The sequence below is a fragment of the Mobula birostris genome, chromosome 10 (assembly GCF_030028105.1).
Source record: "Mobula birostris isolate sMobBir1 chromosome 10, sMobBir1.hap1, whole genome shotgun sequence".
Classification (NCBI taxonomy): domain Eukaryota; kingdom Metazoa; phylum Chordata; class Chondrichthyes; order Myliobatiformes; family Myliobatidae; genus Mobula; species Mobula birostris.
Window position 1 is genome coordinate 9,566,776 of NC_092379.1, and position 72,089 is coordinate 9,638,864.

Below are 72,089 nucleotides of genomic sequence, written 5' to 3' on the forward strand. Positions count from 1 at the left end.
ACAAACACAAAAACAAGCAAAGTAATAAAAAATAAATAATATTGAGAAGACTATTTGTAGTGGCCTTGAAAGCAAGCCCACGCGTTGTGAATTTTCGTGTAAGGGTGAGTGAACTTATTTAATCTGCTTCAACGACCTGATGCTTGTGGAATCAATACTATTCATGATCCAGGAGGTGTAAGACCTAAAGCTCCTATAACTCCCTCTTGATGGCTATAGCCAGGTAACAGAATAACCTGGATGATGGGCTTCCTTGGTGATGGATGATACTTCGCTTTCACAGCACACCTTGTAGATATATTCAATGGTGAGGAGCGATTTACCTGTAATGAGTTTGATAGGGCTTGGTCTCTACTCGATGGAGTTTAGAAGAATTAAGGGAATCTCGTTTAACCCTATCGATAATTGAAACAGCTAGTTAGAGTGGTCGTGTAGAGGGTGATTCACACAGTAGAAGAGCCTGGGAGCAGAGGGCAGAGCCTCAGAATATAAGTACGCCCTTTTAGAATAGAACTCAGGAAGATGTTTTTCAGCCAAAGAATGGTGAATCTGTGCAGTTCATTTGCCACAGATGGTAGTGGAAGCCATGTTATTGTGGAGATTAATTGATAGGTTCCTGATTTGTATGAGTGTCGAATGCTTCGGAGAAAGACACGTGAATGGGTTCATATTTCAGTCACGTTAAAAAATATTAGAAAAACCTTGCTATTTAATCCAATTTTGATGTTTAAATGTTTGTGATTTATGTACTTCAGTATTTGACTTAAACGACCTTAAGAGCTGATGATATACTTCAAGTATTTTGTACAAATGACAAATATGATTTTGAGTTTCAATTTTATCAGTCGGCAAAATAAATCACTGTGTCTGTTCATTTGTGTTTATTTCTAAAGATAGCTTGCCTGCCTCACTCGATAGGCTTTCACCTATTACATTCGCCCTTTACGATTATCCTCATTACCATTGCAGAGGAGATGCAGGTTTGCACAACATGAAGAAGCATTCGTTAAATAAATTATTGGCGTCAGCTGCTTTAAGTATTTTTTTCTATTCATGTAATTAGCATGAAAAAACAGCTATATCTTCCTAATATGCTCCCTGGCGAGTGATATTACGTATAAATATAACAAACTGTAAATGAAGTTTATTATGTGCTTAAATCTTTCTTTAGCGATGCATGGAGTTCCACAAATCTTATCGTTGGCTATTTGCTATTCCATTATTGCAATTGTCGGCATTCCTGGTAAAGTATTGGTATTATTAATCAAACTAAAAGAAACTCTTTGTGAAATGTTAGATTATATTCTGTTAATTGTAGAAATTGACTAATTTGCCAGACCCCCAGCATTATTTATAGCCTCTAATTGTTTTCTTTCATGGGCTATGCTATTTGAATTGGACATTGTATTGCCTTCCTCACCTTTGAAATCTACTCCTCATTTTTCTTTTCTCCAGACCTGCCGAAGGGTCTCCGCCCGAAACGTCGACTGTACATTTCTCCATAGACGCAACCTGGACTGCTAAATTCCTCCAGCATTCGTGTGTGTTTCTCGTATATCCAACATCTACGGACTTTCTCTTGTGTGTGACTGTTTTCAAACGTCATTCTTATTGTGCATTTTATCACAACAGTCTCGGCCCGAAACGTCGACTGTACCTCTTCCTAGAGATGCTGCCCGGCCTGCTGCGTTCACCAGCAATTTTCATGTGTGTTGCGTGAAATTCCAGCCTCTGCAGATTTACTCGTGTTTACAGTTTCTTCCTTGTTACTTCTAAAATCCATCGCCTTTGATAGCTGTAATGTAATGCATTTTCATTCTGATGTTAAAGATCCAACTGTAATGGAAGCAATTCCTTCTTTTTTTACAGCTGTATTGTGGGCTTACATTATCTTTATTTAAGGAATTTAAAACGTCACAAAAATTATTAGAAATTGGTGAGAAAATTATGTTCACGGAACGAGGGTACAGTAAGTCGTGGAGTGTTGGATGAGTATTTGAACCAAATGTTTTGAGATTCAATACCTGTGCTACGTAGAGGTGATGAAATTGAAATTATGAAGAATGCAATCTGGAAGACATTAATGAACGTTTATTCTCGGATTGAAGAGCAAATAAGCGGAGGAAAGAGGAGGAGTTGATGGCATAACTGGGCTTGAAATTGGTTTTCATGGTAAAGAAAAACGTTCCTGATTTTCTGAGACTACATGTGGATTACACAAACCAGATTACCATGGGGTCATGTGGGGAGGTAACGGAGTGAAATAGAGAATTCGCCTGATGGAAGGAGACATGCATGAGACATTCACCTCTCTGTTTCCTTATGCTACAGCTAACTTGGCCGTGATTGGGGTAATGTTCCACAGACGATGTGGTCTCTCCAGATGTATTACCGTCTACCTGCTGTCAATGGCGATGACGGATCTACTGGTCATAATCACGGGGGTGATATTAAACCGGGCTGTTCCCATTCTTTTCCCTTCTAATCTCTTGACCATCGCCCCGGCCTGCAATGTGAACGTCGCAGTAGCGTACGCCGTAAGAGACTGCTCCGTCTGGGTGACGGTGATGTTCACCTTTGATCGTTTTGTGGCTATTTGCTGCCAAAATTTGAAAACTAAATATTGCACGGAACGAACTGCGGCAGTGGTGATCGGAACAGTTTGCGTCGCCGGCTGTTTCAAAAATATATTTCTGGGTTTTATATTTGAACCTCCACGTGAAAATGAGTCTAAACTGTGCAACATTATGTCGTCATATTATACCTCGCCTGCCTGGATAGCATTTGACTGGATCGACAGCATTTTAACTCCTTGTCTGCCATTTGTTCTAATTTTGTTCCTGAACTTCCTAACGGTCAGAAACATTTTAAATGCCATTAGAAATCGCAGGAGACTCCAGGGCGGCGGGAACATTGAGAGACAGAACGACCAGGAGACCGACAGCCGCAGAAAGTCTATTGTCCTGCTTCTAAGTATCTCGGGCATATTCATCCTCCTGTGGTTGTTGGTACTGGTAGCTTTCCTTTACATTCGCATTGGCAGCGTCACTTACTTTTCGGGTTCAAATTACAGTGAATCAATTTTCCCTCTGGAAGAAAGCGGGTACATGCTGCAGTTCCTGTGTTCCTGTGTGAACCCGTTTATTTATGCCGGTACACAGAGTAAGATCAGAGACGAGATAAAGCTGGGGCTGAAATATCCACTGACCCTCATTGATAGATTTCTGAAATAAACAATCTATATTTCTTGTGAATGGTTTATTTTGAAAACCATCTGCATTTTCCTTTGTAGTATCTGACTTGTTCAGTATCACATTCGTAATGTTATGTAGCACGAAAACCGGGCCGTCTGCCCATCAAGTGCCTACTGACGAGGTTGCAAACAGTACTAGTCCCATTACCTGAATTTCGCCAATATCCCTGTAAAACTTTTCTATCCATTCCTCCTCATCTCTGTTCTAATGGGACGCCCTCCTGTTCTGAGTCGTGCCCTCCATGTGAAACATCTTCTCCATGTCCACTCTATCTTTACGATCTATTTTTCGGTAAGTTTAAAGTCATAGAGAAGATATAATACAGAACCAGGCCCTTCTACCATTCAAGTCCACGTCGAGATCATTTGAACTCCCTATTCCCAACAACCTGCACCTGAGAAATATTTCTCCGTATCCCTACTATCCATGTACGTATCCAAACTTCCCATGAGGTGTTCCACCGGTGGGGGGGGGGGGGGTGGTCAGAATTGGGACCGCTGCTTTTCACATTGTTTGTCAATGATTACATAATGGATATGATGGATTTGTAGCAAGGCTTGCGGATGATACGAAGATAAGTGGAGGGTAGGTAGTGCTGAGGAAGCAATGGCATTGCAGCACGACTGAGAAATATTGGAAGAATGGACACACTGTGGCAGTTGGAAAACAGTGTTAGGAAATATATGATAATGCATTTTGGTAAGAGAAACAACAGTGCGGACTATCATCTAAATGGGGAGAATTTCGAACATCAGAAGCGCAGTGGGACTGAGGAGACCTCGTGCAAGATTCCCATAATGTTAATTTACTGATTGAATCTGTGGTGAAGAAGGCAAATGCGATATTGGCATTTATTTCAAGTGGAATATAATATAAAAGATAGGAGATAATATTGTGCCTTTATAAGACACTAGTCAGGTCGCATTTAAAATATAGTTAGCAGCTTTGGTCCCCATATCTCAGAAAGAACGTGATGTCCTTGGAGAGTGTCCAGAGGAAGTTTACGACGACACGTCCTATGTCTTATAGCCTTACGGACTTGAACGTTTAAATCCAACTTGCATGGACCACTTGTGCTGGCAACTCATTCCACACTCTTATGGCCCTCTGAGTGAAGATGTTTCCCGTCATGTTCCCCTTAAACTTTTCAGTTTTCACACTTAAGCCATGACCTCAGTTTTTGGTCCCACCCAATCTCAGCGGAAAAAGGTCTGGTTGCATTTACCTTATCTATACCCCTCATAATTTTACTTACCTCTATTAAATCTCCTCTCAATATTCTACGTTCAAAAGAAAACAATTCTAACCTATTCAATCTTTTCCTATAACTTCGGTCCTCCAAAGGCGCCAACATCCTTGTAAATTTTCTGCATTCTTTCAACCTTTTTTCCTGCAGTTAGGTGACTAAAACTGCACACGAGGACATAAAGATCCTTGCCAGAGGCTCAGCAATCTCTTCCCTTGCCTCATGGAGCAGCCTGGGGAATACTCCGTCAGGCCCCGGGGACTTATCCCTCCTAATGTATTTTAACAACTCCAACACCTCCTCTCCCTTAATATCAACATGCTCCAGAACATCAACCTCACTGATATTGTCCTCTCCATCATGAAGTTCCCTCTCATTGGTGAATACCGAAGATAAGTATTCATTGAGGACCTCGCTCACTTCCACAGCCTCCAGTAACATCTTCCCACCTTTATCTCTAATCGGTCCTACCTTCACTCCTGTCATCCTTTTTTTCTTCACATAATTGAAGAATGCCTTGGGGTTTTCCTTTACCCTACTCGCCAAGGCCTTCTCATGCCCTCTTCTTGCTCTTCTTAGCCCCTTCTTAAGCTCATTTCTTGCTTCCCTATATTCCTCAATCGACCCATCTGATCCTTGCTTCCTAAACTTCATGTATGCTGCCTTCTTCCACCTGACTAGATTTTCCACCTCACTTGTCACCCATGGTTCCTTCACCCTACCATTATTTATCTTCCTCACCGGGACAAATTTATCCCTAACTTCCTGCAAGAGATCCCTAAACATTGACCACATGTCCATAGTACATTTCCCTGCAAAAACATCATCCCAATTCACACCCGCAAGTTCTAGCCTTATAGCCTCATAATTTGCCCTTCCTCAATTAAAAAATTTCCTGTCCTCTCTGATTCTATCCTTTTCCATGATAATGCTAAAGGCCAGGGAGCGGTGGTCACTGTCCCCCAGATACTCATCCACTGAGAGATCTGTTACTCGACCCGGTTCATTACCTAGTACTAGATCTAGTATGGCCTTCCCCCTGTTCGGCCTGTCCACATACTGTGACAAAAATCGTCCTGGACACACTTAATAAACTCTGCCCCATATAAATCCTTGGAGCTAATCAGGTGCCAATCAATATTAGGGAAGTTAAAGTCACCCATGATAACTACCCTGTTATTTTTCCATCTTTCCAAAATCTGCCTCCCAATCTGCTCCTCTGTATCTCTGCTGCTACCAGGGGGCCTATAGAATACCCCCAATAGAGTAACTGTTCCCTTCCTGTTCCTGACTTCCACCCATATTGACTCAAAAGAGGATCATGCTACATTACCCACCCTTTTTGTAGCTGTAGTAGTATCCCTGACCAGTAATGCCACCCTTCCTCCCCTTGCCCCCCACTCCCATCCCTTTTAAAGCACTGAAATCCAGGATTATCCATTCCTGCTCTGGTGCCAGCCAAGTACCTGTAATTGCCACTACATCATAATTCCATGTATATATCCAAGCTCTCAGTTCATCACCGTTTTCCTGATGCTTCTTGCATTGAGATACACACACTTCAGCCCTTCTGCCTTACTACCTTTACACCGTTTATTCTCCTTCTCTTTCCTCAAAGCCTCTCTATATGTAAGATCTGGCTTTACTCCATGTACTTTCTTAATGCTCTATCGCTCCGAGTCCCATCCACCTTGTAAATTAGTTTAAACCCTCCCAAACCATGCTAGCAAACCTACCTGCAAGGATATTCCTCCCCCTCGGGTTCAGATGCTACTCATCCGATCTATACAGGTCCCACCTTTCCCAGAAGAGATCCCAATGATCTAAAAATCTAAAACCTTGCTCCCTGCAACTACTACTCAGCCACGCATTCAACTGCCATCTCCTCCAATCCTTACCATCACTGTCACGTAGCACTGGCAGCAATCCTGAGAATGCCACTCTTGAGGTCCTGTTCTTCAACCTTCTGCCTAGTTCCCGAAACTCACACGTCAGTACCTCATCCCTCTTCCTGCCTATGTCGTTGGTACCAACATGCATCACGACTACTGGTTCCTTTCCCTCTCGTACCAAAATGTTGTGCACCCGGTCAGAGACATCCCACACCCTGGCACCCGGGAGGCAACAGACCATGCGGGTGTCCTTCTGACATCCACAAAATCTCCTGTCTGATCCCCTGACTATAGAGTCTCCAATGACGACAGCTCTCCTCTTCTCCCCCCCACCCTTCTGCACCACAGAGTGAGACTCAGTGCCGGAGGCCCTGCCACCGTGTCTCACACCTGGTCAGTCGTCCCCGCCAACAGTATCCAGTGCGGTAAACTTATCATTCAGGGGAAAGGCTACAGGTGTGCTCTGCACTGCCTGTTTGCTCACCTTCGCTTTCCTCCCTCGGACTGTCACCCAACGACCTGCTTCCGACAGCCTAGGTGTGACTACCTCCCTGTAGCTCTCATCTATGACTGCCTCATTCTCCCTTATGAGTCGAAGGTCATCCAGCTGCTGCTCCAGATTCCTTACACGGTCTTCCAGATCGCCCAGCCGTATGCACTTCTGGCAGATGTGACTCTGCGGGAGAGGGGCGTTCCCCCAAGACTGCCACGTCTCACATGAGAGGCACACCACGTGGCCTTTTCCCCTTGAAGCGATGGAGGATGAAAGGCGACCTGATAGGGGTGTATAATATGATGAGAGGCATTGATCGTATGGATAGCCAGAGGCTTTGTCCCAGGGTTGAAATGGCTAACATGACAGGGCACAGTGTTAAGCTGCTTGGAAGAAGGTGCAGAGGAGATGTCAGGGGTAAGCTATTTACGCAGAGAGTGGTGAGTGAGTGGAATAGGCTGCCGCCGAGGGTGGTGGAGTCGGATACAACAGGATCTATAAAAAGACTTTTGGATAGGTACATGAAGCTTATAAAAGTTGAGGGCTATGGGTGAACATGGGTCATTTCTAAAGTAAGTACGGGTTCGGCACAGCATTGTTGGCCAAAGGGCCTGTATTGTGCTATAGGTTTTCTATGTTCTATGTTCTAAACAGTTAGTCCTCTTATTAGAGCTGTGAAGAAAAAAAAAGTAAGGTCTTAAAAGTGGAGGAAAGTAGGTGGGTATTATGTACGTGCATGCTACACTGGCCCTGGGATCATCACCTTCCTCAGCAACAGGGAGGACCAACACCTCCCTGTTGCGATGTTACAGTTTGTTACAGTTTGTAGTTTCCAGTCTAATCAAATCATCTTCGCAATTGTCGTCCGCAGATGATCCTCGATCCAAAGATTTTCTCCTGCAGTTTACAAAATTATCACTCTATAGTGTCTTCCGTATTAACCTCTTGTTGGGCGGGAAATCAAATTGGCACATTTGTCTTTGGGGATGTAATTTCTTTGAATGCTGGTGGGACCAGTTTCTTAAGAATGCAATCGATGCAGGCGACAAAGAGATAAATAAAACTCAAAATAAAAAAAAACAGCAGCTGCTGTAAATCTCAAATAGCAGCAAAAATGCAGAATACTCTGCAGTTAGACACGTCAAAGTGAAGTAAAAGAGTAGACGTGTCACGTCAAAGTCTCTTTGCTAAGGTTCAGGGTTACTGGCAGTTCAGGGCCAAACTTCTGAGTAAGATTCAGCTACAGAAAGTGTGCGAAAGCTCTCTGGTAGTTAACAAGCGAAGAAATCCACCTAAGACATCACTAAATATACCTCCTCTGTGTGTATTGTGTTGAATTGTCGCCGCAAACAGTGAAGGGGATTGCGATCCCAAGACGAGTTCGAGGGATGACCCAAGATGGTGTGCCACAGAGTCGTTACACAGGGAGTTCCGATGCCCTGTGAGCGAGGTTGCTTCGCTATGGGCGCCGAAAGGAGGAGTCGGAGGCCGATTGGAGAAGTTCCGATGCTCGTTGAATTGGCCCGGATGCGAAGTGAATCACTCTGCGCGCCGACCTGATTTGAAGAGATTAATAGCGGATTCGGGCGTGGCGACGGAAGCTGGGCCCGAAGCGCAACGCCTGGCTGCGTGGTCTAGTCACGAAGGCTTTCGCAGCAGCGGTGCCTGTGTCCTAGTGCGGAGTCACTTATGCTCTTCAGACAGTCTTAACGATAGTCGAGATCGGAGGCGAGAGCCTATTTCGCTCGCCCTCCGCAATGGACATCTCCTTGGCGCTGAAGCTGCGAAGAGTGCTCTGGCAGGGGTCCTCGATGCTCGCTAATATGATGAACTGGTAAGCAGGTCTTTAGGTCTAATCTGGTCTGCTCCGGGTTTCGGATCTGAGGATCCATTTTTAATTTCAATCTTGCTGTTGTTCGCTTCAATTGTTTTGCATGATTTTATTTCTCTTTTGCATCAAAAGTTGATCTTTTAATTTTTTTATTCTTATACTTTTTTAACTTAGTTGGTTCGGGTTTAGTGCTTTGAGGCTCATGCATGCAAATCTCAAAGTTGCATAATTTGTGAATTATTTGATAATAAATAAATATTGAATCTCGAATCCTGAATTATGCTCAAGTGGATCTAGTTTGCATAGGGATTTCCGTCGGCAAGGAAAAGTAGGGATGAATGGCCTGTTTCAATGCTCTATGACTCTCTGCCTCTCCTCCTTATATACCAGGAAGTTGAAAAGTCCACAGGATAACTAAAAAATAACAAGACTTAGGAGCTGACGGCATGCTAACTGAGGCTGCAACGGTAGCGCAGTGGTTGGCGCAACACTATTACACCAAGGAACTTCAAGAGATTGGAGTTCAATCTGGCGCCGTCTTTAAAGACTTTTGAGAGTCTCTCCGTGAAACGCGTGGGTTTGCTCTGAGTGTTTCAGTTTCCTCTCTCAAACCAAAGACCTATCGATAATGAGATTAATTGAACATTGTAAGTTGACCTCTGATTCGACTAATGAAAATATGTCGATTGCTCAGCGGTGCGGGACGTTAGGTCGGAATGGTCTGTTTCACGCTGCATTTCCAAATAAAAAATAAACTAGGGAGCCACCACCAGATTTTTCAGAATTCGTGTGTCTTCATATCCTCCTAGAAATCAAGAAACGAAGTGAAAGTTTTACATGGCAATTTACAACGAATAAAACGCAATTAATTAATGCTCAAGTGATTTCCTTTAATAACGGCAGAGTAACTGCGGACAGCATAACGTACAGAGCTGCACTGGTCGTTCCATGTTTCGTTTCACACAGAATTAGCTCCTCAGTTTGCCATCGGTTTCATGGTGACTGACGTTTAACATCAGTAATTCTCCCATCATTAATCTGGGTTTGTGGCCATCGATGCAATTACAAGGAAGGCCCGCCAGCTTCTTTGTTTTCTTGGGCGGTTCGGCTTATAATTGAACATTCTAACAAAATATCACGGAAGAATATTTGAGTGTCCCGGCTGGTTGCATTCTGGTCCTTATGGTAGTTCGAATGCACAGGGACCTGAGATGTTACAAAAGGTAGGCGACTCTGGCCAACATATCAAGGCCACATCCCTCCCCACTATCGGCAATACCAAGGGCTGCCTCCAGAGGGCAACAACCATGATCAAAAATCCTCACCAACCGAATCATGCTGTCTTCTTGCAGCTACCAGCGGATAGATGTCCTACCCCAACAGGTTCGAGAGTAACAATATACTTCCTTTCAATCATTCAGTTCTTGAACTAACGGGCACACAGCTAATCACAGAGTGTAACAACACTAAGCCCGTGCACTTTCTTGTAGAAATTGTGATTAATGTATGTTGTTCTTGTGTATATCGCTTATATTGTGCTACGTCACTGTGATGCTTCTACAGTTGAGATTTACGTTGCATTGTGCATATATCTACTTGTGCAGGCAACAATAAACTGGAAATTAACAAGTGCTTTACGTTTCTTGTGAGAATAACACATTCTGCGCAATTGTTCATCAAAACAATTATTTACATCATCCTCATTCACGTAATTAGCATAATAAACAATTATCACCTTCTTGATATGCTCTCTGGTGAGTGAAGGCTGCAATAAATATAATGAACAGTGAATGCAATGTAGTGTGTGCTTAAAGCTTTCAAAAGCAATGCATGGAGTTCCACAAATCCTGTGGTTGGCCGTTTTCTATTCCATCATTCCAATTATCGGCATTCCTGGTAAAATGCTGCTCTTGTTTATTAATCTGCTAAATGGTGTGCAATTTTGTATCACCGCTTTACTCGAGTCATTATTTGTCGATTATTGATTTTGATGGCTTGTTATTCTCTCTATATTACAGAGGTTTCAGCCCGAAACATCGACTGTTAACTTTTTTTCCATAGATGCTGCCTGGCTTGCTGAGTTCCTCCATCAGTTTTTATGTGCTAATTTGATTTCCAACATCTACTTTTCTCTTCGTTATAATATCTTCCAATCGTTTTCCGCCATTCGTTGTACGGCTTTAATTGATTTATTTTTATTTCAAGTTATGGTTCGTCACAATCAGTATCAGAGTTCATTTATATCTTCTAGTATTCAATAGATTTGATGCCTATTATACCTGCTCCTCTTACTCTGACGGCAAATGCCCAATAACGCAGGCAATTCCTTTTCTTCAGGCATTTCTATGAACAGCTTCAAATAATGTTTGACACTAAATTTCCATTAAAGGGTTTAAAACTGGATGTGAGGTATTTGCATAACAGAAAGATTGAGGATGCAGTTAGCCGGTAAGTGTTGGGTATGGTATTGAACTGAGGTTTAATGATTCAGGGTCCTGGCAGTTGAAAAATAATGAAAGTGGCTTTATGGACAAATAGAGTGTGGCAAATCGGCCAATAATGAACACAAATGGATACGGTTTGAGCTGAAATACCTGGAGGCAGAAGGACTGCGTGATGTAGCAGGGGGTTTCATGTTGGCATTAGTTGTGAAGAGAGAAAAATAATGTGGTCCGTGAAGAATGGAAAACCCTGATAATTCGTTGTGCACGCGGATAGAAGGCACAGTGTATTGCAGAATTTGATTGGTTAGTGAAGACAGGCGACCGAAATGAAAATCCGAGGGAAAGCAGCTTTGCAGTTGTGACCTATGGTTTTTTTCTACTTTTTGAAGGTTAACAATGATGGCCCATTTAATGCACTGTCTCCATTCCACTGGGAAAAAAAGCTTCATTCATCATTTAAATCCCATTTCCAAGATGCTTCTCAACTATTTACTGAGCTGTGGAATACAAATGTGTGTATTGCTTTCCGAATGGCATACCAAACTGGAACTCCCTTCCGAAATCCCGAAATCTATCTAGGAGTCCTCACCATGGGACAATGGTATTATGGTATCAGTGGAAGAAAAACTGAATGGGGACAACTCGAAGACAAGCAAGATTTTTATTCTGGATTTTTAGTATAATTTAACAGATGATGTACAACACGAAAGTATTAGTGGTTTTACTTCCTCTGTTCTTATCTATTGCAGCTAACTTGACAGTGATTGCAGTAATGTTCCGCAGACGTTGTGGTCTCTCCAGATGTATCACTGTCTACCTGCTGTCCATGGCGGTGACTGATCTCCTGGTCCTTATCACGGCCGTGATATTAAACCGGATTGTTCTTATGACTGTGCCATCCAATTTCCTGACCTTTTCTCCAGCCTGCAATGTGAATGTTGTGGTAGCTTACGCCGTGAGGGACTGTTCCGTCTGGGTGACAGTCATGTTCACCTTTGATCGTTTCGTGGCTATTTGCTGCCAAAACTTGAAAACGAAATATTGCACAGAGAGAACGGCAGTTATGGTGATCGGAATAGTAACTATCGTCAGCTGCTTCAAAAATACGTTTCTCGCTTTTATATTTGAAGTTCCACATAAAACCGAACGCAAGCCATGCAAAATGAAGGCATCATATTATACGTCACATGGCTGGATAGCATTTGACTGGATTGATAGCATTTTAACCCCTTGTGTGCCTTTCGTTCTGATTTTGCTGCTTAATTTTTTAACCATTAAGAACATTTTAAGGGCCATTAAAGTCCGTCGGCGACTCCAGGGCGGCGGAAACAGTGACAGACAGAGCGACCAAGAGACAGACAGCCGCAGGAAGTCTATCGTCCTGCTGCTAAGTATCTCAGGGATCTTCATCCTCTTCTGGCTGTTGGTACTGGTAACATTCCTATATGTTCGCATATCCGGCATTTCTTATTTTTCGGGTAACAATTATAGTGAATCAAATCTTCCTTTGGAAGAAAGCGGGTACGCCCTTCAGTTCCTGTGCTCCTGCGTGAACCCATTTATTTATGCTGGGACACAAAGTAAGATTAGAGACGAGATAAAGCTGGGGCTGATATATCCACGGACTCTCATGAATAAACTACTAAAATAATACATATATATATATATGTGTGTGTGTGTGTGTGTGTGTGTGTTGCTTGTAAACAGTTAATGTTGCAACCCGTAAGACATTTTGCAAATCATAAAGTACGGAAACAAGCCCTTCGTCCCACTAACTCCACGCTGACCATGAAATACACATTTACACTAATACCTGTTTTATTCTCCCCACAATTCCCTCACTCGCCCAGGTTCTACCACTCACCTACAGCGTAAGCACAATTTATAATGACCCACTAACCTAACAACTACACGCCTTTGATATGTGAGAAGAGAGCTATGGGAACACAGAGAAACATGCAGACTGCACACAGACAGACCAGAAACTCATTACTGAACCTTTGCCTTCTGTGATGTGAGGTAGCTTCTCTGCCTGCTGTCCCACTCTACCACTCTTTCCCTGGCACCGGCCCACTGCAATATATTTGATGAAACAGCAGTACCAAGAAACGGTGGTCTTCTGGATGTTAAGAGAGGGTTTGACGCAAGAAACAGAATTTCATATCTGGGAGTATTTATTAATATTACAGAATGCCTGGCATATACACCAAAGGAAAGGGACTGTTTTGCAGGTTTGGCCTCAACAGCATGAGTATACTGATAAGGAAAGAACATGAAGTATTAGTAATTGGAAACATTTTGTAAGGTAATCAGAAAAGGACAGAAGAAATTGCCAAACACACCGTTGGACAAATACTAATCAAAACAAAAGCTGAAAACTAGGATAAAGTAATACTCATGGTCCCCTGTCGACTGCTCATTTCCCTTTATAGATGTCGTTCGACAGATAGATTGCCTCCAGCAGCTTGTTTGTTATTCTGCAGACTCCTGTGTCTCCTTGTTAACTTCTTGTTAAATCAAATTGAGGAATGTAACCTTGAGGATGTAACTTAACTGAATACTGGTGAGGCTCGTTCCTTCATCATAATGTTAAGGGCTACTTAAAGATAGAGAAAACAGAAAATAAAGAAACTGCAGACACAAGAAATCAGAAATCAAAGGTAATAATTTTGTGAACACTTGGATCAGAAAACTTTAAATGAAAATTAACAATTAGCATTTTCGACGAAGGTCGTTTTCTCAGAACTCTGGGAGATTAGGAATCGTTGCGTTAGTCCACACACAGAAATTAATCCAGGCCACACTACTGGAGGCACTTTAAGGTTAGTGTTAGGTTTACAGGGGATTATGGGCCAAATGAATGCAACTGGCATACTTAAATTGGACGTCTTCCTTTGCATGGACTGATTGGGGCAAGCGGCCTGTCCCGTTCTTAATGGCTCCGTCTGAAAGAACAATATATTCAAAATATCACAATATTTTTAACAATGTAACAGAAACTCAGGGAAGGACAGCATCCACGTTGAACAAAGAAAATATTCTGCATGAGCTGGAAATCCAGAGGAACACATACAAAATACTGGAGGAATTCAGCAGCTCATGGAACATTTAAGAAGAGGAATAAAGAATCATCATTTCAGGCCCAGAGCCTTCATCAGCACTGGAAAGGAAAGGGCGGGATGCCAGAATAAGAAGGTGTAAGGGGAGAAAGAGTACAGGCTGGAAGGTGATAGGTGAAACTCGTTAAGGAGGAAGGTTGATGGGTTGGGAGGATGGGTGAAGAGAGAACCAGAGTGGTGATACGTATAAAAGGTAAAGGACTGAAAGGGAAGGAATCTGGAGAGGAAAGTGGACTATGGGGAAAGGAAAGGAGAAGAGAAGGGTTGAAAGGCGAGCTAGAATAGAAAATGGAAATGGAGACGAGGGAGAGAAATTATTGGAAGGTAGAAAAATCTGTTTTGATGCTGTCAGATTAGAGAGTACGCAAACAGAATATTAGGCGCTGTTCCTCTAAGCTAAGAATTGCACCTTCGAGGCAGTAGAGGAGGCTGTGTATCAACAGATTGGAATGGGAAAGGGAGTGGAATTAGCCACATTGAACTTTGAATGATGACGGCACCAAATTTGACCAGAGAGTTACCTCAACCACAAATGGTAGAAAGTTTTGCTTGATTCAATGGAACCAACGAAGGTGGTGGTTGTTGCCTGTATGAGTTCGAGGTAGCAGTCAATCTTGTCAGTGTGTGTGTGTGTGTGTGTGTGTGTCCGACCGATTGAATTCTGTTTTAGACCCCGACGGAGATATTTGTGATCTTTTAAGTTTCGTGTTAAATTTGTTCTGCTTTATATCACTTTGTGAACAAGTTAATCACTGTAGTTAATTAATAATCTTACGTGATTATGGCTGTTATCTGGCAGTATTACTTCTTAGTTTGAGTTATACCTTACAGAACTCGGAAGTTTGCGCGAGAATAGGAGACTCCCTCGGGGTTTACTTGGACATTTTGCATTACGGGAACTCAAAAGAGACGAGTTTGTCCACTGTTAATTAATACGGGATTAGCTACCTAACTTAATAACAGTAGGCAGTATAAAAAAGACTAAATCAATTGATGTGGCCATCTTGGAACAGCCTTGCAAGAGGAGGCGACTGTGGGATCGTTGAGCTGAGGCTTTGGTTCAAGGAGACTGAATATGTTTCCCAGGAATTGGAAGTGAGAACTGCTTTTTAATTGCCTTTGATGAGGTGACACAGTTCAATTTTGTTGTTGGTGTTTATATACTTTGACTCGGTATTATGGGGAACAGACTCGAGACATTGCGGCCGTACAAGAGTCAATGGGATGGGATGTGGAGGTGTGGTCTCGGGAGCGCGAAGATCAATGATGTCTCCGACCGGCTGCCGGAAAGTCTTAAGTAGTTGTCAAGCAATCAGAAGAAGCTGTACTTATTAGAACAATTGACGTAGTTCTGCAAAATAAGGATCGGAGATCAGATAAGAATTAACAACCACAACTTCAAGCGGAGAACTCCTGGTGCAATCTGAGTTGAAGTCAACAATAGATTTGGTCGGCTTAATTGGTGGCTGACAATCTTCTGCAGGGGATATTGTTTATGTTCTTCGGCTAACCTCTCCAGGAGCCATAAATTATTTGAACCAGAGATGAACTAATTTATTTGGTGGAAATGTGCTGAAACCGCAGAGGAGGTTTTGAACTAGGTTGGCTGCTGGTGCAGGAACACTGAAGATGTGCAACTGATGGGAGAGCAAATTTAGTATTAAGGATAGTATGGACCACCATAAATCCATAGAAACAAATGTCCAGTTAACCTACATTGATTGCAGTGCACCAAGGTTTAGCAGGTAGCTTGGATGAAATCAGAGCATGGATTATGTTTGGGGACTAGGATGCTGTAGCCAGAATAGAACCATAGCAGAGAGGACGGCAGGATGATAGGAAAATATTCCGCGATACAAATACTGCTGGACGGACTGAGGTAAAAGTAAGCGAGGTTCGATTGTTGCGTTATAATAAGGGAGGAAGTAAAAGCAGTATTTAGAAATTATATTCCTGGGATTTTTGTGGGCATTAGATAGGATCTAGTAGAGGTCGATTGCGTCAGTCTGTTTGAAGGGAAATCAATGAATAACAAATTGGAGGAGAGTGAGAGTGTGATATCATGAGTCCAGCAAGGGCATGGTCTGACCAGCGTGAAGTTAAAATGGGGAAATATAGGGAATCATGGCCAACGAAAAAGATTGACGCTTTGGTCAAGAAGAAAAGAACATATTTGGTTTAAAAAGTAGAGGCCGAGTCAATCTCTTGGTGGCTATAAGATGAAGATTATAATTTATCAAGCAAATCAAGATGGCAAAGAGGGGGTTATGAAATGGAACCGGCAAGGAAATCCCCAGAGCTGCGACGTCTATATTAAGCGTAGAAAGGTGGCGAGGGAGCGAGTAGGTCCCTTTACTGATTTCAGGGCCGCCTTACTCTTGAACTACAGGGAATGGGTAGGATTTTTAACGACCGTTCCTCCGCTGTGTTTACTGAGGTGTAAAGCACCGTTGCTCAACGGATAGGGGTAATAATGAAGATAGTTTGGAGACATCATTTGCCAGGGAGGAGGTTTTTGCACCCTTACCACAATTTTAGTGAATAAATCCCCAGTGCCTGACGTGCCTGACGAGTGCACCTTTTGATTATGAGGACGGCATGCGGAGAAATTTTGGCGGTCCTTGTGGATGTTATTCCTCGTTGTTACTCACTGGTGATGTTTCCGAACACCAGCAGGTGGCTAACGTTACAAGTGAGGGAACTATAGGCCGGATGTCAGCTTACCATGTTACTGAAGGGAATTCTGAGGGATCGGAAAACCAGCATTGCACTGACAGGCTAACTGGGATGATTGCCTTGGCTTTGTGCGTGGAACGTCGTTCTTCAGTTACCATGTAGTTATTTTGAGGAAAAACCAACAAGGTACCTGAGGATACGACAATGAATGTTGTATATTTGCATTTTGCGAAGATCTTCGGCAAGATTCCTGCATGGTAAACTGTTCTGGGAGGAACGATTCTATGAAAAATAATAAAAGTTAGTCTAGTGGATTCAAAGTTGCCTCGGCATTAGTAAGCAGACAGTAGTAGTTGGGGCCATTTTTGTTTGGAATGGAAGTTGGTGAGTAGTGGTGTGCAACAGAGTTAGTATGGTGACGCTTGATAATCGTTACACGTATAAATGATTTGGATGCGAATGAATAGGCTCATGGAGTGTTTGTCCCTCTTTCACCAGGGAAGAGGCTACATAGCCTCCAAGCTATGAACAACAGTTTAAAACGGTTACTTCCGCAAAGCAGTAATGCTAATCAACACCACGACCCTAACTCACCCCACCAACATTTCTTTATCACTTCCTGTAAGTCACTTGATGCACAGAAATTTTTACCCGGAGTCACTTTACGTCAATACAATCAATCTATGTATATAAGACATCTAATGTCTGACAAATAAAAGTTAAGTTTTTCTGGGTAACTTACAACGAAGGAAGCTCAATAATTGCACCTTCCAGTGATGTGCTGCGGAGAAGGCTGCATAAAACATAACTTGTGGAACGGCACAAGTTGCTCACTATTTGGCTTCATATAGAATTAATTCGTAAAGTTTCCGTCAATTCCATGGTGAATGGAATTCAACACCAAAAATTTTTCCATCATAGTATGGTAGTAACTGGACCAGCAACACTCACTGAGTCTCTCTGATCCCGGACAATCGATGAATCCTTCTGCATTATTACATCAGCTCCTAATTCTATTGGTGATCAAAGTTCGTTACCAAAATTGGTGGAGTTTCGGATAGTGTAGACCACTGACAAGAAAGGAAATTACAGTGCAATATAGATCAATTGCAGATATTGACAGAGAAATGACAGATAGAGTTTACCGTCGATAAGTATCAAAAAAGGTCAAGATTCTTAACAGTGTTGCTGAGCAGAAAGAACTGGGGGTCCAAGTTCATCACTCTTTGAATGACTACACGGGTCGATAGGTGGTTAAGAAGGCTTATGGAAGTTTGCAATTATTAGTCGAGGCATTGAGTTCAAAAGTCAAGAGGTAATGTTTCGACTCTGATTAGGCCATAGCTGGAGGATTGTGCATAGTTCTGGTCGTTCCACCGTTGTAAGGATGTTCAGGATTTGGAACGGGGCCAGAAAAGGTTTACAGAAAAGGCTTGACATAGAGCAGTACAGCACAGGAGCATTCTAGTTTTGTGGGCATGTTCTACACATTATAAATTGCTTTCTTTGAAGGGGCGGAAGCTGAGTGGACTCTGATAGAGGTTTATAAAATTATGAGAGGCAGAGATAGAGTTGACATGGGGTATCTGTTTCCCAGGGTGGAATGGTCTTATACCAGAGAACATGGATTGAATATGAGAGAGGGAATGTTTAAGGGAATGTGAAGGGTACTTGTTTTTTAATCAGAGAGTGATGCATGCCTGGAATCCTCTGCCTCGTATGGTGTAGAGCAAATATATTAAAGGCGTTTAAGAAACGCTGCAGCTAGCCTACAATGGGCTAACTGCAATTGGCCGACAAGTGGTGAAGAGCAGATGCAAGTTATTTGGCATATCAGGCTACTCTGGAGAATCTGAACTTAATTCAGTTGATGAGTCACCTGAATGAAGCGAGATGAGTGATGCCACAACAACTATCTCTCATCCAACGTCAGTAAATCCAAAAAAAATTGTTTGGTGTCTTGGATTTTCAATACATGGCCATGATGCATCCGCTTTCAAGAGTACATCTGTAGAAGTTTCTAAGATTGTTTGATGACAAGCCGAAACTTATCAGAAGCTAAAGACGATGATGCACTTTCCTGATTATTGCATCTATGTTCAGGGCTCAGGACAGGTTACACGATATATCAACATCCAGGAGTTTAACACTGCTGACCATGGCGGTCCATAAATGTCCACTGGAACATGGTCACTCACCTTCCCAAGTCAACAGTCGCTTTGTTCTCATTGAGCAAGAGGTTGCTTCCTGGCACTCTGCAGTAGGAAAACAGGTCTTTCGGTCCTACTTGTCCCTGCTGACCAACTAGTTTGATGGAGCCAATCCCATTTGCCTACATTTGGCCCATATACCTCTCAACCTTTCTTGCTCACGTACCTGCCAAAATATATTTTAAACATTGGTATTGTTCCTACCACTACTACTTTCTCTTCAGGTTTCTCCATATCTAGACGCCATTCTATCATCACGATTGGGTACATTTTGCGCTGTGATCGCTTCTTCTTGTTTTATGTTCATCTTGTGTCCTAAAATCTTACCTGCTCACTCATATGGTCACGAAATAGGCCATTCAGTCACCAGCTCCTTGCTGACCATCAACTACCGATTCACACTAATCCATTTTTTATTCTACTCATATCGCCTGCGATCCAAACCCCACTCCCACCCGCATTATAACATTATCTACGCACTAGGGGTAAAATATGGCTGCCAATTCACTTACCATTCTTCGCATATTTCCAATTTAAGAGAAAATTGACGCTGCCACGGGATGAATGGACAAACTCCAGAATTGTTCCTCAGTTTTTCTGTTGCTCTGGCGGGTTGGGGGTGTCTGTCAAACTCTCTTTATAGATTGGTTTCTGCTTTCCTGTTTCTGACCTCCACCGATACTAACTTAGTCGGCGATTCCTCAACGATGCCGACACTTTCTGCAACTGTGATGCTATCCCTAATTAGGAATGTCATATATCTGCCTCTTTTATCTCGCTCTCTGCTCATTTCAAAGCATTTAAACCTCGGAACATGCAGCATCCATTCCTGCCCTTGTAACAGCCAAATCTCCGTAATGGCCAAAATGCCATAGTTCCATGTATGGATTGATTCTCTAAATTAAACAACAATCTTCGTGCAATTTCTTGCAATAAAATAGGCATAGTTCACCCCACCCAGCTGAATAAAATTATGCCCTATCCACTGCTTTTCCTTCCTCACAATCCCTCTACACGTTGCCTTTCACTTTACACCAACAGGCTCATCCTCTGCTTTATCGCTCAGTTCCCTATCCCCGCTAAATAGTTCAATCTCTCCACAGCAGTTGCAGCAAACCAGCCCGAAAGTGATTGGTCCTGCTCGAGTTCAGGTGCAACTCATTCCTTTTGTACAGGTCATACATTCCGGAGAAGATATTCCAATTATCTAATAGTATGAAACCCTATCCCCTGCGCCAAAATTGCAACACACATTCAACTGACACAGCATTCTATCCTTAACCAAACTGGTGCATGAATAGGCAGTAATCCAGAATTACTTATCGAGATCCTACATTTTACCTTCCTACCTCCCTATATATATACTCTGTATCCTTTAAGTGATTCAATCCAAAATGGCGCCTGGACAAAATGGCTGGACTATTTCTGGACTTATTCTACCGCTCAGCTCAGGTGATGCGATGTTTCAGAAATTCTGTCGGCTCTGGATCACCTGGGCAACAGAATCTCATGCCTCTGCCGATTGCAGCTCGGCGATCAACATAATGCGTCCAGTCAAACTCACAAACAAACTTGTAGACATGGCCCTCTGTGCGTCCCTCTGCAACTGATAATCGACTTTCTCATCATCAGGCCTCAGTCAGTGATGATTAGTAACAACAGTTCCTCGGTGTTGGCCATCAGCGTTGGCGCACAGCAAGCATGCGTGCTTAACCCCATTATCTGCTGTCTATTCTATGTGGAAGGTACAATGCAGGGTGTATGGGATGTTCACGGAAGAGTAAGACCTCTGGTGACGGATTTGCTGTGCTCCGCCCAGGGGCAGCTTGTCCTTCATTGGTCCTCACCTGCCACCCAGCTCTCAGTTGTGGCTCCAAGTAACTATTTGCATGCTACAGTGGCCACACCCCAGTCCAGCACTTTGACAGGCGGGCTACACTATGTGAGATTAACCGGGAACCTCCAACCCCGGTGATATAGGAATATGCCATTTCCAGCATGCAAAGCCAGTTCCAGCGTATTGGGCCGATGAGATGAAGTACAAGATCCAACTGCCAGGAGGTAGTGCTGCAAGGCTTCGTGGAGAGCAAAATACATGACAAGGTACAGACGACTTCATGACTCTTCATTGCAACCGAGGAATTCTCCAGTCGTAACGACTTTCGCACCATTGAATCAAGGTGTTTGAGGCCGATAATGTGGAATTCCACCAGTGCAAACAGCTTTTTCATTATAAAACTCCTCCGGCACATGTTTACGTCATCGACGGACGGCCAGCACTGTATGTGCGCATAAATGCGTGACCAACCACAAATTCATCTACAAGTTGGCGACACCATTGGTTGTTGAACGAATCACAAGTGGTAACATACCGGAATGATGTAGAACACCTGGTTGGTTGTGCTGCAAAACTATCTCTCACTCAATGTCAGTGAAACTAAAAAGCTGACAGCTGAGTTCAGAAAGGATAATGTGGGTGAGCAGCAGCAATCTATGTTGGGCGATTGGCAGTGCAGAAATTCGCATGTTTTAAATTCCGGGCCGTTAATAGTGGACTCTGCCCAACGCTTCACGAGCACATTTCTCCCCAGCTGAGGTAGTACTTACAGGAGACGCTGCCTCGTGGAGGCTACATCTCTCATCAAAGATTCTTGTGGGTACATAATGTTTCAGTAACATTGTAAATATATTGTTTAATTAAGCATTGTTTGATCGTTTAGCTAATTCGTTGCAGATTAGAAGTACGTAAAGGGCATATGCTATTATGCCGCCACGTCATACCTATGAGTCCTGCTTGAAGTAAATTGAAAGGTTTCCTTTCAATTAGTTTTCTGCGTTGGAGTTACGAAACCTAACAATGCCGACGAGAAAGTTTTCAACGAACCCCAGACGAGTATTGAAGTGTATCGAGAAATAGTTGAGTAAATAGAAATTCCTCACGTCAAACACCACCCCTCAAGCTCTACCCATTGAACTCCACACCTCATACTTTACTCCTCAAACTCCACTACTGAAACTCGGCCCCGCAAATTCCACGCCTCAAAATGCACCCCTCAAACTCCACCCATCAACTCCACACCACAAACTCAATACCTCAAACCCCACGTCTCATTCTCCGCGCATCAAACTCCGCCCCACAAACTCCATGCTTCAAACTCCATCTCTGAAGCGCCACCCCTCAAACTCTACGTCTCAGACACCGCCAGTCAAACTGCAGCCCTCAAACACCACCCCTCAAACTCCGCCCATCAAATTCCACAACTCAGACTGGACGCCTCAAACTCCACCCCTCTAACTCTACCCGTCAAACCCGAAGCCTCATACTCAACGTAAACTCCACACCTCACGATTTACAATTATAACAGCAGTTCTAATAGCTGTTCAATGGAAGCAGCAGACAGAGACACATTGGAGTTGCAGTCAGCAATGAAAGTGAGCGCAAAAGATTTTACACCATCCAAATAAAAACAGGCTGGAAGAAAAAAATGCCTTACAGTTTTAACAGAGGTAAACATTAAACAGATCAATGCTGATTTCAAGGTGAAACCTGCCGAAAATGCAAAAATGTAGGGCATGTAGAAAGAGCATCTGCAGCAAAGAAAAATAAATAAGACTACATAAGGAAGAGAAGTAATGCAAGGCACACAGAGCTGGATAGCCTTGAGATTTATAGCATGAAAAATAACAAGAGACTCGCAGTCTGGCTTACAACAGAGGTGAATGTCAAATTTATTAACATGAAATTGGACACTGGCTCGTCTGTTTAGTCTTTCCACTAAATGAATTTGTACGGCACTTGAAAGATACTTAACTGATGCCTGCAGTTATTTAACTATGAACCTATACTGGAGAAAAGATACCTCTTGTGGAATGGACTTCATAGCAGTGAAACAGAACAACTAGCAAACCATATTGGGCTTGTGTGTGGTAAAAATATGACTGCCATATTTTGGGGTCGTGAGTGGCTGAGACAACTACAACTTGATTGGGGATCCATCCACCATTTCATGCCACATATCCTGCAATAGAATCAACTGAAATAATTTTTCAATTTTTAAGAACGGTACTCGATGATGCCACAGTTGTATTTAGAATGGCGTTGGAAAACTCAAACATCACGGGTAAAATGTTAAATGAAAATGCCGCACCTAAGTTTTGCAAAGCCGGTTGATTTTACCATCCGTGATAAATTAGCCAGTTGGCTAGATCGCATGTAAAAGGAAGGAATTCTTTCAAAGTTTGAGTGTAACCCATGGGCAACGCTAGTTGTCGCAGTAACTAGGAAGAATGGGTCTGTCAGAATCTGTGGTGATTTTAAGGTCACCATCCGCCCAGTACTGAAAGGCTATCAATACCCTCCGCCCTGGATAGAGGATATCTTTGCAAACCTCTCTGAAAGGAAACACTTCAGCAAAATGGACTCAGCTGAGGCCTGTCTACAGATGGAGATAGACGAAGTGTTCAAAGTGTTTCTGATCATAAACTCTCACAAAGGCTTTGTCATTAAAGTATACATATTTCTGAGAGAATGTTCATTCTTGAAGTAGAGTATCGACCAGGTTTGCAGGGCTGCCCAGGAACTCCGTATTACCTGGACGACATCAATGTTCCAGATAAAAATGACAAGCATTATCTCCAAAAGTTCAAGACAGTGTTTGAAACTGAATCTTTAAACCAAGCATTTCTTACTTTTCTCTGGTGGCCCGATGGAATCCAGAGAAGAGACTACATACAACTTTGGGCGAGCGAATTAAAAAGGAGCGATCGCAGGCTTTACAATTTCTTCTGGCGACCCATTCAAATCGATGGAATTGGCGACACAAGGGTTGGGACGAGAGATTTTTTAAAAAGGAGCAGTTGCGAGTTTTCGGCTTTTTCTGGAAGACCAATTGAAATGTGAATAATTTGCAGGAATAAATACAAGCATGCAGAGCGTCCATTGTGTAAGTCAACCAGTGTTAGAGTAGAAGGTTTTTGCTCAACAGGCTTAGGCGAGGAAAGTTTTTGCTAAGTTTCTTCTTTTTTCTTCGTCGATTAGTAGAAACATAAGAAAACTAAAATACCATACGGGCTACAGTGCCGAACATGTGCGTGGCTAATGCGGGACGACGAGAACTCATGGTATACATTGGCCACAATGACAATGTAGGAAAAGGGAAGAGCTCCTGGAGAGTGAATTTAGAGAGTTAGCTGGAAATTTGAAAGGCACGTCCTCCAGGGCAGTGATCTCTATACTGCAACTTCCGTTACTCCCCATTGAGGGTAAGAATAGAATAATTTGGCTGATGAACTCATAAATTCTTGGTTGAGCAACTGGTGTAGGGGAAACTGTGAACCGTACAAAAGGGACTAGTTCCACCTGAACCCAAGAATGGCTAATATCCTTACGGGCAGGTTTGCTACAGCCGCTGGACTGTGTGTAGGTGTTAAACTATATTGGCAGGGGCTTTGGAACCAAAGTGATAGGGCTGAGGATGGGCACTTATTATACATCCAAATGCAGTGTGCTGTCAGCCTGTGAGGAAGGTCAGGCAGAGATAGGGCAAAATTCTTGTCACTGGAATGAGTTGCAGTGTTACATGTGGACAGCCGGGAGAGGGAAAGGCAGGAGTCAGATACTAGAGAGCGCCTCTGTGGCTCCCCCCCCCCCCCGCCCTTAACAATAAGTATTCCTGTTTCAGTACTGTTAGGCGGGACAACCTAACTGTGAAGCAACAGTTGCCGCACCTCTGGCAAGGGTCTGGCCCTGTGCCTCAAGAGGGGAGGGAAAGGAAGAGGATGGCAGCGGTGATACGGGACTCTATGGTCCGGAGGTCAGACATGCGATTCTATGGACGCAGGAAAGTAACACGGTTTACCGTCAAAGCGCCAGGGTCCGGGATGTTTCTAATCGCATTCTGAAGTGGGAAAGTGAACATCCAGAGGTCGAGGTACATATTGGTAACAACGACATAGGTTGGAAAAGGGAGGACGTCCTGAAAACAGACTACAAGGAGTTAGGAAGGAAGTTAAGAAGCAGGACGTCACAGGTAGTAATGTCGGGATTACTGCCTGTGCCACGCGACGGTAAGTATAGGAATAGAGTGAGGTGAAGGATAAATGTGTAGCCGGGGGATTAGAGCATAGACAGTGATTCAGATTTCTTGATTATTGGGACCTCTTTTGGGGCGGGGTGACCTGTATAAAAAGGACGGGTTGTACTTGAATCCGAGGGGGCCCAATATCTAGGCAGGGAGGTTTGCTCAGGCCTTGACGAACGGGATTAAGGAAACCAGAAGACAATGTACAATTATAGAACATAGAATAGTACAGCACAGTACAGGTCCTTTGGCCCACAATGTTGTGCCGACCCTCAAACGCTGCCTCCCATATAAGCCCCCACTTTAAATTCCTCCATATACCTGTCTAGTAGTCTCTGAAACTTCACTAGTGTATCTGCCTCCACCACTGACTCAGGCAGTGCATTCCACGCACTAACCACTCTCTGAGAAAAAACCTTCCTCTAATATCTCCCTTGAACTTTCCACCCCTTACCTTAAAGGCATGTCCTCTTGTATTGAGCAGTGGTGCTCTGGGGCAGAGGCGCTGGTTATCCACTCTATCTATTCCTCTTATTATCTTGTACACGCCTATCATGTCTCCTCTCATCCTCCTTCTCTCCAAAGAGTAAAGCCCTAGCTCCCTTAATCTCTGATCATAATGCATACTCTCTACACCAGGCAGCATCCTGGTAAATCTCCTCTGTACCCTTTCCAATGCTTCCACATCCTTCCTATAGTGAGGTGACCAGAACTGGACACAGTACTCCAAGTGTGGCCTAACCAGAGTTTTATAGAGCTGCATCATCACATCGTGACTCTTAAACTCTATCCCTCGACTTATGAAAGCTAACACTCCTTAAGCTTTCATAACTTCCGTATCCACCTGTGAGGCAACTTTCAGGGATCTGTGGACATGTACCCCCAAATCCCTCTGCTCCTCCACACTACCAAGTATCCTGTCATTTACTTTGTACTCTGCCTTGGAGTTTGTCCTTCCAAAGTGTACCACCTCACACTTCTCCGGGTTGAACTCCATCTGCCACTTCCCTGCCTTCATGTGAAGGGCAAGAGGATAAGCAGTGTTAGCATAGGCCAGTCATGAGTGACAGTGGAAAGTGTGTCTAAAAAGGGAGGGGATAGCAGAAGTACTTAATGAATACTTTGCTTAGCTTTGGAAAATGACCTTGTCGATTATAGGGATTACTTACAGCGGCCTGAAAAAATTGAACATTAAGACAGAGGATGTCCTGGTGCTTTTGGAAAGTATCAAGTTGCGTAAGTCATGGGGACCGGACGAGATTTACCCCAAACTACTGTGGGAAGCGAGGGAGGATATTGCTGAGCCTCCTGCAATGATCTTTGCATCATCACTGGGGACAGGAGAGGTTCCGAAGGATTTGAGAGCTGCAAATGTTGATCCCTTGTTTAAGAAAGGGATTAAAGATAGCCGAGGAAATTATAGAACAGTGAGTCTTACTCCAGCGGATTAGTAAGTTCATGGAGAAGATCCTGAGAGGCAGGATTTATGAACATTTGAATAGGAATATTATGATTATGAATAGTCAACATGGCTTTGTCAAAGGCAGGTAGTGCCTAACAAGCCTGATTGATTTTTTCGTTTTTTTGATTATGCGACTAAACACATTGATGACGGTAGAGCAGTAGATTTAGTGTGTATGGATTTCAGCAAGGCATTTCATAAGGCATCCCATGCAAGGCTTATTGAGAAAGTAAGGAGGCATGGGATCCAAGGGCACCTTGCTTTGTGAATACAGAATTAACTTGCCCACAGAAGAGTGGTTGTAGACGGGTCATATTCTGCATGCAGGTTGGTGACAAGTGGTGGGCCTCAGGGATCTGTTCTGGGACCCCTTCTCTTCCTGAATTTTAGAAATGACCTGGATGAGGAAGTGGAGGGATGGGTTAGTAAATTTGCTGATCCACAATTAATTGTTGGGGTTGTTGTGGATAGTGTGGAGGGTTGTCACAGTTTACAGCGGGACATCGACAGGATGGTAAATTGCATTGAGAAGTGATAGATGGAGTTCATCTCAGGATAAGTGTTGGGTGGTTCATTTTGGTAGGTCGAATATAATGGCAGATTCTAATATTAACGTAAGACTCTAGGCAATGTGAAAGATCAGAGCGATCTTGGGGTCAAAGTCCATAGGACACTCAAAGCTGCTGCGCACGTTGACTGTGTGGTTCAGAAAGCATAAAGTGCATTGGCCTTCAACAACTGCGGGACTGAGATCAAGGCCGAGGTGTAATGTTACAGTTATATAGGGCCCTGATCAGACCCCACTTGGAGTACTGTGCTCAACCCTAGTCACCTGACTACAGAAGAATGTGGAAGAATGTGATATAGATACGGTGCAGAGGAGATTTACAATGATATTGCCTGGATAGGAGGGCATTGCTTATGAGAATAAGTTAAGTGAATAAGTTGGCCACTTCACCTTGGAGCGACGGGGGATAAGAGGTGACGTGATAGAGGTGTTTAAGATGATGACAGGAATTGATCGCGTGGATAGTCAGAGATTTCCTTTCAGGGATGAAATAGCTAACACGAGAGGGGATATTTTACAGTGCTTGGAAGTAGGTACAGATGAGATGTCCAGGGTAAGTTTTTTTTTTACGCAGAGAGCGACGAGTGCTTGGAAAGGGCTGCCGGCGACGGTGGCAGAGGCGGATACAATAGGGTCTTTTAAGAGACTCCTGCATAAGTACATGTATCTTAGAAAATTACAGGGCTATGCGGTAGGGAAATTCTGGGCAGTTTCTGGATTCAGTTGCACCACATTGTAGGTCGATGGGCCTGTAATGTGCTGTAGATTTCTGCCTTCTTTGTTCCATGTAATAAAGTGTCCCCATTCTGACAAAGAAGTTCCAAGGGATAACTTCAAAAGCCACCACATTGTGTGTCAGATCCACATAGCAGCCCAAACTGTCTGGAATGTGCAATATTAATGCCAGTTCTCCCATTTCTACCAGCGTCGGGACGAACTTCGCCATGATATGGTTTGACGGACGCGGGGATTGAGAGTTGTACCATCCAAGCTAAGAGCTAAAGTGTTGGAGGAATCACTCCCTGCAGTCCCACAGTCAACTCGTACAACCAGCACAGAGGGGGGCTCCAGGACCGGAGATTCTGTCTCTCTTGACAAGCAGAGTGACATCTCTGCCCACACCAATAAGAAAGGCGTAATCCCACAAAGTAAAAAAATCATCCACAGTGATTAAATCTTTCGGCTGGAATGGAACAATTTAAAATCTACGAAACTGTGAATGTCGAAGTTGTATATTTTAGTATACTGTATATACAATCACAATATTTATGAATTGAAATATACTCTATATTGAGGTGGAGTTTATAGCTAAGCAGAAAGGGTGTTGTTTATTAGGTATTTCAGTAAAATTTGAAAAATAGAGTAAATATATTGTTTGATTAAGCATTCTTCTTTAGATAATTAGTTGTGGGCTATATGTATAAGTACATGAACCATAAGACAAAGGATCAAAAGTCGGCCACTCGGCCCATCGAGTCTGCTCCGCCATTTCATCATGAGCTGATCCATTCTCCCATTTAGCTCCACTCCTCCGCCTTCTCACCATAACCTTTGATGCCCTGGCTACTCAGATACCTATCAATCTCTGCCTTAAATACACCCAATGACTTGGCCTCCACTGCCGCCCGTGGCAACAAATTCCATAGATTCACCACCCTCTGGCTAAAAAAAAAAATTTCTTCGCATTTCTGTTCTGAATGGGCGCCCTTCAATCCTTAAGTCATGCCCTCTCGTACTAGACTCCCCCATTATGGGAAACAACTTTGCCACATCCACTCTGTCTATGCCTTTCCACATTCGAAATGTTTCAATGAGTCCCCCCCCACCCCCTCAATCTTCTAAACTCCAAGGAATACAGTCCAAGAGCGGACAAACGTTCCTCATATGTTAACCCTCTAATTCCCGGAATCATTCTAGTGAATCTTCTCTGTACCCTCTCTAACTTCAGCACATCCTTTCTTAAATAAGGAGACCAAAACTGCCCACAGTACTCTAAGTGAGGTCGCACCAGCGCCTTATAGAGCCTCAACATCACATCCCTGCTCCTGTACTCTATTTCTCGAGAAATGAATGCCAACATTGCATTCGCCTTCTTTACCACCGACTGAACTTGGAGGTTAAGCTTAAGGGTATCCTGTACGAGGACTCCCAAGTCCCGTTGGATCGAAGAAGTTTGAATTCTCTACCTTTTTAAATAATAGTCTGCCCGTTTATTTCTTCTGCCAAAGTGCATAACCATACACTTTCCAACATTGTATTTCATTTGCCACTTCTTTACCCATTCTTCCAATCTATCCAAGTCTCTCTCAAGACTCTCTGATTCCTCAGCACTACCGGCCCCTCCACCTATATTCGTATCATCAGCAAACTTAGCCACAAAGCCATCTATTCCATAATCCAAATCGTTGATGTACAACGTATAAAGTAAAGGTCCCAACATGGACCCCTGTGGAACACCACTGGTAACCGGCAGCCAACCAGAATAGGATCCATTTATTCCCACTCTCTGTTTCCTGCCAATCAGCCAACGCTCTACCCACGTATGTAATTTTCCCGTAATTCCATGGGCTCTTATCTTGTTAAGTCGCCTCACGTGTGGCACCTTGTCAAAGGCCTTCTGAAAATCCAAATATACAACATCCACTGCATCTCCATTGTCTAGCTTACTTGTAATTTCCTCGAAGAATTGCAATAGGTTTGTCAGGCAGGATTTTCCTTTAAGGAATCCATGCTGAGTTCTCCCTACCTTGTCATATGCCTCCAGGTACTCCGTAACCTCATCCTTGACAGTCGACTCCAACAACTTCCCAACCACCGATGTCAAGCTAACAGATCTATAATTTCCTTTTTGCTTCCTTTCCCCCTTGTTAAATAACGGAGTGACCTTTGCAATCTTCCAGTCCTCCGGAACCATGTCAGAATCTATCGACCTTTGAAAGATCATCACTAATGCCTCCACAATCTCCACAGCTACTTCCTTCAGAACACGAAGGTGCATTCCCTCTGGTCCGGAAGATTTATCTACCTTTCGACTATTCAGCTTCCTGAGTACTCTCTCTGTCGTAATTGTGATGCGCACACTTTTCTCCTCTGCCACCCTTGAGTGTTCGGTATACTGCTGACGTCTTCCTCAGTGAAGACTGATGCAAAATACTCGTTCAGTTCCTCCGCCATCTCCTTATCTCCCATTACAATTTCTCATTTAATTTTCATTTTTTAATCTTTTTATTAATATATAATCTTCTACAGCTATAACATACAGAAATTCAACAATTTAGTATCTATATAATTAATAAAGCTGAAAAAAAAACTATATATGTTGGTGAAAAAAAATTATGAAAGAAAAAAAAGGAAAAGAGAGAACCCCAGCTTACTAAAAAAAACCCCACTAACTGAAAAACAAAAAATACGTCCTACAATTATTCACATATAAATATGAAAGAAGAAAAAGAAACAACAACCGCCAAATCACATTTATATAACATAAAATTGGAAGGAAACCATGTAAATTGATTCAAATTAAATGATAATATTTAGAAAAAGAGCCCCGCCTTCTTTCAAAATCAAATCGGGGATCAAAAGTACTACTTCTAATTTTTTCCAAACTAAGACATAACATTACTTGGGAAAACCATTGAGTTAGTGTCGGAGCAGAGGTATCTTTCCACTTCAATAAAATATTCTTGCCAACAATGTAACGAATGCAATTGCATGTTCGTTTGAAAATGAAATACCCTGAATGTGGTGCGGAACTATTCCAAATAGAACAATCAATGCATTAGGTTGTAAATTAATTTTCAAAGCTTTGGAAATTGCAGAAAATAAAGATTTCCAAAAAGATTTCAATGAGGGACATGAGCAGAACATATGTGACGAAGTAGTTACTTCATTTTTGCACCTATCACAATAATTATCTGTATTAGGAAATACTTTGGATAGCCTCTCCCTTGTTAAATAATAACGGCGAACAATTTTAAACTGAATTGAACAATGGTTGGCACATATTGAAGAAGGAATAACCATTTTCAGAACTGGCGACCAATCTTTATTAACAAAAGTCATATTCAGTTCTCCTTCCCAGTCTTGTTTAATCTTTAGAGAGAGGTTATCTTTATGTAGTAAAAATAAATTATAAATTCTACCAATGGAGCCTCTCTCTAAGGGATTCATATTCAAAATGGTGTCCAACAAATGAAATTCTTGCATATATGGAAATGTCGAAACATATTTTTGTAAAAAAAATGTCTAACCTGTAAATAATGCAAGAAATGTGTGTGAGAGAGAGAATATTTACTAATTAACTCTTCAAAAGACATCAATCGACCATCACTAAATATATCTGCAAAAGAACAAATTCCCTTATTTCTCCATAAAAGAAAGATGGGATCAGTAATCGAGGTTTAAATATCAAATTTTGAAATACAGGACTAGACAATTTAAATTGTTTAAAATTGTAAGAGTTGCGAAACTGAACCCAAATCCGTAAGGACTGTTTAATAGCAGGGTAGATATCTAAATTGAAAATTTTAGCAAGTTGTAAAGTTAATGGAACTCCTAATAGTGAAGTTAAATAAAATTGATTAATAGCGTAAATTTCCAAATCAATCCAAGCTGGTTTTTGGTTCGTATCCAGCCAATCTAAACAAAAACATAATTGTCGAATATTAACAGCCCAATAATACAGTCTTAAATTAGGTAACGCGAGTCCAGTATCTTTTTTAGATTTTTGTAAATGAAACTTATTAACTCTTGTTTTTTTTTATTATTCCAAATAAAGGACGAAATAGTAGAATCGATTAGATCAAAAAATTTTGGTTAGAACGATAGGTATATTTTGAAAAATATTTAAAAATCTAAGTAAAATCATCATTTTCACGGCATGAATACGACCTATTAAAGAAAGTGTAAGAGGATTCCATCCAGAAAATAATTGTTTCATAGAGTCCAGTAAAGGAACTACATTAGCTTTATAAAGATCCTTATATTTTTTGTAATGATAACACCCAAATATTTAAAAGAATTCACAATTCTAAATGGAATATCCTTATATCTAAAAGCAGGCACATTTAAAGAGAACAATTCACTTTTATTTAAATTAAGTTAATATCCGGAAAATTTTCCACAATCGTTTAATAATTCGAAAAGACTAGGAATAGATTCTTCAGGATTCGAGATATAAACCAAAAGATCAGCTATATAAAGAGAAATCTTATGTATGATCCCATTTGTAGAAATACCATTAATATTTTTAGCTTCGCGAATTGTTATAACCAAAAGCTCCAGTGCGAGATTAGATAATAAAGGATTTAATGGACACCCTTGTCGAGTACCTCGTGAAAGTAAAAAAAAGGGAGACTTAAGATTATTAGGAATAACGGTAGCGATAGATTTCTTGTAAATCATTTGAATCCATTTATTAAAATTATTACTAAAGCCAAATCTCTCCAATACATTAAACAAATGACTCCATTCAACTCTATTAAATCCCTTTTCTGCATCCAGAGAAATAACACATTAGGGTGTTTTGGATAATGGTGAATATATAATATTCATCAATCTCCGAACATTAGAGAAAGAGTAACGGCCTCTAATAAAGCCTGTTTGATCCATCGAGAAAATTTTAGATAAAATGTTTTCCAAACTGTTAGCCATTATCTTGGAAAGAATTTTAGCATCCACATTTAATAGTGAAATAGGTCTATAAGATGAGCATTCAGTAGGATCTTTGCCTTTCTTCAGGATTAAAGAAACAGAAGCTTCATAAAAAGAAGAGGGTAAATTGCAATTCTCAAAAGATTGATGAAATATTTCCAAAAGGCATGTTGAAAGTAATTTTTCTTTTTTTTTTTTGTAAAATCCTACCGAATAACAATCGAGTCCAGGAGCTTTACCTGATTGCCTTGACCATATAGCTTTCTGAATTTCATGCTCAACAACTGGAGCATCAAGGGTCTATTGATCTTCAGCAGTAATTTGCGGAAATTTAATCTTATATAAAAAAACTTTCATTTTAGAGTAATCTGCTGGAAACTGAGATTTATAAAGATCGGAATAAAAATCCTGAAATATATTACCAATATCTTCATAATTACTTACCATATCTCCATTATCTTTACGAATTTTTAAATTTGTCTTTTAGCTTTAGCAGCCCTTAAATGGGAGGTTAATAGCCTATTGTTTTTATCCCCAAAAATATAAAACTGACTTTTTAATTTAAGCAAATATCCTTCAATAGGATAAGTTAATAATAAATTATATTGTGATTGTAGTTCCAATCTTCTTTTAAACAATTCAACGTTTGGAAGGATTGCGTTGATATTATCTAATCCTTTAATTTGTTTAGCAATTTTATCTAATTCTATTCTTGCCTGTTTCGTCAATTTAGCTAAATAAGAGATAATCTCACCATGTAAATAAGCTTTAAACGTGTCCCAAATTACTAACTTTGAGACGTGTCCTGTATTATTAAAGTGAAAAATCTCTTTCATCTGAGTTTCAATAAACTCAACAAAATAGAAATAAAAAAAAGAAACAATCCCACCCAACCTACAAAGCCCAGAGATAAGTCGATATTAATCGACACAAGCCCTTAGAAATGCATAGAAGCAATTCTGAACTCCACCTGCCTAAGTAAAAGGTACAAATTTTAAAAAAGTAATCCGTCTCCCTCTCCCGGGTATACGACTCATTACAGTCGACATACAACCCGTTACAATTAAATTAGAAAAAAAACAGTTAACAGAAACGGACTTCAATTTAGAAAGTAACCTTCATAACATTAGATAAGAAAAAAAACACTTCCAAAACAAATTCTTGAAATATTTGCACAGAAGTGTAAACATCGCCATCTTTAAAATTTTTACTTCTATCTATAAAACGTAAAAAAACGAAGAGTAGCTAAAAGCTCTTAACAAAACCATACAAAGCAAAAAGAGACAATTAATTCATATATGTAGCAAACAGAAATAAATTCTAAATCGTTTAAAATTTCTACAGTCTTCCAAAGATCCCATAAAATATCTTCTAAAGTTAAAACCGTCCAAACCAGTCTATTTCAAAGATAAAGTTACTTGTTAATATCAAGGCTTTCTGTACTTCTCAATTCTTCCGATCTCATCATTCCTTATATCGCAAAACGATCGAATGATTGTAAGTCTTTTAAACTTCAGGCTCCGGACTCATCCGAGAGAGAATTAATAAAATGCAATACATTGGCTGGATCCGCAAATATACGAACCCCGGAGTCTTTAGCGAAAAGCCTTAATTTAGCTGGATAAAGAAGGGAGGGATAGATCTGTTCTTGAAAGGCCATTCGCATTCCGGTCGCGAATCCAGAACGTTTCTGAATTACTTCACGTGGAAAATCTTGAAAGAAAAGAATCTCAGAGCCTTGAAATTTAAACAGTCTTTGCTTTCTTGCCTGTTTTATAATACGGTCTTTGTCTCGAATACGGAGGAAACGCACAATAACGTGTCTGTTTTTACCTTGTCTTGGAGTTCCAACCCTGTGGGCTATTTCGATGTCGGGAGATTGTGAAAATGCCTCAGGAAATGGAGATTGAAGCATTTTAGCGAAATAGTCCAGTATGTCAGCAGATTCTGGTTTCTCTTTCAATCCAACAATTTGAATATGATAAAGACGAGAACGAGCTTCCAAATCAATAATCCGACGTTGAGCTTTTTCCAAACGAGAGGAAATATCAGCCGCATTACGAGTTACTTTTTAAAGATCCAAGCTCAAATAATCAATTTTCTCCAAAGGAAGAAGACTTTCTTTGAGTTGAGTTAATTCAGCAACGATAGAGCTCATCTGAGTCTCTAATCTATTAACCCAGGCTCGCTCTTCAGAAGCTACCTTAGTTTTTTTAGATTTACCATTACCTGCATCTGGAATTTTTTAGTGCTTCTCCAGGTAGCCATAGTTATAATTACACTTTGAAAGATCCGACTGAATAAAGTTAAAAGTTCAAAGTTTAAGTCGGGAAAGGGAGAAATTGAAGGTAGACAGAAAGATATTGTGTCTTACGTGTCCACAGGCGGAAGGCAGAGTCACAATTTCTCCAGCATCACTCTCTATCGGTCCTATATCTACTCTCACCTGTCTTTTACTCTTTATATACTTGAAAAAGCTTTTAGTATCCTCTTTCATGTTCTTTTGAACGGCAGACTTCATAACATCATCATGTCATACATGCACGCCTCGCTTAAAGTACAACGGAACTAAAAGAGGACACGTTATTCCCGGTTCCGTGTGTTTCCATTTAATTAATTTTATGTTTTGGAGTTGCGGCCACCGTCAGGGCCATGCCATTTTCTACCATAGGGCAGAACATACAGAGGTCCCGATTCCCACGCGCCAGGTTCAAGAATAGTTACGTTTTTTCAACTATTCAGATCTAGAACCAACAGGCACATCCATCATCACTAGAGTTTAGCAGCTCTATGATCACTCTAAAATAGACTATAAGTTTCAGTTATTTTGATTTGCCTTCGAGAACTCCTCAAAATATAGTCAATGAGTCTGTTCACTTTCCAATGCATACAGCATCTCGTTCCGGGTTCAGTGGCCAAATAATACATGTCACCAATTTCATCCAACACTTAAGACAGTACTTACATTTCCTGGATGAAACGGAAGGAGAATTACACATAAACAGTATTATTCATTAAAATACTGGGATCAGCCGTTTTATGTTGTTTATTTCGAATTAATGCAATTAGCATAAAATAAACAGTATTGCCTTCATAATATGCTCCCTCATGACCTGTGTCGGGTATAAATATAGCTGGTACCGAATGCAGCGTATTGTATGCTTCTAGCATTCAAAGGAAATGCATGGCATTCCAAGTATCTTCGGGTTGGTCATTTATTATTCCATCATTGCAACTATCGGCATTCCTGGTAAAGTAATTTTATTAATTATCAATCTGAAAATTATTGTGAAATAGTTTATCTCCGCCGTTTTTACTGGTATCGTTGTTGTTAGTCACTTGCAACAATAAATAAAGAGAGCAAAAAGTGGAATAATATGCCTTATTCATCGACTGCACAGAAAGCTAATTCAGAAAGCTAACATTGTTTCTGAATCATGGAGTGTGGGTGTTCCCGCTGTTGTGCCTCCTCCCCTGTGTTAGAAAGGGTAACAGCTCTAAGGATCCTTGCTACGTCCTGTACAGTGAAGATCCTTAGTGATGGATAGTGACGTCTTGCAGCAGCACCTTTTAAAGATATCCTCGATATTGGGGAGGATTTGATCATGATGGAGCTGCCTAAACCTAGAAAACTTTGACGCCGTTGCTTTCATGGATTTGGGCCTGGCTGTGACGTAACCAATTAGAATACTTTCTGCCGTATATCTATAAACAAATTGTACCTGACATTGAGACACAGCGAATCTTCTCACACTCGTAACAAAGTGGAGCCGTTAGCGTGCTTTCCATATGATTGTCTCAATATGTTGTTGTTGCCCAGGAACTTCAAGCTGTCCACTCCTTCCACAGAGTAGGCACGGGTAAAGGTTTAGAGTAAAGCAATAGCTCCGAGGAAGATCATTTTCAGATATAGATTGGTTGGTTATGGACCACACTGCCCAAGAGGGAAATAAAAGTAGAATAGATTGTTAGCCATTTCATCCTCAATCGTTCGCTGGTCTCTCTCTTCCTGCTGCTCGTTGCTACCGGGGGATTGTACCGGCGTCATAGGTCTTAAACAGGTTTTAATCAACGCGGTTTGTGGACTGTTCTCTGCAGTTCGTTGTTGTGATTTGTTTTTGGTTTCTGTGTGCCCCTGTTCTGTGGCTATTTTTTGCGATTTTGATCAGGGCCAACATGTTCTGCTGTTAGCTGTTAATGCACAACACAGCGCAATATTGAACTGCACCTAGATGAAACCGAATATTCCTGGATTACTTCGTTGACTTAGTTCTTTAATGCTTCATATTCTGTGTTGTTCCGCGATCTTTTTTCCATTTCGGTGATTTGTTATTTTATTTCTTGCGCATTACACACTCTCACGACCCTCTGATGAACACCTTTCGCCCTACGTTCCTCTTAAATTTTTACCTTTCGCCCTTAACCCATAACCTTCGGTGGTAGTCACGCACAAACTCAGTGGGAAAAATGCCTGCTTGCATTTACCCTACCTATACCCTTCATAATTTTGTATAGCTCTATCAAATTTCCTCTTGATCTTCTATGTTCTAAGGAATACAACCTAACTTTTTAAAATGGAATTGACTTTATTTATTACATCCTTCACATGCATGAGGAGTAAAAATTTTTACCTAACATCTCCGTCAGAATGTGCAAATTATAGTAATTTGTAATAAATAGTATGCACCGTATATTTTACCGTGCATACTATTTATTACAAATTACTATAATTTGCACATTCAATATAGATTACAAATGCAGTTGTGTCAGCGTGAATAAAGCAGTCTGATGGCCTGGTGGAAGAAGCTGTCCCGGAGCCTCTTGGTCCTGGGCTTTAATGCTACAATGCCTCTTCCCGCTTGGTAGCAGCTGGGACAGTTTGTTGTTGGAGTGACTCGGGTCCCAGTGATCTTTCAGAACCTTTTTTTACGCACCTGCCGCTGTAAATGTTCTGACTAGTGGGATGTTCACGTCCACAGATGCACTGGGCTGTCCGGACCACTCTCGGCAGAGCCCTGTAATTGAGGGAAGTGGAGTTCCCGAACCAGGCAGTGGTACAGACAATCAGGATGCTCTCAATTGTGCCCCTGTAGTAAGTCCTTAGTATTTGGGGACTCACACTGAAGTTACTCAAACGTCTGAAGTGAAAGAGACGCTGTTGTTGCTTTTAACCAGACAGCCGGTATGTACAGACCAAGTGAGGTCCTCGATTATGCGTATACCGAGGAACCTAAAGCTGTTCGCCCTCTCAGCCCCAGAACCATTGATGTCAATAAGGGTAGGCCAGTCCCCGTTGGTCCTGTAGTCCACATCCAGCTCCTTTGGGTAGCGACATTGGGTGATATGTTTCACGGTGATGACTTTTTCTCTGTCGGTTGCTTCGTTATCATTCAAGATAATGTAGTATCATCTGCAAATTTAATTAGCAGATTAGAGCTGTGGGTGGCACTCTTTCCTTATAACTGAAGTCCCCCAGACCCAGAAACATCCTTGTTTATTTTCTTTGGACTTTTTCGACCTTGTTTACGTCTTTCCTATAGGTAAGTGTCCAAAATAGCACGCAATACTTCAAAAAAGGCCTCGGCAAAGTCTGATAAAATTTCAACATACATCCAATCTGCTGTACACAATGCATTGATTTATGAGGGCCAATGTGTCAAAAATTCCTGGACTATTTAGGTTACTAGGTGGTCTAATGTTTTATATTCTGCGTTTATCGCTCACATTTTGTGCTTGCCTTTGCGCAATTTGCTGTTTTTGCGTGATGGAGTTTTAATGTTCTCCTGTCAACGAGGTCTATGGTTTTCTTGCTTTCGTGCCTATCTGTGGGAAGCTGAGTCTCAACATTGGGTCCTGCACACATACTTTGACAATAAATGTACTTTCAATATTTGAATCTACAGACCACGGTGATAACGGTGAATAGTGTATTAGTATCCTCTGAGTTGCATGGACTTTGTCGCCTTAAATGGAGGATTTAAATCCTACTGAGATGCGATTCTAAATGAATAATTTAACTGACATATATGACATGTAGAAATTGACTCACTGTTATCACCTCTAACACCATAGAGTGAATGGTTTTGACTGTGTGACTTATAACTATACCATGCTGTACATAAGAGTATCGAGGCAGCAAATGAGGGGGTGGGGAGAATTCAGAATGTACTTTTATAGTTAGTACAATGAAGATAAACCAATCAGATGGAAATGCCTCGGTGAGGTGGATAGTGAGATCAATGATTTATATTCTCTGTATGAAATATCTGTTCAAATTTTCATAACAGTGAATGAAAAAAATCTGTGTTTCAATTTGATTGTATGTGTAATAATGAGTATACCTCCTTGGATAGTGCTGCGGGAGACAACCTACCAGGTGAGGGCCGCAGTGACCGGGCATTTAGACTGGTGCTCTGGCTCAGAAGAAAAGAGAGGTGAAGAGGACTGCAGTGGCAATAGAAGATTCCGTGGTCAGAAAACAGAGACGAGATTCTGTGGAGGCTATAGAAACACCCGGATAGTATGTTGCCTCCCTGATGCCAGGGCAAAAATGTTTCCGATCGGGTCCAGGGCATTCTAAGGGGGGAGGCTGAGCAGCCAGATGTTTTGTTACATATTGATACCAATCACATAGGGAGGAGAGGTAAAGTGGTCCTGAACAGATTTTATGGAGCAAGGTAGAAAGCTGAAAATTACGGCCCCTAGGGAGTTATCTCTCGATTGCTGCCCGTACCAGGAGCCACAGGGGACTAGAAAGGGATGATTTGGCAGATGAATACATGGCTGAAGGACTGATGCAGGGGAAAGGGGTTCATATTTATGGATATTCGGAGGTCTTCTGTTGAAGATACCATCTGTACGAAATGAGCGGATTACACTTGAACCAGTGGGGGACCAATATCTTTGGGGCAAATTTGCTACAGATGTTTGACTGCGTTTAACTTAATTTTGCAGGGGTATATGAAAATGAGTGATAGTGCTGACGATGCGGATGATTTGCATACAGAGGCAATGTGTAGTGAGACTACTAACAAGGAGTGACTGATGATAAGCAAAATTGCTGTCTGCAGGATGAGTTGTAATGGAAACGGCGAACTAAATCGAAAAGGGTAAAGTTAGGACAGAAGGTGTAATATTTGAATGCGCATAGGAAACAAAATAAGGTAGAACAATTTCTAGCACGGTTACGGATTGGCATGAATGATGTTGCTGGCATCACTGAATCATTGCTGAAAGAAGATTATAGCTGGGGCATAACATCCAAGGAGGTGCATTGTATTGAAAGGACAGGCAGGTAGATAGAGGGTGTGACGTGGCTCTGTTGGTAATAAAGCTAAATTAAAGCATTAGAAATAGGTGACAGAGGGTTGAATCGCTGTGGATTGAATTAAGGAACCGTTAGGATGAAAAGACTGGGGATATCAGATTGGTGCTGGATCATAAAAAGGATAATTTTCAGAATGACTGCGAAATGGCTTCTCAGAGCAACTCTTGGATGAGCATACTTGCGGAGCTGCTATGCTGGATTGGGTGCTATGATTCGTGAGTTTAAGGTAAGGAGTCCCTTTGAGGACAGTGATTATAATATGATACAATTTATCCTGTAATTTGAGATGAAAAGGCTAATGTCAAATGTATCAGTATTACAGTGGAGTAAAAGAAATTGCAGAGGCAAGAGAGGGTTACTGGGCAAGATTGCTTGGAAAAGAACACCGGCAGCGATGACGGCTGAGCAGCAATGGCTGAAGTTTCTGGAGGCAATTCGGAAGGCGGAGGATACCTACATTCCAAAGAGGAAGAAGTGTTCTAAAGTCAAGATGACACAACCACTGCTAACAAGGGAAGCCAACGAGATCAAAAAAGACAAAGAGAGGACATTTAATAGAGCGAAAATTAGCGTGAAGTTGGAGGATTGAGAAACCAACAAAGACAGCATAAAAGTCATAAAGAAGGAAGTGATGGAATACGAAGGTAGATTAGCCAGTAATATTAAAAAGGATACCTAACGTTTCTTCACCTACGTCAAATGTAAAGGAAATGCGACAGTAGAGATCGCACTTCTGGAAAAAGATGCTGGGGAAGTAATAATGGGGGACTAGCAAATGGCGGACGAACTAAATATATATTTTTCATCAGTCTTAACTGTGTATGACACTAGCAATATTTCAGAAGTTCTAGCACGTCAGGGGGCAGAAGTATGTGAAGTTGCCATTACTTAGAAATTGTAAAAAAAAAAAAGAACGCTATGAACGTAGATAAATTACCTGGAACAAACTGTAGGAACCCCAGGGTTCTGAAAGAGGTAGTGGAGGAGACTGTGCAAGCATTAGCAGACATCGTTCAAGAATCAATAGATTCTGACATGGTTCTGGGGGAATAGAACATTATAAATGTTACTCCACTCTTCAAGAAGGAAGAGAGACAGAAGAAATGAAACTATAGGCCATTTAGTCTGACCTCAATGGCCGGAAAGATGCTGGAGTCGATTGTCAATGATGCGATTTCGTGATACTTGATTACACGTGCTAAATGGCCGTAGTCGGCGTTGTTTCCTGAAAGCAAAATCTTCCCTGGCAATTCTGTTCGAATTCTTTGAAGAAATAAAACCGGATAGTCAAAGCTGAACCGATAGATGTTGCGCACTTGGATTTTTCTGAAAGTATAAACATCTTATAGAGGTGGATAAGATGATGAGAGGAAGCGATCGTGTGGATAGTCAGAGGCTTTTTTTCCCCAGGGGTGAAATGGCTGCCACAGAGGGCACACGTTTAAGGTGCTTGGGAGTAAGTACAGAGGAGATATCGGGATAAGTTTTTTTTTTACGCAGCGAGTGGTGATTACGTGGAATGGGCTGCCGACAACGGTGGGGGAGGCGGATAAGATAGGGTCTTTTAAGAGACTTTTGAATAGATACATGGAGCTTAGAAAAATAGAGGGCTATCTGCAGCACTAGTAATTTCTGTGGTAGAGACATATTCGGGAAACTTTGTGGGCCGAAGGGTCTATATTGTGCTGCAGGTTTTCTATCTCCTATGTTTTCTATGTTTCTACTTTGACAAGGTGCCGCAAATGAGGATTCTTAACACGTTACGGGCCCATGGTATTACTAGAGAGACACTAGCATGGACACAACATTGGTTGACTGGCAGGAGACAAAGAGTGGAAATAAAGGCAACCTTTTCGGGTTGGCTGCCTAGTGGTAACTAGTGGTGTTCCACATTGGTCTGCGTTGGCAGAGCTTCTTTTTACATTATGTATCAATCTCTTCGATGAAATAAATGATGGCCTTGTGGCAATGTTTGCGTAGGACAGACAGATGAAGGTAAGGTATTTTTTAGAAAGTAGAAAAGTTACAGAAGGACGTAGACAGACTACCGAATGGGCAAAAAGGTGGCAGATGGAATACAGCATCACGAAGTGTATGGTCAGGTAGAAGAAATGCAAACGTAGGCTATTACCTGAGTGGAGAGAAAATTCAAAAAAATCTGAGGCGCAAAGGCGTTTGGCAGTCCTTGTGCAGAATTCCCGAAAGCTCACATTTCAGGTTAAGCTGGTGCTCAGGAAGGTAAATATGATGTTATCAATCATTTCGAGAGGAATACAAGGTAAAAGCAAGAATGTAGTGTTCAGGCTTTATAAAGCATTAGTTGGAGAATTGTGAGCAGTCTTGGGTCACTCATCTTAGAAAGGAGGTACTGACATTGGAGAAGATTCAAAAGAGGTTCATGAAAACGATTCCGGGATTGAAAAGTTTGTCATTTGATAAGCGCTTAATGGCCCTGGGACTCTGCTCTCTGTAATTCAGAAGAATGAGGGGGGTGACCTCATTGACACCAATCGAATGTCGAAAAACCTCGACAGAGTGGATGTGGAGAGGATGTTTCATATTGTGGAGGAGTCTAAGACCAGAGGACACAGCCTAATAATTGAGGGGTGAACTTTTAGAACAGAAACGAAGAGGAATTGCGTTTTCCGGAGACAGGTGAATCTGTGGAATTCATTGCCACATGCACTGTGCCAACACATTTGGTATAGTTATGGAAAACGGTTATAAATTTTTGTTTCGTCAGGAGTGTAAACCATACAGGAGAAGGAAGGAGATTGGGACTGAGGGGGGAAATGGATCAGCAATGATGTAATGGCGGAGCAAACAGGATCAGTCAAATGGCCAAATTCTGCTCCTATATCTCATGGTCCTGTGGTCTTTCAAGCTTTTGGGAGGTAGAGGAGGGAAAATGGCCAAGGTGAGAGGAGACCCTATGTTAGCTTCTTTCCTGAGCAACAGGAAACACAGACGGTATCAAAGGAGCGAGGGTAATTTCTGTAATAACATGTGTTTTTACAGAGCAATTGCTGTACCAAGCCGTGAATCACACAGATAGGAGGTTGTTAAAGGAAGCAAAGGTTGAAATTGTGGATAATCTAGAGATTATTTTCCTGGGCCACGGGCCTGCAGGAAGAATTAACTGATTCTATTTTTGATATAAGACGGGGGCGCTTGGAGCGGACCCAAATGCAAGACGCAGACACAGAAGTACGAGGAACAGGACGAGGTGTGTCAAGCAAGCAAGGGTACTGGGAAAGAAACGACGCTGGAGAAGAGACAGGCCCTGGACGAGACAAGGATACAGGGCCTGAGCTAGGACTAGACTAGGAAAGCGGGACCTGGAAGAGCAACAAGGAACTTGAAAACTGGGCAAGGACTCCGAGCCAGAGCCCGGACAGGGACCCGGAACCTGGGTCTTGACTCGGGCTCGGACCCCGGATGTGGGCGAGGATAAGACGTGGCTACAGGACGAGGAGTGGCAGCAGGACTGGACGCGAGACTCCTGGACAGGACGAGAACACGAAGTCTTGACTTGGTCGAGAGAGAACAGGAACGCAGAGCCCTGGTCGAAGGAGAAGAGGAACGTAGAGCCTTGGTCTTAGTAGAACAGGAACGCAGAGCCTTGGTCTTGGCAGAACAGGAACACAGAGCCTTCTTCTTGGCAGAACAGGAACACAGAGCCTTGGTCTTGGCAGAACAGGAAGACAAAGCCTTGGTCTTGGCAGAACAGGAACACAAAGCCTTGGTCCTGGGAAAGACAGAATCACAGGGACATGGAACACAGAGCCGGGACACCTCCTTGGGAGCAGGACTTGGGGCAGGGGCTCTACACTGAATCAGGACCCCTCCTAGTAAGCGGAACATAGGGCCAGGATTCATACACAGAACACTGAGAGGCAGTTCTCCACTCAAGGTAGCAGAAAACGACCGGACCTACCTAGCGAAGGCGTAGACACAAAGAGACAGTTCCGAACAACGAAATACAGTTCCTTATCTAGACTCAGCAAGCTCCGGTCTTGTTCCGGCGGTTGAACTTGACAGCGATACAGGCGAGGACGCAGGCGAGGTTGCAGGCCAGGCTTCACCCAGATATTGAAGGCAAGGCTTCAGGCAAAGTTTGCAGGCAAGGCTACAGAAGGGAAGGAAAGAAAAGGGTAGCGAAGGGAACAGTCCAGCAAATGAAGCTGAACCCAGGAGCTATTTATGTAGCCAACCCAAAGTGAGAATCAGTTGCCTCAATTAGAGTACCCAACAGAACAAGGGTAAACCGGAAATCCTGGAATAAGGAACACTGGACCGGACCGTGAACCGCAATGCGGATTTCACGGACCGGACCATGACAATTTTTACTTAGAGAGGAAAAGTTAAACGGTGTAATTGCAAATAAATTAGTCTACATTGAGTTCTGTGACGATTGTGCTTTAGCACCTTCGTTTGAAGTTGGGGAAAAATTCCGCTATTCAAAGGAGTAACAAAATACCGTCAGTAAAAAGTTCATATGGAAGATGTCGTTGTTACTCTTTGATGTGTTCCATCGATACATTTACTTTGTTAAAATCCAAACTGCCGTATCACAACGCGGTTCCTTACAAGATAGAATTATTTATTAGGTAACAGTTTGCCAATTCAGTCTCAAGCATCAAAGTAATAGAAGCCACATTGCAAAACTTCAAGTACAACTTTTATCTGTGAATTCACTATTCTACTTCTTCGTTAGATACATCAAACACACAAAATACTCACCACAAATACACAGCCATACACACCACACACAAAAGCTAGCAGGTTTCCGTTGTTTCCATCTGTTATATAAAAACCCACATACACAAAAACACCACACAGAAATAAACCATTCAAGCCAAACATTCTCAAAGCACGCACGCGAACACTGTCTCACACCACAAAAAAAAATTATCATGCCTTTATCATACCATGTAAACAAGAACAAGTATGAACCACTTGCCTGTGTGGGGGTAAAGACAGATACATTACTGACTATTAAGAGAATTTTAGCTGGACACATAAGTATGAAGAAATGGAAGGATGCTAACATCGTGTAGTCATAAGGGTTTAGATTAGTTGTCCATTGGATTATTAATTGATCTGGTTAGGCACACTTTGTGGACCAAAGTATATATATGCTGTGTTTAAGGCCTTTGCACAATGCTGTAGTAGATGTCAACGTGGAGCAGGGAGCAAGTTTATAAATCTAGCGGGTGCAAAGATAGGATGGCGAAGGTGAAGCACTGAGAGAAGGGTGCGATCAAATGGCAGAGAAGAAGTCCCAGGACTGTAGCTGGTGCCGGTCCAGACACCCCTGTTACTGAGACAGTAAGATCGATCGTCTGATTACAAACAATTGGTTTATTAATTATTACAGGATGCCTTTCTGTTGTTTCCCTCTACCAACCCTCTTCCTTCCATATTTCCCAACCATGATTTCCCTCTCCCTGCCCCCTTCCCACTCTCAGTCCTGAAGAAAGTCCCATATCAGAACCAGGTTTAACACCAATCACATAAGTCTTGATATTTGTATTTTTTTTCTTTGCGGCAGCAGTACAGTACAGTACGTAAAATTACTACAATACTCAGCAAAAGGCTCAGGCACACCAGCTATATATATATCTGCCCTACCATTTTGCACATTGCTCTATTTTCAACACTGCCCTCGTATATATTCTGACGCAGCATAGTCATCGATAATATCACTCTTACCACTCACAAACATTGATATTCATTCCACCTGTCTTCCCTTATTACAGCAAACTTAGCGGTGGTTGGTGTACTGCTGCGCAGACGATGCGGTCTCTCTAGATGTATCACTGTCTACCTCCTGGCGATGGCAGTGACGGATCTCCTGGTTATCATCACGGGCGTGATATTACTCCGGATTTCTCCCATGACTTATCCGTCCAATGTCTTGACCATCATGCCGGCCTGCATTGTGAATGTCGCCGTAGCGTACGCAGTAAGAGACTGCTCCGTCTGGGTGACGGTGGCGTTCACCATTGATCGCTATGTGGCTATCTGCTGCCAAAAATTGAAAACGAAATATTGTACAGAGCGAATGGCGACTGTGGTGATCGGAACAGTGAGTGTCCTGAGCTGTTTAGAAAATGTATTTATGGGTTTTATGTATGAACCTCGACACGAATTCGAACCCACGCCATGCATAATTAAATCAGCATATTATACCTCAGCTGGCTGGTTAACATTTGACTGGGCGGATATAATTTTAACCCCTTGTCTGCCATTCGTTCTCATTTTGTTGCTCAATTTGTTAACCACCAGAAATATTTTAAAGGCGATTAGAATCCGCAGGAGACTCCAAGGTGGCGGGAATGGTGAGAGACAAAATGACCCGGAGACGGACAGTCGCAGGAAGTCCATTGTCCTGCTGCTATGTATCTCGGGTATCTTCATCCTCTTGTGGCTGTTAGTAGTGATAACTTTCCTCTGCGTCCACATCACTGGCATCTCTTTCTTTTCAGGTTCCAATTTCAGCGAATCAAATTTCCCTCTAGAAGAAAGTGGATACGCGCTTCAGTTTCTCTGTACCTGCGTGAACCCATTTATTTATGCGGGGACACAGAGTAAGATCAGAGACGAGATAAAACTGGGAATGAAATATCCGCTGAATCTCATTAATAAATTACTGAAATAAACTTTTTTATATACGTGTAGATAGATTTATGTTGCAAGCCATCGTCACCTTAGTTCTGTCAGCTCGGCTGCTCAACCGAATGTCAAAGTCAAGCTTGTTGTCGTTTACACACGTAAATAAACAGTTTTTACTGCAAAGAACAATAAGAGCAAAGCACAGTCCATTTTAGTCTAATTTGGTTAAATTGTTTGTTGTGCTGCTAAATTATCCTGTGCCTGTTCTTGAACCTGGTGATATGGATCTTCAGGCTTCTAAACCACATAACTGATGGTAGCTGCAGGAAGAGGGCAGGGCCCAGTTGGAGGTAATCGGTTATAATGGATGATGCCTTCTTGAGGCTGATATTTCTGATGGTGGGGATTGTTTACCCGTGATATATTGGGCAAAATCCACAACTCTCTACACACTCTTATGTTCCAACGAATTGTAATTGCCTTTCCAGAGAATGGCAACTACTCAGTATAATTTGAACAGCACACCTGTAGAGAGTAGGATAGAGTTTGATAACAATCCGAATCACCTAGGAAAGTAAAAATGCATGTACAATACGTTTTCATTACATCTACAGTATATGTGGGGCCTAGGACACGTCCTCGAATATGTCACGCGCGAAATTAAGCTGTTGACGCTCTCTCCCTGAGCGTTAATGTAGACTGACAGATGTTCGCTCTCCTGCCCCTCGCTGAAGCCAAAAATCAAATATTTAGTTTTGGTGACGTTTAGCATACCTTGTTTCATTTGGCTATACTGGATGAAAAGGGACCCTGCAGCTCAGGTCGTCCATGACGAACCAATTTCGTTAAATGAGTCATTCCTATTTGCCTACCCTGTCAATAAAACTCTCCAAATATATTTTAAACATTGCAATTGTTCTCACCTCTCGTTTCATACACACATGTAAGGGGTTTCTTCTTTTATGTTACTGCTAAGGCTAATAAAATGGCTTCTTTGTTATTTTAAAAATAAAAAATGTCTTCTTTGTTATGTTAACTGCTGAGAGAGTGCTTCTCTCTCGCAGCTTGTTTGCGTTGTAATTACTGAAAAAGAGAATTGTATTCATTTGCTAACCAATTGGGATAGATGGTATTCTTTCTTGTGCGTCTGTAAGCTATTGTTTTCGCGGGCTTTGGGGCAGAGGCGGATGGGGACAGACAGAGGAGACGCGATGCTGTAAGATGGGTGACGGGATGGACCCCGAGCAGGAGTCCGAGGCCCGGGGATTTCGGGAGGAGAACCAAAGAGGAAGGACGTGCTGGACGCGCTCTGGTCGACCACCGTGGTTGGTCCAGGGCGGCGAATCGAGGGGTCGGATGAGATCGTAGGGTGGAAAGAAGACCCCGTTAATTGAACTGCAACGGTTGTGCACGAAGTTGTTGAACTCTGATAAGTTTGGTGCCTTTTACTTTCCCTTTTATATTGTATCTCTGTTAATTACATAGTTCCAGTAAGATTTATAAAGTGTAATCATTTACTCGCAAATGGTGTACTCTCTGTTATTTGACGTGGAGGGGTACATCACACAGCTTCTTCACAACTGACTACCCAGTTGGCGGGGACGATGGCTGCTTCCCCCTAGACGAAAGCGAGCCTGAGGCTCACCGGGGGCTACGCACACGACAGTCTATCCTCACTCTTAGGCCCACACTGCTTTGTGATGGCATCCTGTTCCTTCCTGTATTATCTAAATAATATCCTGTATTGTCTCACCTGCTCAGTCATATAGCTACAGCTACACAGCACAGAAACAAACCCCTCAGCGCACTGATTCCAAATTGACCATTAAACGTCCATTTACGCTAATATTTATTTATTCTCCCCCATTCTTGCATTCTCCTCCCAGAATCTACCACTCGCCTGCATGCCAAGGGCAATTCAAGGCAGCCAATTAACCTGCAAGTCTTTGGAATGTGGGAGGAAACTCACGCTGCTGCTGTAACAATGGGAAACTGTAGATGGACAGCATCTGAGAGTCAGTATCAGACTTGGGTCTTCGGAGCTCTGAAGCAGCTACACCATCTGTTTTCCCACTGTGCTACACACGGCAACAGGTTAGATTCGTTAACAGTACGAAGAGAGACTAGTCCATTGGATATTGCAGAAGTATAGTCACAATGAAGAGAGCTGAATATCTCGGCACATTTACCAATGTTAAAGAAAGTTTGGCAGGTTCACCAATAGCATGGAACCGCTGAACAGTGTTCGACTGAATCTAATAAGAAAGGAACATGAAGTATTAATAAATAAACGTATATTCTGCAGTAATTAGAAAGGGGCAGAATGAAAACTGTTTGTCCGCCGGTGAAAGAGTTGAAGAACAAATTAGGGGCGGAAACTTAAAGTAAAGCTATGAGTGCACTCGACTTGAAATGGTAGTAAGTCTACTTCGATCCTGAGCAACTCGTAACGGTGGGAATTTCTGTGTGAATAAAAGAACTTGCAATCGGTCTTGTTAATAAAAGAGTTCACTTGATCAAAGTAGTTTCATGTACTTTGAAAATACTCGATTTCAATCTCCAATAGGTGACTTTACAATTAGATTCATTAGCAACCATGCTGACACGATTTCCCTTATTTCGGAAGAACTGCTTTCCTACGAATTTCTCTGAGTTGCGATACGTAAAATTGAAAGATAGCAACAATTTGTTGAACATTAATGTGGCTCACGGTCCTGCGACCTCATGCAACAAAGTGAATTTTTTTGCAGAGTAAACTACAATGAAGGAGACTCAAATATTCATTGTTCGCGTCGGATGGAAGTCAACAACAATGATTCTACCATTATAGAATCACAATATCTAGACCTGATATATTGGCTATCTGCTGAGTCTCCAGAGTGTGGACCTCAGTGCTAGATTGTTTCCTTTATCAGCGGTACGTGAAGAGCTTTGATCTCGTTGTTTCGTAAGGACATGTCACGTTCCCAACTCACCTGACGCTCTAGCGTCAGGATTTTTCGATCAACCGCATGAACCAGAAGATAGAATCCCGTAAGAGAGAAGTGGCAGAGTCTACTTCATCAGAAATTCATCGTGTTGATTATACAGACACGCCATTCAATAAATACCTATACCGTTGTAGCAAAAAGAAAGAGAAATGCAGAATATAGTCTTCGTTACAAACGATATGCACTGCATATCAACAAATAGGTTGCAAACGTTACGATGAGGAATAATGCAACGTCAAGAGTTAAGTATTTGCTCTATTAAAAGCCTCTTCAAGAGTTTCATAGCTGTGAGATAGAAACCGCTGAGTTCGATAATTGGGAGAATGGCCGGGGTGAGCGGATGGTTATATTGGCTTTTGTGTTGAGAAGCAGGAAGTGTAGATGGAATCAATAGAGGAGAGGTTGGCTTTGTGATGACCTGGGGTTTCTTCATAGCTCTTTGCGAATCCTTCTGTACTTGGCTAGAGCTGCTCCCGTACCAAACTAGCCTGCATCCAGATAGGAGGTTGTTAAACGAACCGAAATCGCAAATATTTCATTTTCCCCGCGTAAATATGGAGCAAATTTTAAACTATGCAATTGCAGTGCAGTTAATCTACATTCCGTCAGGGACGATTCTGCCTCTTTATCCCTCCGCTCGTTTTTCTCGAATGATCTGACATGCATTACTTATTCTCCAATCTTCAGGTTACTCACATCGATTATCAATATCATCTGGCCTGAAAGATCGAACATTCTCTGTGGCAGTTAATCCCGAGTTCATGACTCTAAGTTCAAGCAGATCCTCACTGTCCACTAGTTCTAACGTCGTTAAGTTGGACGAACAGTGAACCTCCAAGGGACTCTGATAATAAATAATGATCCTTAAAAAAAAAGAATCTGACACAGAAAAGTGGAGGCTATTTCATCGTTGGAATCATCTAACGAGCTTCTTCCTCAGGTAGTGGCAGCATGTATGGAGTTATTGAAGTCGATAGCGATTCCAAAATCTGAGAAGCAAGAGAATAAGTAATGGTCGACATTCTTCCCTAAAGTTGTGCAGACAATGTAATATCAGAAAAGTGAAACACGTGAAGAGGTTAGAATACTTCCTTTGGGTAAAATCAAAATAGACTAAAACTATCTGAAATAACCGCAATACATGCTGCCTAAGAACAATATTTGACTTGTAAGATCCCAGGCACCTGGGCCATTCCATCTTATAGCAGCTACAAGAGTCATATTCATAGTCATAGTCATACTTTACTGATCCCGGGGAAAATTGGTTTCCGTAACAGATGCACCATAAATAATAATTAGTAATAAAACTATAAGTAGTTAAAATAGAAATACGTAAATAATGCCAGGAAATAAGTCCAGGACCAGGCTATTGGCTCAGGGTGTTTGACCCTCCAAGGGAGGAGTTATAAAGTTTGATGGCCACAGGTAGGAATGATTTCCTATGAAGCTCTGTGTTGCATCTCAGTGGAATGAGTCTCTGACTGAATGTACCCCTGTGCCCAACCAGTACATTATGTAGTGGATGGGAGACATTGTCCAAGATGGCATGCAACTTGGACAGCATCCTCTTTTCAGACACCACCGTCAGAGAGTCCAGTTCCATCCCCACAACATCACTGGCCTTCCGAAAGAGTTTGTTGATTTTGTTGGTATTAATCGGGTAAAAGGAACAGAAGCATCAATTCCCACACCATCCGGTCCCAGAAAAATTAATTCCCTGGGAATCATTACGTGTTTGGATAGGAAATGTGCAACAAGGGAGACGAAAGTCTAAGTTACAGGATGGATATTGCCAGACAGTGAGAGACATTGCGTGTGTGTGTGTGTGTGTGTGTGTGTGTGTGTGTGTGTGTGTGTGTGTGTTTGTGTGTGTGTGTGTGTTTGTGTGTTTGTGAGTGTTTGCGTGCCTGTACGTGCGTGCGCGCGCCACGAAGTGTCTATTAGTCTCCAACAAAGATATGATTCTGTTTCATACCACGTTTCCTAAATTAAGAAAACCCTTAATTGCATGAAGGTAATTTATTGTAATACGTGCAAAATGTTACATTTGTTAAGACTAACCAAAGCAGGACTTCCACAGCAAATGTTAGAAAACTGGGAAGAGTTGCAAAACAGAGACACAGGGATGCAGGTACAGCAGATCTTTCATGTAAAGTGTTGCCACAGCTAGGCAGGGTAGTCAAGAAAGTAGAACACCTGCCTTTATCAGTCGAGAAGTTGAGTACGTGATTTAGAATTAAAAGTGAGTCTGGAAAAATTTAAAGGGGACCTGAGTGACAATTTTGCAAACATGGGATTAATAAGCTTCCAGAGCTCGGGGTAGAGGCAGATAAATGGCATTTAAAAGATATTTAGATATCAACTTCCACGGGATGTAGCCAAACCAAGCAAATGGGATGAGCTCAATTAGACAACTTGATCAGCATTGACGAGTTGTGCAGAAGGGCCTGTTTGCGAGCTGTATAACTGATACACCCGATCATGGTGGAAGAGATACTTGGTTTAGACTCACATCTGCATTCCCAGAAAGAATCAGTAGGAACCTTTCCCCTTTATCCCTTAAACATTTTCCTTTATAGTTCGTCACATACTAGGTAGTCTCCAGAAAAATATAATTGATGCTCCTTTTCGAAATTGTATTGCATCGCCACTGTCAGTATTGCTCCTTGCAGTACAAAAACGTGCTGAATATTAAGTTTCGGAGACTCTAATGAAAGAATGTCTAAGGGATTATCTGCTTGTCATGAGGAATAAATACTTTCATATCCACGTGTTTCTCTGACTTCGGCAATGACTTAGTCACAGTAATAACAATCACATCTATATTCTAAGATAGAATGAAAAGGTGTCGTTCTCTTTACCCTCACTCTTTACCTCATACTCAGATGATGATTTTGATGATGATGTTCGACGATGTTGATGAACCGTCCGTTCGTCAATGTCGACTATGGATATTGCAAACTAGCTGTCCAGATACACGAGTCAGGACAGTACAATTTGGAGAGCAAGCAGTTGCCCATGTTGTTAGTTCCACCTCTCCACACATTTGATGAACCCAGAGGAACAGGATAGAACGATGCAGTTTGGCAGCAGCAGTGTTGCAGCGGTTGCCAGCCTCCCTTAGGGACTCCAGCTCCGGCTTAATACTACGCAGACTACTCCCGAGGCCTTCCCCATGATGGGTATAGTCGCAAGGCAGAAGATGTTTGAAACACAGGTGACGAGCCCAATCTACTTGAAGGTAAGTATATGCAAAAAGTATTTTTTTAAAAAAGAATTGTGTCGTTTTGTATTCGGTAATCTGGAATAACCCAGAAAAACTGAAGAACAGTTGGTCTCTGAACAAAGGGACGGCCTGCTCTTTAACCAGCCTCTTGTTGTTGTAGTGACGGTATAGATGTGATTGCTTCAGAGGACCTTCCTGTCTATTGTAAGAGCCCGGTTCGTGAAGCAGGAGACTGGGAAATGATCCGATCATTAATGCCAAGGGAAAAACTCAGTGGATGCCAAAATATCTGTCTTAAATGAAATCGAAATCAATTAAAAATATTACTGAATAAACTACGTTATATAAGCAGGCAATATCTATCACCAAAGAACACCACAAACTGCACCATGCCATGTTATTGCGGTTAACATCGGGTAGTACGTACAGTAGCCTTAATTTACCTGTAACCAGGTTCAGGAATATCTACTTCAAATACTCAAATATTCTTCCTTCCTAATATTTCCCTGTAAGTCAAATATTCAGTTCATGAACCAACTTTCACATCAATATTTACTAGAGTTTAACAGCACAATGACGGCTTTCACATTTTTCTCTAAAATAGATTACTTGTTTCTGTTATTTGTGTTTCTATTTGAGCACATCTCAAACTGCATCTGATCGTTTTCCAATGCCTGAGGTTCACCGGCCTAAAAAAAACATTTCACCAATTACATTCAGTATTCTAGATTTAATATTCCTGGATAAAATGGGAACAGGATTATGCATTATGCACGATAATTCATCAAAATATTTCTTGGAACCAGCTATTTAAAGTTGTTTATATCGAATTAATGCAGTTGGCATTAAAAAAACGATAATGCCCTCCAAGTATGCTCCCTGGTGACTTTTGTCATCTATAAATATACAAGTACTTGAAAGCAGAGTATTTCATGCTTTAACCATTCATCAAAAATGCATGCTGCTTCAAGTAACTTGGGGTTGATCATTTATTATTCCATCATTGCAACCATCGGTATCCCAAGTAAAGTATATGTGTTCATTATTAATCTGCACATTATTTTCAAATGGTGTATCTCTGCTGTCTTTACTGGTATTCTGCTGTCTGTCAATTGAAACAATAAATAAGTGCAATAAAAAAGGCGAGAAAATTAGGCCGTGTTCATGGACTGTGCAGAAAGCTGAAAGCAGAGGGGAAGACACTGTGAATCATCGAGTGCGGGTCTTCTGGCTGCTGCGCTTCCTTTCCCCATGGTAGCAAAGACAGGAGCCCAGTTTCATCACTAAGAATGCTTGCCATGTCTTGCATGGTGAATGTCTTTCGTGATAGATGCTCCCTTCTTGAGGCACCAGCTTTTGAAGATATCGTCGATGATCTATAACTATTTGTAGCACCTTGCTTTGGGAATTCCATGCCTGGCGATAAGGTGACCAATTGGAATCCCCTCCACTGTGCAAGGCGGGTGAAACTCGTTCAAGTTTTATCAGCAGTGTTATAACAGCTGTCCTTCAATTTGATTGTACGTGCTCTCAGGTTTTGTATTACTTGCGCAAAGGGAGGGAGATAAGGGGAAATTGTTAGGGTGAAAGGAAACGAAACGCTTCTCTCCTGAGCACCAGATACCAGAAGGAACCAAAGCAGGGAAGGAGAATAACTTGGACTTTCTGCTGAGCATTTGCAGGCAAAAATTGTGAAAGTTCTAACCATTATTTCCCAATCAACCTAGGTCAGAGGGTTTACAGGAAGAATGATGAACTGATTCCATATGCACATAGGAAGGAAAAGTTAAACCGTGTCTTTGCAGAAAAGTTAGTCTACATTCAGTCGTGTGATGATTGTGCCTCAGCACCTTCCCTTGAGGTTCTGGAAAGACTTAGCTATTCAAACTGGTATTGAAGGAATAGGGGTATTAACTCAATGAAAATTACACATTTTGGAATATATCGTCCTTATTCTGAATCTATTCCACAGAGAAATATTCTCAGGTAAGATCCATACTGAAGTACTTTGCAACATCACGACGCAGTTAGTCTATCTATCACAAGATAGAATTCTTTACCAGATGACAGTCTGTCTACTGAGCTTCAAGCGTACAAGTAATAGAAGTCGCATTGAATACTTTCGGGCATAAGGTATTCCTGTCACTTTTACTGTTTTACGACTTTGAATCAAGAACACCAAAAACACCACACGGAAATATAACATCCATGGCACACAGTGTCAAAAGTCACACCCCACCACATTTCAATACCACACAAAAAAAATATTCGGCCCATTATCACACCGCGCAACACGCATAAACATGAAATCAACTGCCTGGGTGGTGGTAGAAGAGGATATATTATGGACTTTTAAGAAACACACATTCGTCCCTCCTCACTGAGCTCCCTCCTTGCACTTATCCTTGTAATCCGAACAAATGCTACACCTTGCCCTTACACACCCACCCTCACTAACATCCAAAGCTCTAAACAATCCTTCCAGGTGAGGCGACAATTTATCTGTGAGTCTGTTCGGCTCATTTACTGTGTTCAATGCTCCTGGTGTGACCTCCTGCACATCGGTGAGAGCCGACGTAAATTGGGAGACCGCTTCGCTGAGCATCTATGCTCTGTCCTCCAGACAAGCGGGGTCTCCCAGAGGCCACCCATTTTAATTCCACTTCCCATTCCTATTCCGATATTTCCATGGCCTTCTCCGCAGTCGTAATGAGGCCATACTTAGGTTGGAATATCAACATCCTGTATTCCGTTTCCTCCAACCTGATGGCGTGAACATCGATTTCGCAAACTTCCGGTAATATCCCGCAACAGCCAACCCCCTTCCTCTACATTTCCCATCCCCTTTTCCCACCTCGCACCTCATTTTCTTACCTGCACATCGCTCCTATGACATAGGTAGGAAAAGGGAGGAGGTCCTGAAAACAGACTACAGGGAGTTAGAAAGTAAATTGAGAAGCAGGACATCAAAGTTAGTAATGTCGGGCATACAGCCTCTCCCAAGTGATAGTAAGCATGGGAATATTATAAGATGAAGGATAAATGCGTGGCTGAGGAATTGGAGCACGGGGCAGGTATTCAAATTTCTGGATCAATAGGACTTCTTTTGGGGAAGGTGTGACCTGTTCAAAAAGGACGGGTTGCACTTGAATCCGAGGGGGACCAATATCCTGACAGGGATGTCTGCTAGGACTATTGGGGAAAGTTTAACTTAGAATTTCTGGGAGGTGGGAACCAAACTATAGAGAAGTAGGAGGGGGTGGTTGGCTCACAAATTGAGAAAGTTTGGAGACAGTGCGAGGGGGAGAACAGGCAGGTGCTGGGGAAGGGATGCTCTCAGACCGATGAATTGACGTGTCTACTCAAAAGCAAGGAGTATTATGAATAAAGTGGATGAGTTTAAAGCATGGGTCAGTGTTTGGAGTATGATGTTGTGGTCATTACAGAGACTTGGATGGTTCAGGGGCAGGAACACTTATTTTGAGAGCCAGGGGATAGGACAGGGAGGGAGGCAACAAAGGTGGGGGCGTGGCACTGCTGATCAGAGATAGTGTCACGGCTGCAGGAAGGGAGGAAGTCATAAAGGGTTTGTCGACTGAGTCTCCGTGGGTGGACGATAGGGATAGGAAGGAATCAATAACTCTACTGGGCTTTTTTATGGACCACACAATAGTAACAGGGACATCGAGGAGCAGATATGGGGACAGATTCTGGAAAGTTGTAATAATAACAGGGTTGTTGTGGGAGATTTAAAATTCTGAAATATCGATTGACATCTCCCGTGAACAAGGGGTTTAGATGAGGTGCAGTTTGCTATGTGTTTTCAGGAAGGTGTCTTAACACAATAAATAAATAAGTCTCCAAGATGAGATGCTGTAATTTATTTGAATTGGGAAATGAACCTGGTCAGGTGCCAGATCTCACAGTGGGAGAGCATTTTGAAGATACTGATCGCGATTCTACCTCCTTTACGATAGCATTGGAGAGGGATAGGAACAGAGAAGTTAGGAAAGCATTTAAGTGCAGTTACGGGAAATGTGAGGCTATCGGGCAAGAACTTAAAAGCATAAATTGGGAACAGATGTTCTCAGGTAAATGTACGGCAGAAATGTGGTAAATGTTCAGGGAATATTTGCGTGGAGTTCGGCATAGGTACGTTTCAATGAGACAGGGAAAGGATGGTAAGGTACAGGAACTGTTGTCTACAAAGGCTGTTGAAACTCTAGCCAAAAAGGAAAGAATAATTTACGAAAGGTTCAAAAAAGAGGTAATGACAGAGATCTAGATTATAAGGCTAGCAGGAAGGAGCTTAACAATGAAATTAGAACAGCCAGAAGGGGGCCATTAGAATGCCTTGGAAGTCAGGAGTAAGGAAAACCCCAAGGCATTCTACAAGGATGTGCCAAGCAAGAGGACAAGATGTGAGAGAATAGGACCAAACAAGTGTACCAGTGGAAAAGTGTGTATGGAACCGGAGGAGATAGCAAAGGTACTTAATGAATACTTTGCTTCAGTATTCGCTAAGGAAAAGGGTCTTGGCGAATGTAGGGATGATTTGCAGCGTACTGAAAAGTTTGAGCATATAAATATTAAGCAAGAGTGTGTGCTGGAGCTTTTGGAAAGCATCAAGTTGGATAAGTCACCGGGACCGCACGAGATGTACCCCAGGCTACTGTAGGAGGCGGGGGACCATATGGATGAGCCTCTGGAGATGATCTTTGCATCATCACTGGGGAGGGAAGTCGTTCCGGAGTATTGGAAGGTTGCGGAGGTAGGGATAGCCAAGGAAATTATAGATTAATGAGTCTTACTTCGAAAAGTTGATCGAAAGGATCCTTAGAGGCAGGATTTATGAACATTTAAAGAGGCATAATATGATTAGGAATAGTCAGCAAGGCTTGTCAAAGGCATGTAATGCCTTACGACCCTGACTGAATTTTTTGAGGATATAACTGTACACATTGATGAAGGTAGAGCAGTAGATGTAGTGTATATGGATTTCAGCAAGGCATTTCATAAGGCACCCCATACAAGGCTTATTGAGAAAGTAAGGAGGCATGGGATCTAAGGGGACATTACTTTGTTGATCCAGAATTTGCTTGCCCACAGAAGCAAAGAATGGCTGTCGACGGGTTATATTCTGCATGGAGGTCGTTGATCAGGGTTATGTTCTGGGATCACTTCTTTTCCTGATTTTAATAAATGACCTGGACGAGGAGATGGAGGGATGAGTTAGTAAATTTGCTGATGACACAAGGTTGGGGGTGTTGTGGATAGTGTGGAGGGCTGCCAGAGCTAACAGCGGGACATCGATAGGATAAAAACTGTTGTGAGAAGTGGCAGATGGAGTTCAAACCGGATAAGTATGAGGTGGCTCATTTTGATAGGCCAAATATGATGGCAGAATATCGTATTAATGATAAGACTCTTGGCAGTGTGGGGGATCATTGGGACCTTGGGGTCAGAGTCTATAGGGCACTCAAATCTGCTACGCAGGTTGACTCTGTGGTTAACAAGGCATACGATGCATTTAACATCATCAAGCGTGGCACTGAGTTTAGGAGCCGAGAGGTAGTGTTGCAACTATATGGGATCCTGATCAGACCCCACTTGGAATATTGTTCTGATTTCTGGTCGCCTCACTACAGGAAAGATGTGGAAACCATAGAAAGGGTGCAGAGGAAATTTACAAGGTTGTTGCCTGGATAAGAGAGCATGCTTTATGAGAATAGGTTGAGTGAACTCGGCTTTTCCTCCTTGGAGCAACGGAGGATGAGAGGTGCCCTGATAGAGGTGTATAAGATACTGAGAGGCGTTGATCGTGTCTATAGTCAGCGGCTTGTTCCAAGGGCTGAAGTCACTAACAAGAGAGGGCACAGTTTTATGGTGCTTGGAAGCAGTTACAGAAGAGATGCTAGGGCTGAGTTTTTTACGCAGAGAGTGGTGAGTGCGTGGAGTGGGCTGCCGGCTCAGGGACTCCTGGATAGGTACATGGAGCTTTTCCTCCTTGGAGCAACGGAGGATGAGAGGTGCCCTGATAGAGGTGTATAAGATACTGAGAGGCGTTGATCGTGTCTATAGTCAGCGGCTTGTTCCAAGGGCTGAAGTCACTAACAAGAGAGGGCACAGTTTTATGGTGCTTGGAAGCAGTTACAGAAGAGATGCTAGGGCTGAGTTTTTTACGCAGAGAGTGGTGAGTGCGTGGAGTGGGCTGCCTGCTCAGGGACTCCTGGATAGGTACATGGAGCTTGTAAGAATAGAGGGCTATCAGTAACCCTGGATAATCTCGATAGTAAGTGCATATTCGGCACAGCATTGTGAGCCGAAGGACCTGTATTGTTCTGCAGGTTTTCTATGTTTATATGTTCTTTGTTCTGAGAGGGAAAGGGATCAGCCATGATGAAATGGCGAGCAGACTCGATTAGCCAAAAGTCCCAATTCTGTTGCTATATTTTATGGTTTTGTGGACTTAGGGTTTTAATACCGTACTTTCCTTTCCTGGATGAAATGGAAGCAGGATCACACATTATGCACAATTCTTCATCAAAACGTTTACTGGAATCAGCTTCTTGAAGTTGCTTATTCTGAATTAATGCAATTAGCATACAAAAGCATTAATACTTTCCTAGTTTGCTCCCTGGTGACGTCGGCCAGCTATAAATATAGTGGTATATGAATGCAGAGCATTGTACTGTATGCCTAAAGCATTCAGCAGCAATGCATGGTGTTTCAAGTAGCTTGTGGCTGATCATTTATTATTCCATTATTGCAACCATTGGCATTCCAGGTAAATTTTTTCTATACATTATCTAACCACAAAATATTGTGAAATGTTGCACCCTCCGCTGTCTTTACCGATACTGTAGTTCTCGGCCAACTGCAACAGTGCATAAACAGCGCAAAAAGTAGAATAACGTGGCCGTGTTCATGGACTGCACAGAAGACTGAGAGGTCGGAAATAACTTTTTTCAAAACCATGGTGAGAGGGTCCTCTTGATTGCTGTAATTTCCCTCACCCTACATGAAGCAACCAAATTGAATCCCCTCCACTGCATACCTATAAAACTTGGAGTCATTCCAAATCTCCTCCAGCACCTAAGAAAGTGGAAATGCTGGCGTACTTCCTTTGTGATTGGCTAAATTTGCCGGGCTGCAGTTTAATCAGTTGTTTTCCCTCGGGAACGAGAAGCTGCCCCTTGCTTTCCCATACCACAGGCAGTTGAAATCAAAAGATGAAGGCTTAGAGTCAAGGAAAAGACATTGTCAATGGCTGGAAAGAATATCATTTTCAGACAGAGTTTGGTTTGAACCTGGAGCTCACTACCTGAGAGGAAGATGGATGCAGATCCCTTTACAGCAGTTAAAGGTAGGCAGTTAGGCATTCGATTCACAGGATATCGATGTCTGCAGACCATACTGGAAATTGGGAATTGTGTGGACCTATCCCTATTGGTTAGCGTGGTCATTGTGGCCTGAAATGCAGGGATTTTCAATTCCTAATGATTCTTAACAGCTGAGGTGCTATTGCAAATGAATCAATTTATTGATCTATATAAAATACTGCAATTGATTTAACATTTTCACTTGCAGCAAGATAGAGTGAATGTTTTTTTTTATTGCGTATCATGCAAAAACACTATACCATAAATAAGTGCTTCGAGGCAGCAAAAGGGGGCGGTGAAGAATGCAGAACGAACTATAATCGGTAGCGCAATAAAGGTGCAGACAGTATGAGGGCTTCTCTCCCGAGCAGCAAGAATCAGACGGAATCAATGGAGGTGAGTGGAAATTATGTAATGACTTGGTATTTTGCAGATCAGTTGCCGTACCAAGCTGAGAAGCATCCAGATTGGAGGTTTTAAAAGGAAGGAAAGGAAGAAATTGTGGATGTACTCTTGATTATTTTTCAATCACCCTTGGCCACAGAATTGGCAGGATGACTGATGCTTTCTTTCCATGTTTAAGTAGGGATGCTATGTAAAAACGTGCAATTGCAGAGAAGTTAGTCTACATTCAGTCCTATGACGATTTTGCCTCAGCCTCTTTCCGTGAAGTTCTGGGAAATGTCAGCCATTCAAACGAGTAACAAAAGTGCTGGACAAGAGTATTAACGCAGTGAAAATTTCAAATTGGAAGATATCGTTCTTGCTCTGCATTTACTCCACAGAGATATACTCTCTGGTAAAATCCAAACTGAAGTATTTTGCAACGTAACAACGTAGTTCATCACAACATAAAATTGTTTCTTAGATAACAGTTTCTCCACTAGGTTTCAAGCTTCAAATTAATAGCAGTCGTATTGAATACCTGCAGTACAAGGTTTTCTGTGAACTTTACTGTATTATTCCTTTGGCCGACACACCAAGCACTTGAAATGCACAACGCAAGCAAACATCCACTAACAATTATCTCTCACTCACACACACACAGACACACACAGACACACACACACACACACACACACACACACACACAGTGACAACGATCTGTAACATTCACACCAGACATCCTCAAAACACACATCCATCACATATCACGCCACAAAAACAAAACGATCATACCATTATCACACCACGCAAGCGCACACATACATTTAACCAACTGTCTGATGGTGCTAGAGACAGATACATTGGGGATGTTAAACAGACCTTTAGTTAGGCCAATGAATAAGAGGGAAATTGAGGGATAAGGATAGTGTGCAGATATCAGGTATAAATTTAGACGACTTTTTTTATTTACTTAATTTTGTTCGACACAATCTTCTGTGCCGAAGGGCCGGTTCCTTTGCTGTCCTGTTCTTTGTACAACATTCCTCTAACCCCCCACAGGTATAATGCATTCAAAACATATAAACACACACGCCTACAATCCTAAAACACGGACTTATACATTTTCTCACTCATACTTCTCACAGTCCCTGATTTTCGCTTCTTCTGGCCCCCTCTGTTGCAGCTAACCTGGCCGTGATTGGAGTAATGTTCCGCAGACGTTGTGGTCTCTCCAGATGTATCACCGTCTACCTGCTGTCGATGGCGGTGACGGACCTCCTCGTTATCATCACGTCCGTGATCTTACTCCGGATTGTTCCAATGACTTACCCGTCCAATGTCTTGACCATCATCCCGGGGTGCATTTTGAATGTCGCCGTAGCGTACGCCGTAAGAGACTGCTCCGTCTGGGTGACGGTAATGTTCACCTTTGATCGCTATGTGGCTATCTGCTGTCAAAAATTGAAAATGAAATACTGCACCGAGCGAACGGCAATTGTGACGATCGGAACAGTGAGTGCCCTGTGCTGCTTAAAAAATGCATATAATGCTTTTATTTATGAACCTCATCGTGAACTCGAACCCACAAATTGCATAATTAGGTCAGCATATTATACCTCAGTTGGTTGGTTAATATTTGACTGGGTGGATATCATTTTGACACCTTTCCTGCCATTCGTTCTAATTTTGCTGCTCAACCTGTTAACCATCAGAAATATTTTAAGGGCCATTAGAATTCGCAGGAGACTCCATTGTGATGGGAACAGTGAGCGACAGAACGACCCGGAGAGAGACAGCCGCAGGAAGTCTATCATTCTGTTACTAAGTATCTCTGGTATCTTCATCCTCTTGTGGCTGCTGGTACTGATAAATGTCCTCAACGTTCGCATTACCGGCATCTCTTTCTTTTCAGGTTCCAATTTTAATGAATCGAATTTCCCTCTGGAAGAGAGTGCATACGCGCTTCAGTTCCTTTGTTCCTGCGTGAATCCATTTATTTATGCCGGTACACAGAGTAAGATCAGAGAGGAGATAACGCTGGGTCTTAAATATCCACTGAATCTCATTAATAAATTAATAAAATAAGTTTTGTTTATAAACAAGGGAACATCTGCTGATGCTGGAATTGCAAGCAACACACAGAAAATGCTGGTGGAACTCAACAGGCCAGGCACCATCCGTGTAAAAACGGTCATTCGACGTGTCGAGCCGAGACCGTTCGACATGACTTGGGGATCGGTTTTTGTTGCAAGAATTTGTTATTTTCTGTTCTCTCACCCCGGCTACTCAGAAATGAAGTCAATGTCAAGTTCATTGTCATTTGCACAAGGACATGTACGCATCCGTGCAACGAAACTCCCAGCCGCAGCATCATCGAAGTCACAGAGCAGCAATAAAGCGACTTGCACACCACATATACAAATAATAAAGAATTGTTACTACCATACAGAATAAAAACAGCTTAAATCCATTTTACTGATAAGTGGATAAATTGTCCATTGACCTTCTAAATTATCCTCATTAGCATTTTGCCGACTGGTTGAAGGAAAATACTGTTCTTGAACCTGTAAAACTTTAGACTTCTGGACTAACTGCCCGATCGTATCTGCGAGGAGATGGCGTGGATAGAGGGAATCTTTCATGATGTATGTTACCTTCCTGAGACAGGGTCTCCTGTAGATAGCACTAATGGCTGTAAGGGTTAAATCCATGAGCATTCAGCAAAATCCCCACGTACTGCAGATTCTTACGTTCAGAACGCATGTCAATTACCTTACCAGGCAATGACAACTACTCAGCATGCTTTCAACAGAACATCTGTAGAAGTCAGTTCTAGAGTTTGATAGCAATACGAAACAGCGAAGATAGTAAAGATACTAGGGCACTCGCTTTCGTATCACATTTATATGCGGGGCCCAGGACAGGTCATCCAACATGCCGGAAAAGAATTTAAAGATACTGACTCTCCACGATGGGCGCATTAATGTCGACTGGCTCATGTTCGCTCTCATTCCCTTTGCTGAAACCAATAATCAACTCTGTAGTTTGGTTGATATTCAGCAAGAGATTGTTTCATGGATGTATACAGCAGGAAATGGGACCATTCAACGCATGTCATCTATGCGACAGATTTGTTTACCAGAGCCTATGCAATTTGCCTACAGTGATCCATATCTAAGCTTGAGTTCAATGGCACGCGTTCTCATGTTTTTGTATTGTCCGCACAACAGCAGGAAAGAGATGGGAGAATAGCCGGGGATATTTATTTTACCTGCTTCGCGGAAAAGCAGGACATTTGGAAGTAATCAGTGTAACGAGGCTGGTTTTGTGACGACCTGGCTTTTTCCATAGATCTCTAACGATTCTATCTGGTCTTGGGTAGATCAGTTTCCGTGTCAAGCCGACTAGCTAAGAGGTCGTTAAAGCACGCCAGGCACGAAACTGAGGGAACTCTGATATTCATTTTCTGGATCTTCTGGGACATAAGTGTTTGCCAGACGAATAAAGAATTGACTTTGTGTTTAAATATGGAGGAAACACATAATTGCAGTGCAGTTGATCTACATCAGTCACAGGACTATTGTGACTCTTTATTCTGCACACGTATTTCCCTCATGGTCCAACACGCACTCCCCAGGTTACTCAAGTGCAAAACATCGGCCTCATGTCCGATGTCAACATCAACGGCCGAAAAAAGTCAGACAATCCCTGTGGACGGCGTTTCAGAGTACTTGACTCTCCACTCAACCACACGTCCAATGTCAAGCTGGACGACTAAAGAACCTCCATGAAATTCTGCTGTGAACTTAATAAGGATGTAAAAATATCCTGATTGAAACATCCCTTTTGAAAACCTGATTATCAAAGAGAGTGAAAAAAGCTGTTTTAAGTGAATTCAAAATACATTGAAGGAAAAGCGAATGAATTACAATAGATCCTGTATGAATATATCGGGTCGATGGTACAGAAACAGTAATTTTCACATTATCAGGTTCAAGAACATTTAATTCCAGGGGACCGGTATGTGGGAATTCAGGAAATGGGCAACAATGGAGAGAAAAGTCCAAATCACAGAATGGATGGTGAAGTGGTGAAGGAGACTATATTTGTGTTTGTGCCTGTGTGTTGTCTGTGTGTGTGTGGGTTTGTGTGTGTGTGTGCGTGTGTGTGTGTGTGTGTGTGTGTGGTGTGTGTGTGTGTGTGTGTGTGTGTGTGTGTGTGCATACCTGTGTGTGAGCGTTTGTGTCCATAGGGACATAAGACCATAAGATATAGGAACAGAAGAAGGCCATTCAGCCCATCGAGTCTGCTCCGCCATTCAATCATGGGCTGATCCAATTCTTCCAGCCATTTCCACTCCCCTGCCTTCACACCATACCCTTTGATGCCCTGACTAATCGAGAACCTATCTATCTGTCCCTTAAATACACCCAGTAACTTGGCCTCTAGAGCCGCTCGTGGCAACAAATTTCACATATTTTACCACCCCCGGACTAAAGCAATTTCTCCGCATCTCAGTTCTAAATGGAAGTCCTTCAATCCTGAAGTCGTGCCCTCTTGTCCTAGCATCTTCTACCATGGGAAATAACTTTGCCATATCTAATCTGTTCAGGCGTTTTAACATTTGGACTGTTTCTATCAGATATCCCTTCTTTCTCCTGAATTCCAGGGAATGCACCCCAAAAGCTGCCAGACAGTTCTCATACGGTAACCCTTTCATTCCTGGAATCATTCTCGTGAATCTTCTCTGAACCCTTTTCAATGTCAGCATATTCTTTCTAAAATATGGAGGCCAATATTACACACAATGCTCTATGTGTGGTCTCATGAGTGCCAACATCTCATCCCTGTTCTTATATTCTTTTCCTCTGGAAATGAATGCGAACATTGCATTCGCCTTCTTCACAACCGACTCAACCTACGGTTAGCCGTTAGGGTATCTTGAACAAGGACTCCAAAGTCCTTTGCATTTATGCATTTTGAATTATCTCCGCATTTAAGTAATAGTCCGTCTGTTTATTTCTGCCACCAAAGTGCATGATCATACACTTTCTAACATTGTATTTTATTTGGCACTTCCTTGCCCATTCCCCTCAACTATCTAAGTTTCTCTGAAAGCCCTCTGTTTCCTGAAAACTACCTGTTTTTCCACCTTTCTTTGTATCATCGGCAAATTTAGCCACAAATCCCTTCATACCGAAGCCCAAATCACAGACATACATCAGAAAAGCAGCGGTCTCAACACCGGCCCCTGTGAAACTCCACTGGTAACCAGAGCTAGCCTGAATAGGATCTCTTTATTCCCACTCTCTGCTTTCTGCCTGCTAGCCAATTATCCACCCATGCTAGTATCTTCCCTGTAATTCCATGCGTTATCTTGCTAAGCAACCTCATGTGCGGCACCATCTCAAAAGACTTCTGAAAATTCAAGTGCACCACTTCTACTTCGCCTCCTTTGTATACTCTGCTTTTAATTTCATCGAAGAATTGCAGTAGGTTTGTGTGGCAGGATCTTTAATTCTGGAAACCATGCTGGCGTTGGCTTATCTTGTCATGTGCCTCCAAAAGTACTGCATGAAGTTTCTAATAGTCCCTAACTGAGAAGTTACGCTGTTACATGCCACGTTTCCTCTATTAATAGAATATTTAATCAGAACAAGAAGCATTAATTGAAATACTTGGATCGTGTTGCATTGTGTTAAGACAGACCGAAGCAGGATTCCACAGTAAATGTCAGTGTCTTGGGGAGAGTTGGAACCAGAGACTGGGGGATGCAGGTACAGTGCACAGTTTCTTGAAAATGACGATACTGCGAGGCACATTTAGATTTATCAGTCAAGATGTTGTGTATTTCATGTTACAGCTAGTGAAGGTATGGCTAAGGCTGCAGTGCGTTTGGAGATTAAGTTCGCTCGACAGTGCAATTCCTCAGCCAAGACTCAATACAAGCAAGCAGCGTAAAGCTGTTGTGCTTTACTCAAGTTTCGAAAAGCGATACGACGAAAAGAATGGAGTTAAATACAGTCACGATGAAAAAACAGTGAAGCCGACGCGTCCATATTCACGAAGGCAATTGCCGAATCTACTGCGCAGCCGAATCCGTGGTTCTGAGAGTACACCCCTCCCTAGGCGCAGACACTGAGGCGCCAAAGACCTCTCCCCACTGGAACGTCCAGATCAGCGACTTGCACAAGATGTTCACCGCAGGAAACCGGGACGTTTTTCAGAATCATTTCATTCCCAATCCACAAGGTAATGGACTTTATCATGCACCCAGCGAGACGCCAGGAAACGCCGAAATGTATCGACCAGGGAATCACCTACCAAGCGGGGAGGATGGGGAGGTGGGATGGCTGGGAATCATGGAATACTGGGTGGGTCTTCAATGATGCTGGTACACGTCAGTAAAGCGGGAAGTGAACTATGGTCCACAATCAGTCTCTATATCTTGAGGGAACCCATGAAGGCTGAACACAGATGGAACCGTGAATGTGACAGTCTCACGAGCCGATGGGAGCTTAGGGAGGGCAATGTGGGTAGCCTTGGAAAAGAGATTTATAACGACCAGAATGTGGTTGACCATCAGACACTATGCCTTCAGGGCAGCCATGGAGCCTGATCACATGTTGAATCACGAATGCAGCAGTTCACAAGCGGACGGGAGCTTAGGGCAGGCTTGGAAAGTGGGTAGCCTTGGAAAATCGATCCATAGACACCAAAATGGTGGTGTTTCCATTAGACAAGGGCAGTCCTGTGATGACATCTACTGACAGGTGGGACCAGAAACGATGGGGCACAGGCAGTGGACATAGCCGACCCGCAGGACGCTGGCGTGACGTCCTGTTTTCCGACCACAGGTGGGACAGGCAGATACAAAATAGTGAACGTCCTGTGGCATATATGGCCATCAAAATTGTCTCTTTATAAACTCCTGGATCGGCTGATTTTCGAATTGGCCTGTCATATGTGTTGAGTGACCTGATTCGAACACTTTGGAACCCACTGCAGGAGAAACAAACAGCCTATTTCCCAGATCACCGGAGCAGCAATACACGAGAGAAGAAGAATAGGCTCTGGATCAGGCATTGTTCACAGATCTGTTGATCTGCTGGAAAAGAGCGTCTGCCATGGAATTTTTGCTGCCGGGACGATAAGTGAGGGCGAAATTAAACCGTGTATAGAAGAGAGATCTCCGTGATCGACGAGAGTTGAGACTCTTGGCATCCTGAATGTAGGAGAGGTTCTTCTAATCTGTCCAGTCCAGAAAAGGATGCTGAACCTCTCCAGCCTCTGTCACAATTCATCCTTGACAGCCAGAAGTTTCCGGTTCCCAACATCGTAGATATTTTGACCAGAGATTTCCCGACAATGGTAAAGTGGTGAAGTGGGTGAGGCAGTCTGTGTCTGTGTCTCCGTCTGTGTGCGAGTGTTTGTGCCGCATGAAGGTTCTATTATAACCTTACAGAGAAGTTGTTACATTATGTAAAGACGAACCGAAGCACCGGTTCCCAACATCCTACGTTCTTTCGGGCTGATTCAACCGACGGGAAAGAAATGCACAAGGGTGCAGCAGGCTATCGCAGAAGAGAGCTGAGAAAGGACATCTCCAATGCTGACTTCGGATACATCAGCCTCGCCTATGAATGTTTGTGATGGGGCCGGGTGACGCAGCACTGGATCAGTGGTGAAGCGTTGCCTGCACGCTGAAATTGCTTGGTCGGCACCGACTCTACATTGGGATCCTGCTGAGGTCATCCAAAATTCCGGATGAAACGGCGATATAAGTTCGTAAATCCCGTGAAGCGCCGCAACTGCTTAACTGCAGATGGTTAGGGCCAATCTGCAACTGCCTGAACTTTACTAGGTACCATTTCAACACTAGATGGGGTAAGTACATAGGCCAAAATCGACATCCGGTCTCTATGAAACTTCTATTTCTTCGGGTTTGGCACACAGGTTATTTTTTAGGGTCTATCTGAGAACTCTCCGGACATGCTGGGCGTGTTCCTAATGAGAGAGGGAATAGGTAAGGCTGTCATTTAAATGCACCAGCACAAACTGTTTCAACATGTCCCCGAGCACATGGAATACAGCGGATCGTTGGCCGCACCAAATGTCATCTCCAGGTACCCACAGTGGCCGTTAGAGGTGTTGAAAACTATCTTCCACTTATCTCCTTGTCTCATGCGAACCAGTTGTCAGCATTACGCAAATCAATGTTGGAAATTATGATTGCTCCCTGTAGGTGTTTGAACGCAGTCGCTAGCAGCCGAAGACGGTAAAGGTCATGATGGTCAGCGGTCCATAACCGATACAGGGACGGAGCTTTCCTTCTTTCTTGATCACAAAAGAATATGCCTGCTCCTGTCGGCGAGGTTGACGGATGGATAAACCCCATAACCAATGCCTCCTTTTTATAATCCTCCATGGCCAGGACGAGAGAGGAAAATTACCGGCTCCGCGGAGGACGAGTGCCAGGTAGGAGGTCTTTGGCACAGTCGTGTTGCCGGTGTGGGGCGGGCAGGGAGATGGCCTTCCTTTTACTGAGGACATCAAGAAGATCCGCATATACATCTGGAATCCCACAGAAGTCCACATTCTTGGCTGACATAGGAGGGGTTTCATTGAACGGAGCTTCTGCGGGACCGAAAAGGTAGACAGGCATGCCGGTCCCCACTTTGTGAGTGTTTTCAGAGACAAATCGATTCGTGGTTTATGTCGGGCGAGCTCAGGCGAATGAGACAAAGTGCAAAATGTTCATTGCCTTCAAGCAAAAGTTGGAGGGGTCGGGTGGAAAGGTGGATCTGGCCGGTGACCAGAAGTCGCCCGCGAAGAGTCTTGCGTTGATATTTTCTCTTAATTCTGTGTCGGAACTTCCCATATTTGAACTGGGGATGTCAATGAGATTCCCAGCTGCATCGGAGTTGATAAGCGCCTTCTATTCCTCCGCCCGAAACCGCCGCCGCAAGGAAGTTGTGAGAATTACACACATGGAGGAAGATGACTAAGTAGAAAACAGAATGGTCAGGCCAGCCGTCCCTGCTGATGGGTATGGTCTTTTAATGGATGCCTGGCCCTGACACCTGGAACTGTTCTAGATCGCCACAATAGAATCAGGAACCTGTTCTACTCGTTCCTCTTGAGACAGGCGCCTGCGCCCTACCTGCATAAGCTTCTCCGTGGACTGGGTGTTTGGTGGTGCGTGACGGGGTGAGGGCGTGGAAAGACGCTGAGCAGACGACCTGTAGGAACCTTGAAACATTCTTTCCCTGCACCACTCAGTTACCCGGTCAAATCGAATAGCCAGATTAATCTGGTCATCCAGGCTATCCAGCTCATCCCAGATCCCTGCATTCAGTCCACGTTGGAAGGCAGTGCTGAGGGATCTCTCAATCCAACCCGACTCCACAAGCGTGCAGAATTTGACAGCATTTGCTCTCATCGTCCCTCCGCCTTTGCGCATGTCCAAACGTTAGTGGGCAGCCTCCTGACCCTATTAACTCTGCAACCAATGTCACAACGATTGGACTGCGGGATATCCCTGTTTCCGTAAAGCTTTGAACAGGTTGAGTCGAAGTCACCGAGGAGATTGACCATGGACGTCAATTTTCGCGCATCATCACCAAATACACCAGGATGGGCTTGGAACATCAGCTCTTATTGTGTAATAAAATTCCTTCAGCTATAGGTATAAATAGAGTGTCTGCCTGTTGGTGGAATATTCGGTTCTTGTACGGACCCGGGAGTCCGGGGGGATCCGAAGGCAGGGTTCAGACATGTTCTGGGCGCTGAAGCAGGAGCATTCCTACCTGAAATTGTTGGGGAGGCAGAAAAGGAGGACCTGCAAGATGCTGGAAGTGGGAAGGACGCGGCCAGAGGCTGCTGAATTGTGTTTGTGATAGCTATCAGCTGACGCTGCCTGTCCACAGTGTGCTTAGGGACGGCAACTGTGAGGGCGGAAATCGCAGACACCCGAGTTGTACTGTCTCCCTGAGCTGCTGATTAGTTGCTTCCAGTGATAATACCTGTTCTTCCAGACGAGATTGGGATTGTTAACTAAAGATTATCTTCCTCATTGCTTCCGTAAATTCACTCAGAACAGATTCAGTTGTTTGCAGCTTGTCCCCCACCTGACCAATAAATTGTTGTGCCAAGATCAGCAGCATCTCTTTGCTGTGTCCATATTTGTATGTTTGAAACTTGTTGTCACTAAGTTCGGATATGGCCCAAGTACTGAGAGAGGGAGAGAGAGAGAGGAGAGAGAGAGAGAGAGAGAAAGAAAGCGAGAGAGAGAGAGAGAGAGAGAGAGAGAGAGAGAGAGAGTGACTTTTGGCTGAAAGGAATAACTAAATATAAAACGGATACCGCTCAGCTTCAGCGTCAGCAGATTCGACAATGCAATTTCTCAGGCAAGACCGAACGCAAGCAGGCAGCGAAATGTTACTGCGCTCTGATCAAGTCTAGAAAAGCGCTACGACGAAAAGTATGGCATTAAATACCGTTACAATGAAATAATAAATAGGTGACACGTGCATATTCACGAGCTCAATTGCCGAAAGTGCAGCACTGCCGGATCCGTGGTTATAACAGGAAAGGCAGCAGAAATCACTGACATGATGTTACCATGATTGGAGAGGAAGATAGGTTAGTTAGGCCATTTTCACAAACATGGGCGTGTACAAAAAGAGAACGCATGGATTTAACGTAAAGGAGCAGCTTTAAGATGGATCAGAGCGGCATCTTTTGCACACAGAAATGGTGTATGCATGGAATGAGTTGTCAGGGCTGGTGGTAGAGGCAGGTATATATGATATTTAAAAGATATTTAAAATGCATGAGGTGCATTGGAGGGATTTCGACAAGGCTGAGCAAATGCCACTAGCACATTCAGTCATCTTGGTAAAATCGGGCGAGTTGGGCGGAATAGCTTGTTTTCTGAGCTGTGTAAACATGACATTTCTGGCCATAGTGGAGAACGCACTTGAGTTGAACTGACATCCACATTCCAAGAGAGAAACGTGTTGGATTTTGCGTTTCGAAGTCTCTACGAAAAGGACGGCCAAGGGACTTGCTGCTTCCAGTGATGAATAAAACCATTCATATCAATCTTCTACTCTGGCTTCTTTGTCCCTCACTCAGTTTCATTCATGACCTTCTGCTGGTGACGATGATCGTGATGGTGAGGCCTACGTCGGTCAGTGTCGACACTGAATGTTGCGTCCTAGCCGTACA